At 48.0% G+C, this 70,381-nt stretch overlaps 2 protein-coding genes across 2 annotated transcripts in view; both read left to right on the plus strand.

The window, feature by feature from the left end:
- The first annotated feature begins 627 nt into the window (after nt 1-627).
- Nucleotides 628-40,960, plus strand: SLC6A12 (solute carrier family 6 member 12). The gene is made up of 15 exons (XM_030479917.1): nt 628-707; nt 9,824-10,020; nt 13,687-13,821; nt 14,943-15,083; nt 16,546-16,633; nt 18,188-18,320; nt 21,212-21,346; nt 23,499-23,602; nt 24,847-24,971; nt 25,259-25,371; nt 25,877-26,014; nt 27,454-27,556; nt 34,027-34,127; nt 35,211-35,381; nt 38,614-40,960. Exons 2-15 carry the CDS (start codon nt 9,828-9,830, stop codon nt 38,755-38,757), a joined length of 1,824 nt encoding a protein of 607 aa, XP_030335777.1. The 5' UTR covers nt 628-707; nt 9,824-9,827; the 3' UTR covers nt 38,758-40,960.
- A 20,396-nt stretch (nt 40,961-61,356) lies between these two features.
- LOC115605320 (sodium- and chloride-dependent GABA transporter 1-like) overlaps nt 61,357-70,381 on the plus strand; it is a 23,325-nt gene continuing 14,300 nt past the window's right edge. Inside the window, exons 1-5 of the mRNA XM_030479586.1 lie at nt 61,357-61,415; nt 66,182-66,313; nt 67,008-67,108; nt 69,620-69,729; nt 70,095-70,227. Coding sequence (XP_030335446.1) covers nt 66,304-66,313; nt 67,008-67,108; nt 69,620-69,729; nt 70,095-70,227 — 354 coding nt within the window. The 5' untranslated portion in view covers nt 61,357-61,415; nt 66,182-66,303. The remainder of the gene's footprint in view (nt 61,416-66,181; nt 66,314-67,007; nt 67,109-69,619; nt 69,730-70,094; nt 70,228-70,381) is intronic.

A 70,381-nucleotide genomic window follows, 5' to 3' on the forward strand; every position in this document is an offset into this window, starting at 1 on the left:
TGCATGGCACAGGCACGGAGGGGTCTGCCTGAGCTTGGGACAAACATCCCACCTCCACCTGCTCTCTGCCTTTTGCTCCATCTTCTTGATGGTGCTCGTGAGCCCCAAGCTTGGCCTCTGAAGGTTTAGTGTAGTGGTCCCTGGAGATGGAAACAATTCATTCTGCACATTTGCAGGACTATTTAAGGGATGCCACTACCCCACTAAAGTGTTGGAGCCCTAGAGCAGTGAGGATGCATGTTAGCCAGCTTGGGCCATGCTGTGGAGTCTGCAAGGGGAAAGCTCCCTCCTGATGGTGTTGGGAGGACCTGGAGTCACTCCACTGACTGCTGCGGTTGATCTTTGCAAACTTTGGGCATTTCCCCTGCCTGACCATGGCTGCTTTCTTTTCTTGCTTTACTGTCAGGGCCACAGTTCAAGGTCTGGAGAGGAGTATGCTGTGAGGGAGCTGGGGAGAAAGTTCTGCCGCCCCTGTGCACCTCCCTTCCCATCGTCCCACCACCTGCACCTACTACACGTGAGCTGGGTGATAGTTTGGTGCTGGGAGCTGGTGGAGGGGAGGGACGGGAGGAGGAGAGAGGGGAGTCTTTGCCTTAACTCTTGCTGTATCTCTCTGGCACTCAGTGGATCCCCTGCCTGGACTTCAGTGGGACAAGACAGGACGGGACGGGACAGGCTTGCCTTGGGGAGACCTGCACTGGGTTCAGGTGAGTTGGATGCTTGGTCACTGAGTAGATCTGGTTGGAAGTGTGTGTCATGCTGGATGTGTGTGTCACTGGGAGTGCTGGTGTCTCTGGCACTCCCGCTGCTAGCTGCTATACACCATCTGCCTGCTGTGCTATGGGGAGTGGGCCAGCAAATCTGCAAGGGGAAAAGCTTCCCAACATTAAGCAAAGGAGGAGAGAGCTGGAGGATGGAGAGCAAATAAACAGTTGGATCAACCCAGGGAAGTGGTTTTTCTGTCAATGGTTCCTATAGGAGAGGATGGGCAGCGGTGCTGCTAGAGGCTGCCAGGAAGCTGCAGAGCAAGGGGATGTCCGAAGGATGGGTAATTGGTGCTGAAGGCTGCAGCAGCAGAGAGAAAAGGACTCAGACAGCAGAAAGATTAAGAAGATAGATGAGAGGAGGATGAGGATGGGGATGAAGGACAGTGATGGCTAGGTGATAGTAGGTATGGGAGGGGTAGGCTGTAAGCATCTCAGCTCCTGCAAACATGAGGCAGTGACTCCTCCTGTGCTGTTCTGCAGAGGCGATGGCCCTGGCCCATTGACTTGGGGGCTGCAGCTCTAAAAGATGTGCTTAGGAGCGTGCTCCTTGTTCTTCTTGCCTCAGAGGCTTCACCAAATTTGTTCCTGCGTAGGAATGAGGCAGTGAGACAGCACATTTTGTGCATGTGCTAAACTCTGGGGATCTGTGGGCATATTTGTGAACAAACCCAGGCAGAACACATGGGGGTTTCATAACACTTGATCTGTGCCTCCTTAAACGAACAGTGCTTTTGAAGTAATCACTACCAATCAGGGCTTTCATCTAGTGCCATTAGAAATGCCGTTGCCCGAGTTTTTCCTCTTTCACAGCTGCTGATATGAGAGCCTGAACCTTGGACCTGACCTCTGGAGCTCTGCAATAGCCCAACTCTGCTGGATTCCTGGGTGCAGATGTGGTACTTGCAGCAGGCAGGCTATGAGCCCTGTGCCATATCTCTACCTGCTGTTGCTCCCAGGCAGGGCTATAGGAAAGTTTTGGCACCCTGGGTTGGAGAGCAGATACCTTGCCTCTCGGACGGTGCAGGTGGGATGCAGTCCCATTGCATTGCAATGCAGTGTTACAGCAGGCACTGTGAGGAAGGGGTTACAGCACTGCTAGAGTCATAGTCCACACACATGCCTCTGCCTGTCCTGATTTCACCTGATGTCCTGTGCAGCAGCTGGAGATGGCTGAGCCTGCCCAGGTTCAGGCAGATAGATCCCCACCCCGCACCTGAGCAGGATTTGGGGTGCTGGGCTCCCTATTCAGGGCTGAACAGGAAGCTCAGTACAGGGATGACCATGGCAGGGAGCCTGTGTGGCAGTGCCCTGCGATGGCTGTGCACACATGTAGGGTCTGCCAAAAAAGCCGTTGGTTCCCTTCATGTCCCATGCTGTGAGGCATAAGGTAATGTGTCATACCATAACCTCATCTGCCTTTTGGGAAGTTTTGCTTGAGTACTCTTCCCCCAATGCCCCGGTTTCTCACTGCTGATAGCAGATGCCCCCAGGCTGTGCTTTTGGGTGGTTAGGCAGGTGTGTCTGCCTGGGGGAGTTTAGCTAGAAATGCCTAGAGCAGTGTGATGCCAAATCCCCTGTGCTGCTCTCCTGCCTTCAAACCAGACTTTTGGAGGGATTTTCTACCTCTGCTATCCTGCCCCAGAGCAGCAGCCCCAGGGAAGTGACTACAAGGTTCAGATTTTAGGGGCTGCAGAGGTTAGGACTCTTGCGCAGGCCTGCATGCACCTGCAGAGGGTAGCTGCTTTGCTGCCCACCCTTCCCTCATCCTCCATCCTCAGGCTGACCTGTGTTAGCACCCGGTGGCCGAGCTGCAGTGCTGAGGGCTATCAGCCTCCCTCCCTTCCTTGCCCTGCCCAGGGCTGCCAGCTGGCGTGCCTTGCTCTGGGAATTTTCCGCCCCAGGGAGGTGGCAGCCCTGTAGCCACCGTGTCCCCTCCTGTGGACTCTGTCCTGTCCCTGTAGGGTGCCTGTGGGCTGCACCGCAGGTCGCTGCCCCGCCGTGTTCCTGCTGCCCCTTTCACCCTCTGTGCCGTTCACCTGCCCCGGAGCCTCGGCTGTGCGCAAGCACCTCTGACGCAGATTGGGCACCTCTGGCCACCGGGTGGGTGGCTCTAGGGGCTCCATGGGGCCAGCCTGCCTCTGTGCCCGTAGGAGACCTGCCACTGTGGTGCTCCAAAAGAAAAAGGTGGATCCCATTATGGTTGCATGCTGTGTGCAGTGGGTACGACCAAACTACAGGCTGAGCGGTGGTCTTGAGAGTATCTGCTTTGACACAAAGGCTGATTTCTGATCTATTTACACCCCGCTTATGGACTTCATCAGTTAGTCTTTTTTCCAGGCTGATGTAAGAAACCACCTCTGTGTCTCTGTAGCCCAGAGCAGGGATGGTGAGCCATAGACGCGGACAGAGACTGAACCGGCACTGAGAACAACAGCCTACACTGCTTTTAGTGAGGGATTTGCCACTGATCCTCTGGAGAGTCCAGGTACTTTGGAGGCTCTCCTGTCCTGCCAGCAGAGGACAGGGCAGGAGCCATTGGGTCTCCTCCTGAGCAGGGTGTATGTAATCTGAAAGATGATGCTCTATAATCCTTGCAGCTTGTATCAAAGATGTACATGTCATTGGTAAACTCACAGTGGCTCACTCTTACTGGTGTCAGTAAGCAAACTCACTGAATGCAGAAGCGTTGCTCTCTTTCCATGTTGGTGAAAATGTAATCAGGACCTGATCCTTGTAACAGTCTCCTGTGTCTCATACACCTTGCTGAACAGATGCTTTGAGAATGCCCTGCATCCCACAAAACCTGGAAATTAATTAGAAGATGTAAAGAAGCCAACTAGCTTTCAGCAGCTTGAAATGAAAGGCATTTTAATTCTGATTGCTGTCCTCGAGTTGATCAGTTTTTCTCGTGCTACATCTTCCCTTGCCTTTCTCCTTTTTGCAGCTGGCGTGAGCAGCTCTCCAGCAGCAGCAGGTTTGGAAGCAGCCATGGTTGAAGCAGCTGTCCCCGCTCACGTAGCTGCTCTTAGATCCACTGGAAAGCACTTGCTTCTACTGCTGATGTTTTCCTGTCCATCCTGCAGATACAACCTATTCCAGTAGCAGCCCACACACACTGATCTAACAGGGTTTGTTCCTTAAGCTGTACCTTGGCACTGCTGCTCCTCACTGAGCCCTGATTTTCTGTCTCTGTTCCCACAGCCACCCCTGCCATTGGAATGCAATGCAGGGTTTCAGCTACCAAATAACTGCTGGTTCATATTGTGCAACCAGAGAATTTTCTGTGTCCTCCTGCTCCTCCTTTTGTAGCACAGCCCAGCCTGCTTCCTTTCTGATTCCACCTTAAATTGCAGTTTACATGCTTGGCTGCTGCTTGTTTCAAAATTAGACTGAGAAATACAGGTGCAGTGCAGATGTCTGCATCATCACCTGCAATTCTGACTTCTGCAGCTCAGGCTGCACCTATGATTGTCCAAAGGTGCTTTAAAACTGTGCTTCCTCTAATAGGTGTTATCGGCTACTTTTAAATCACATCTCTATTCACTGTTCACTCTGTTTCACTGTTCTGTCTTGAGATTGTCCTCCTCTCATTTGCCTTAAGATAAAACACCAGAAGAGGTCAAACGGAGGATGTTACCTTCCCAGCAGTAGGAGCTTCTGTGTGACAGTATTTGGGAACAGGCAGTAAGTTTGCGGGAAGGAAAGCTTTAGGAGAATCTCTAATGGCTTCTTCCTCTGGTGGCAAACCCCCAGGAGGCTCACTCTCATCTCTCTTTTGTTCCTTGTATTACTTGAACAGCCCTGAATAAGCCCTTTTTGCCCTGGAAGAGGCCGAGGATACCACCACGTTTTGCTTTCAGAGGACACTTTCATTCTCTTTTTCTGATTCTTGCCCCCCCACCCCGTTTAGTCACAGCTTGCTCCTGAATAAAGCCAACAAATGCTGTTCTCCTGCATCTCTGCATTGTGCGTTCACCATATCAGGCCCAACTGGTGAGTGTCCACAGCAATTCAGAAGCATCCTTAGCTTTTCTTGCCTCTTTTTGCCATACTTGAAGAATCCCATGGTGGTAGGTGTGGGAGAAACACAGCCTAAAATTTGTGGCCAAGGGGAGACTGGGCTACCTCACTCTGATACTGCAGAAAGCAACTTGTTGGTGTGGTCTGTGTTCAAGGCTGCCTGCACACTGCTGCTCTTTTTCCAGTGCCTGGAGCAATCGAGGTGTATTCTTATTTTCTTAGCAATAAATCTGGTGGGGAAAAATGAGGTTACCTCTACACACCAAGCCCTCTACCAAGTCCAGTACCATTTCATACAGAGCTGCGTTTTTGCACTGCCCACAGAGGAAGCCCCCTTCTCTCTGTGGGAAGACAACAGGCTGCAGGTCATGTCTGCAAAGGGTGCTCCAGGCCTGGAAAAAGGCACCCCCTTTCAAATGTTTAGGGTTGAAAATACAGCATGGTACTTCTAGAAGAGACTGGAGAGATCAGAGGAAGTTGAGGAGGGACTGTGGTGGTGGTGGCTGAGAGGGTCCAGGAGAGGGGTAGACTGTGGTCTGTGCCAGGTGGCATCTTAACAGTTGGAAAAACTTGATGGCAGAGGGAAAAAAGAGTCTGGGACAAAGGAGTCAGAGGATTTTTCTCCAAAATTTGGTGAAGGAACAGCAGAAAACGTGTAAATAGGCAGCAAGGGGCAAAGCCTGTTCTCTGAAGTCATGTATTAAGAAGAGGGGCATCCAAAGGGAGAAGAAAATATCTGCCTGTCGGGGAGGATGTAACACAGTGAGAGGTTGCAGCTGCTGTGGGAGAGCCAAATTGTTCCTAGCTGGAAACAAGAAGTTATTTGAGTCCCCATCTGGCCTGAGAACATATAGGGCAGGGGCACAGTAGGATTAGATGTTCAGGAAAAGAGCCAGGAGGTGTGTGAATGGGCTTTCTCATAGAAACAGCAGGCAAAGCAGAAAGGGAAGTAGTGGGGATGTGTAATGCTGTGTGTTGCTTTGTCTGGGAAGGAAGAAACTGAAGCTTGTGGCACGAGAGGCCAAAAGTTTGGCCACCAGTTTAATCTACCAGCTGTTCTCAGTTGCAAAGGTTTGCTTCTATAATCAGGGTGCTTTCCTGATTATATTCCTGCATTTTCCCTTTTAAAACCAGAAAATGAAACTACAAGTGCTGCATCTCCCCTCATGGTCTGTGTTTGTCCCAGCTCTGTTTCCCACTGCAGTGTCCCAGCTTCTGTCCTCTGTGTTGACCTATTCAGGAGCCAGAGGACGTGTCAAAGCCCTGGTCTGGGTGTCTTAAGGTGGAGGCTGGCATTCAGTATGTTCCCTTCCTGAGGTTAGGTAAGAGGAGGCAACTCCTTGGTTGTGATCTTCCCCCACCTCCATGTGTCAAACAGGTCTAACACATAAACACATAAACCACAAATATTAGTAGACATAGGCTGGCTCTTCGACCCACCTTGTATCGAAAGAATAAAAGTAAAGAATTAGCTAAGTCCTCTCCTGTCAGCTTCTCATGTCATCCTCAATAAGCCCAGACTTAAGCATCATTGTACTTGATAATGTGCCCTGGACTGCAGCAAATTGGAACGTGCCAAGGACTGTGACAGATCAAACACGTTTCATTAAGTATGTGTTATTTTTTTCTCTCACATTTGACAGTGCGTGGAGCTCTGCTCCTCTCAAAGATGAGGAGGCTGTGCTGCAGCATCTGAATGAACTGATTAGCCAGCTGGCAAGGCTTGCTGCAGGCAGGCAGTGGGGAGAGGGGCCTTGCCTGGGCTTTAGGAGATGAGAAAAGACCGGCGGGAGGACCTTGTATTTCAACCTCCCGATCCAACCCACCAGGTGAGCCAGGTGAAGGGGTCAAGGTTGGGACTGGGAGCTCCATGCTGCTGTGCTGTTGGTAAGCTGCAGAGCTGCTAGCTCTGCACCAACCAGCATTTAGGGTGGTGCCTTGATTTCTGGTTTGCACCACTTTCTTTAAATGTGGGGTTAGAGGTTTAGGTGAGCCTGTCAGAGGACTGATTCTGCTTCATACCCGAGTGTAGGCTCACACCTGTTGTAGTACTTGGTGGATTTGGGGCAGTGCAATCTATACGAGTAAATAGGTGCTTTCCAGCTTATGGACCATAAATGGCAAGGGGTGGGGAAAAAAGGGAGGTTGCTTCCTTAAGTGCCCTGGCACATCTGCATTTGACACTGAAACTGGTTGTGCCCGCTGCAGTACTGCCCATATACCATAGAATCATAAATGGTTCCTGCTGGAAGGGATCTTAAAGCTCCTTGAACACTTCCAGGGATGGGGCAGACACAACTTCTCTGGGCATCTTGTTCCAGTGTCTCACCACCCTCACAGTAAAGAACTTCTTCCTAACATCTAATTAAACCTGCCGTCTGTCAATTTAAAGCCATTATCCCTTGTCCTGTCACTACATGCCCTTGTAAATAGTTTCTTCAGACTTCTTTCTTTTCCAGATAGAAGCCCTTATTGGAAACAACTCTAAAAAAACCCCTCTCAAATTTAATAGGGGACCAGAATCTTTCTGCAATGTTTTTTGAAGGGGCTGCTTGTAGCCTGGTGGATGATCTTCACTGACTCCTGATTGCTCTTCTCCGTGGTTTATGCTCCCCTGTTCTTGCTGCAGTCCCTCTTACTAAAGGCAGTGTTTATGCTCTCATGGGATTCAGCCTTTTGCATTCAGAGTCCATGGAAATCTGCTGCTAATTTCAAAGTGAATAGGATGGGCCCTTCAGCATGGAGGCAGACTGTGGGAACAAAGTCTGTTGTTGCCCTGGGCATTTAGAGAGCAATTGGTGTATCACACTGTGAGATCTGGTTTCCTTTCTTTACTGGAACACAGAGGAAAGACAAATGTCTTGTGCCAAAAAACTGCTACTGAACATTCAGCAGAAGTTGTCTTTTTGTATGCATGCATCTTTCTTTGCCCCAGGGCCTAATATATCCAGAGGGTTAGCATTTAGGAAATCATTTAATTTGCACTAAGCAACTCACAGAAGCAAATGAGACATGGTGACAATGATGCTGTTTTACATGGAGTGAGTGCAAGTATAGCCAACCAGTTCCTGCTTCTGCTTCCCCCTTACCTCACTGAAAACTACACCCAAACAAGTGCCATGGTGTTTCTAGGCTGCTGGGCCAGTTTGATGTTAGGACTACGCTTGCTCTTATTCCCAGTTAGGTCAGACTCCCTACTTCCCAGGAGATGTCTCATACCCTGCTGCTAACCCAGAAAGAGATGACTGGAGAGAGACTAGGCACAAGGAGAGAGGGAAGTTTATCGTCATGGTCCTGGTGCACCATCCTGGTGCAGAAGGTTGATGGATAGGTTTGGTGGTCCTATCAGGTAGAGGACATCAAGGATGACAAGGTCATGCTCACCACTAACTTGTTGACTGAGAGAGGTCCCTGGCCTGAGCAACCTCCAGAGCTGTGCTTGGACTTTGCCCAGGAGAGAGCAAGCTGAAGTGTTCCAGTGCAGATCCAGGGGCAGTGATAGAGTTCAGTAGTGTGGGTGGTGCAGATTGCTGTCCCTGCTGCTCCCTGGAGGTAGGGATGTTCCCATAGGAGGCACAGAAGGAATGATAGATGTGCTGTTGAAAAACTATCAAACCATCAGCAAACCTAATCTGTAAGTTCATGTGAAGGAACAAAGCCCTGATTTCTTAGTACTCTCAGCTGGTGAGAATGGAAGCAAAGATGCTGTTCCTTTGGAGAAGCTTGTTTCCAGCGTAGTTTCCTAATGCCAACATGGGAATGTGTATCCCTTGCTGATGCCAATAACCCCTTCAAAAGCCAACTCCCGCTCAGTAATACAACCAGTGAGATGTAGCTAGAGTTAGGACTTCCCTGGCACAGTTCATCAACTACCCTGCTCGTGTTAGGTCTGTGCTTTCTGGCTGAACTCACATGTGCATCCCTACCTCAGGTAACTTTCTTCTCATAATCAGATGCCCAAAACCAATATGAAAAGGTTGCTAAAAATAAGATTCAGTCTGGTTTGCGTGAATTTTAGCTGGATTTAGATTAACTAGCCAAATAAAGTGCTTTGTGTATGATTGATAGAAAATTGTATCTTGTAACAAGCAGCCACTAACTTTGCTTAATTAAGTTGATGCTAAACATAACTCAGCATTCAGTACAGACTGGAGAATGTCTTCCTTATACCAGTCTAGAGCCTCAGTCACATTCAGTGTGCCTTCTCTAACAGTGACTTTGCTCCATGTTTCAACGGCTGGGATTTTTCCTACTAACATTTTCACTGCAATGGCTGAGCATGTCTGATCTCAGTATTCCCTTGCTCAGACCTGAAACACCTCACAAGTATGAGGTCCTTTTGCTCATCTCAGGGGCTTTGTTTCCTTCCTCTGTGTTGTTTGCAGGGTTGGGCAAAGGCAGAGGATTTGTGCTCTGCTTGTTTGTGACTGGAGGGAGCCTAGGTCAAATAAGCATGTGTGCATTTTGCTGATGTAGTGTAACATGGTGTTCAGGGGGCCAAAGGCAGTGCTCGTGCAATGCCTTGAAGTAAGATGGTAGGTCGTCTATTCTTCTTTAGACTATTAATTCATAATGTTTCTATCACACCCTCTGAAACCATTCCAGATGGAGACAGTTGCTGTATAAAGCATACAGGGAAGGGAAACTCCTTCTGCCCACAAACCCCACTTCACATCTAGCTCCTGTTCTCTTCCTCTGAACTGTGGTTTCCAAAGTCCTGGCTGAGTTTCCGACAATGGTGGAGATGCAGAGCATGTAGTCAGGGTGTGGAGGGGCAGATGGAGGTACGCTAAAGCTGGTGGTCTGGGAAGGATGAGGAAGAGGGCAGTGCGGGAGAAGGGTGAATTCAGGGTGAGTCCAGTGAAGGGGAAAATGCTTTGTGCTAATGCTAAAGAAGCCATTTTCCAGAGGATGAGGGAAACTCACAGTAATACTAGGAACACATCTGTTGTCATGACTGGTCCCCTCCCTTCTCTTCCCACATGTCCCACAGCAGCTCCCTACCTCCCATGCTCTCTTCTTCCTCTATCCCACAGAGACATGACAAGAGCTGTGGCTAAGGAAGGAGAGCCCAATGGGGTCCCTGCAGCTCCCGAAGGGATAAAACAGGAGGAAATGGAAGAGAGAGGCCAATGGAGCAGCAAAATGGAGTTTCTGCTGTCTGTGGCTGGTGAGATCATTGGTCTGGGTAATGTGTGGAGATTCCCGTACCTCTGCTACAAGAACGGTGGTGGTAAGTTCACAGCATGAATGAATTGTCCTAGGTCTGTGGGCATGACAAGAGGTATATGCGTGCCTGGATCCACTTCTCCTACACCTCCTGTGTTCCCACATGCACTTCCTCATTCTCTCCTCTAGCAAGTTAGCTCCTGCCAAAACCAGGAGGAATAAAAACTGAAGGGTGAATCTATCTCCCCAGTGGCACTGATTATCAAAGCACATCTCACAGGTATGAGGGCCAAACTGAACTTTAGTAACTCTTTAAGGCTCTTGGGCATCTTGAGAAACTGGTGATCTTCTCTCAGGCCCTTGTTAGAGAGGACAAAGTCTTTGATGGTGCTGGTATCCTTGCCAAGGCCTGATACCCGTTAGAAGGACATTGCTACTTCTTTCTTAGGAACAGTTCTCCCAGTAGTCAACCCACTGCTAGTGAAACCTGTCCCCAGGAAGTTTGTTTCCCTTCCCTTTTTTTTCTTGTGTGACTTTCCTTTTCCAATAGCACTGCAGTAAGATCATTACATAGTTAAAAATAAAACTTTCTCATAACAATAAAATGAAATTGAGAAAGAGGAAGGGAATAATTGACTGTCACTAACTTTTCTTGGTGAATCAAAATCTAACTTTATAAAAGAAAAGGAGGAATAATAAATTACATGTCAAATACAGCAATAAATTTTCTTTTGTTCTCGTTCTCTAGAGACACCTTGAAATAATGCTTTGGGACTTCCATGTTCTCCTCACTTTAAACTTCCTTTCTCTGCAGACCATGCCACAAAGGCCTTTCTTTCCCAAGGTGCTCTTAGCTTTCACCAATGGATGGGTGATTCAGCTCTAGTTCATCCCAGGTCTACCAAATTCCTGTCCCCTGTGCTGCTGCTGGAGTTTATCCAATTCAAGCAGGACTCAGTACATCTCATCTGAACCAAATGGGGGTTGAATAAAAGGGTGGTTAAACAAAATGGAATTGAGTTTTTCTTGAACCTGGGATGATTTTTAGCACATCCTCCAGTTTCCTTCTCTGATGTTTTGATGGTAGGCACTGGAGGCATCAAAAGCAAGTCAGACTGGCACAGGTTAGTAAACACTTGTGCTGCACCTCATTGAACAGCCCGTTCTGCAGTAAGACTTTGAGAGAGAAGTCATGGGTTTTGCATGGAAAATTTCTTCCTGAGCTCAGATGATATCTTTGCATAGTTTATGCCTATGGTAACTGGTTCAGTAGTCCTTGCAATTTGTATGCTAATTAGTGTAAGTGAAAAGGCTACTTTTGTTCATTTTAGATATCTATTGAATAAATTCTCCCCCCCCCCCCCCAACTAAACTGCTCTGGAATATCTAAGACTATGATGCAGAGGCCAACAAGTCTAGGCTTGGGAAAGATTAGGATGGGAGAGTCCTTCCTTCACAGATCCCACACTGCCTTTGCAGAAGATATGCTACTACTGTAGAAGGTACATTCCTCTCTCTAGGGCTCTAGGGAATCAAATGGCAACTCAGTTAGTACAGGACAAGGCACTGTGTTTCCCATGACACTCAAAGATATTCTCACCATCGGAAAAGTCCTTGAGAATGCAAAAAAGGGATTTTTCCACCTTTAAATCATAGAATCATAGAACGGTTTGGGTTGGAAAGGACCTTAAGATCATCTAGCTCCAACCCTCCTCCCATGGGCAGGGACACCTCACACTAGATGGCATTATTGTCGCTCCCTCTTTCCCCCCCAAACTGGATACTGCTGTCCTGTCACCTTTTTCCACTGTTAGATGTACTGAGATGGTTATAAAGCAGTAAAGACAGATGTCATAAAAACAACTGTGCTAACTTGCCGTAACGCAACCAAGTGTAAACTTATCCATGGCTGCACTTTCAAATCTGATCAAATTGCTCAGCATGCTGACCTTGTTATTGACTCATAAGGAAAGGGAGTCTGTTTCTGGGGGCTCTTTTCAGAGCTGAGTCTCCTCCAGTGGAGCAGCAAACTGGGGAGGAGATCGCAACTGGAATGGCAGCTGGTGACTGCTATGGGAAGGTTAAGAGACACAAGACAATAGAGATGTAAGAAAGTCCTCATTACTCAGAGACCAAAATGGATCAACTCTGGGACAAATGGTATCAGAGGAGAGAGCCTGGGACTTGCTGAAAGGCTCATCTGTGTGCAGGATAACAAAACTGTCTTGCAGATTTGGCATGCAGATAGATGACTTACAGCACTGAAAACAACAGCTGCCTCCAGGTCAGCACGTGCAGTTTCCATTCCCCGCTCTGCAAATCTGGACTGATGCTGTGAACCAGCATTCCACCCTCCGGCCCCAGGTCCCCTGCAGATACAGCACAGCTGTGTTTCCAAAAGGAAAGTTGGATGTTCCTTGTTATTGTAACATTGCTGGCTTAAAAACAAGGGGAAGTGTTCCTAGCTGCTAATTGTCACAGGAAGGAATTTCAGTGTGGATGCCTGTGCTGGCAGGGGAGGAGAGGGCCTGGGGGACAATATCTGGCACAGCTAAGGAAGGGGGCCCTCATCTTGGTTGCAAATAGCCGAGATGCTCTCCGAGCACTGGCAGTGGGAGGTACTCATGGCCAGAAGTTTACTGTATGGGGTGACAAGACCTCGACACTTGTTCCAGTGAGGAAGGCAATGGCCTTGGCCTGTTCGGAGGGAAGTGGAAGTGTGAAAACCTGCACTAATGATGGGAAGAAAGACTATGAGGTGATAGAATGAAGGTCAGAGGAGAAACCGTGATCTTGGGGCAGTTTTAAGCAGAACAGCGAAAATATTGGGTGTTTTTGTTTAGCAGAACCAAAAAGAAGGAATAAAAGTTCCAGACAGCTGAAGAGGGCATTAAACCTTATTTTTTTCTTTTGTTTTGCATTTTCTGATGCTTTGTTTTTGTTGGTCATTGTTTCTGGAAAAAACCACTCTCTCTGTCCTCTTCCTCTTCCATTTGATCAGGGATTATCTGAGGGCTAAGACATTTCTCTATATTTTAATGAAAATATAGAGACATTTCTCTATATTTTAATTTCTCTAAAGACATTTCTCTATATTTTAGACATTTCTCTATATTTTAATGAAAAATTGAATTTGAAGAGAGAAGTTAAACTTTTGCATTTTGAAAATACTGGAAGGGTACTGTGTTGCCTTGCCCTTCCTCTATTTCCATTGTTTTGGTGCAAACTGCTTTTCAAATTTGATGTGAAATACATCTCAAGCAAACTTATATGAGGGCAAATTTATTACTTACCAAGAAATGTCACCAGCCTCCAGGTTTGTATCCTGTGGGCAAGTGGGAGTTTGCTGTGACTCCCAGGAAAGGCAAAGCAAATGTGGTTATGTGAAACAAGGACTCCTTTTGCTTTGACTGACACCTGCTGAAAGGGGAATGAAGCAGGGACTGTCTTTTCTTAACCTCTTCCCCGACTACTCCTTATGTCTAGGTGTTGGCCAAGACCAAGTGCAGAAGTACTGCAGCAGCACAAGGCAGATCATGCTTGGTATTTTTTCCAAGAAATGATGGTGTTGGAGACCTTAGGGTTTTTTAGCAGAGGTTGTACAGTTAATTCAGGGAAATATTTCTGTTCATCTAGCTGATTCCAGCTGTGGCCCCAGGTACCTGGCAAGGGGTGGTGGGGATGAGCTTTTAAAGAGGTTTCTTAGGCAGCATCTTACCCCTCTCTGCAGGAGCCTTCCTCATCCCCTACCTCATCTTCCTCTTCACCTGCGGGATCCCCCTGTTCTTCCTGGAGACAGCGCTGGGGCAGTACACCAGCCAGGGAGGGGTCACTTGCTGGAGGAAGATCTGTCCCATCTTTGAAGGTAAGTCGACTTACTGGAATTCCTGGCAGCAGTTTCTAACAATTTGTGATGCAGAGACTTTTTTTGAAAAGTTAGTGGTTTTTTTTTTTCCCTCTTTCTCCTTTATTCTCCCTCCCTTTCTCTCTTTCCCTGCCTTGTTATCCCTCCTGGCAACTGCTGTATGTGCAGGGGCAGTGCCTTGATCCCCCCATGCATAACTGAGTATGTGGGATGCTGGCTGGAGGCTGTGCTGGTCCAGCTGAGCCACAGTCTGTTTAGAGAGGCTCAGAGACGGGGCGAGAGGAGAAGCAGGATGGCCAGCAAGCAGGAGGAGGAGGATAGATATAGTCCAGGAGAAATACTGAAGAGAAAAGAGAATGAGGAAGACTGGCTGGCTTATGGTGCTTTCCCTGTGATTGCTGTGCCCAGGGCTGCTGTGGCAGAATTTGCAGGCTGGTGTCCTGCAAACTAGGGGGGGAATCACGCACTGGTCTGACAGCCCAGAACTGGGCTGGGGTTGTGGTTAAGGCTCAGATATGAGAACCAAGACTCCTGGGGCCCAGGGAAAGGGTGTTTAATGGCACTGATACGTTAATGAATCTCACGTCCACAATTCTTCTGGCCAGAGGAGAGCTTATTATACCCACATTTTGCAGACAGCAATGGGCAGAAGCAGGACCCAAAGACCAGAGCTCAGCTTCTAAGTCTGTACTTTTGCCCCAATACCATACTTTATGCATGATGTATATCAGCTGTGAGAACATTTTTTGCCTGAGTCTTCCCAGAAGGAAGAAAGTCACCTACATTTCTTTTCTTTAGAAGCTAGATCTGGCTTTCCTGCAGGAGAGGCAGTGTAATACAGTGGCATGGTAGTGGTGAGAATAAAGTTTTGCCATCAGTGAAAGTTTTTCTCTCTGTTCCGCCATAGACCTGTCTAGAGATACCAACGTTTCCTGTCTGCATGCAAAGTCACAAAATCCTTTCTCTTTCCTTGAGGTAGGTCTTCCCTTGTTCTCTAGTGAGCCATATGGTTGGTGTTGCACCCTTCTTACCACAGCATGGTATATGTCTTTGGGGTTAAGCCTAATGTGTTGAGAGTTGGTTGGCAGCCCCATCCTCATCTCTTTTGCTTTCCTTCACAGGAGTTGGATATGCCTCACAAGTCATTGAGTGCTATCTGAATATCTACTACATCATCATACTGTCCTGGGCACTCTTCTACCTGTTCAGCTCCTTCACTGCGGTGCTACCGTGGGCCACCTGCAATAACCCCTGGAACTCAGGTACATCTTCCCTTGGTCAGCTTTCAGATCCTTCTCAATTCCCAGAAATTGTTTGAGTTTTACATCATAAAATATTTTTTATTCAGATAAAAAACTCTCATGAGCTGCAATGTGGTTAGGGACTTCTGCAAAAGCAACTGTCTTCATTCATCATGGGCAAGTGTCAGGAAGGCTGAGTGGTATGACCCTATGCCCAGCAGCAATAAAACTATTTCTGCATGGAAATGTTTTGGGAGTTGAGATTTCACTGAAAAATCTGCATTTTATGGCAAGTGAGAGAGGTAGGTGGGTTTGGAGCATTTTCAAGCCAATCTAGAGTCTTCCTCACATGGCAGGACTTCCCATTAGCTCTGGTACAACAATTTATCTTACAGTTCCCTTACTCTCCCCTACTCCATCAGAGTTCCTGGGACAGTTGCTGCCATGTACTGAACAGTTCCCTTTGTGCACTCAGCTTTTGGCTAAATCAGACCAAGCCTGCACTGGAGGATGTTGCCAGCACAGGTCTCCCAGTGCAGAAACCAGTAACACAAAGTTCTAAAGGCACTGTTTTTCTAGTCTAATCACATCCATACAAGCCTCTATACCATTACATTGGCCAGGGTTCTTATCTCCTCATGCCCACAATTCATAGAACTATGCCCAGCAGAAAATACCTGGTTTTGGTTTTGATCAAGGCACTTGGGCTGTGCCTGTGAAGAAGAAGTAGATGCACTGGAAAGAGCTTTGGTGTCAGCTCAGTTCCCTCCCCTTTTCCCTTGGGTCAGACAGTGAATTTCTGTGAGGTATTAGATTTCTCCCACCTCATGGGCCATTCACTCACAGCTTCCTCTGCCCCTTCACCCCAGAAGAAGTAATCAGCCTTTTAAGGAGTTGAAAGCCACAAGTGTTCTCTTAACAGGCAGAAGATTCCTAGCCACAGCTGGGCTTCCCTATTTTCCCAGTAGATTGTCTTTTGCTTGCCAAATGCAAGATGAGGTGCATTTCTTGGATGCATGGCCTCTCCTCTGTATTTAGTAATTTCATGCTATGTGACAAGGTTGGGGATGGAAGAGTGGAACATGAAGGCATCTGTGTGTGAGCATATGTATGCATGTGTGGAGAGGGAATGATGAGTGGTCTGGGAGGAGAATATGGTTTTCTATCCTGATTAGTGGCTATGTCTCAATAATCTATATTTTGCAGCCATCTGGTTTACATTTGGCAGGGAATTGCTCTCTCCTTCCCCTCTTCCTTTCTCAAAGCCCTCTGGCTACTGCTGGATTAGGATTCGTAGCTGGGGAGAGCCAGAGTTAATGAGATGCTTAATGAGATGCAAGAGTTTAATGAGATGCTCTATAACATAGGGAGAAGGATCTGTGTGTTGCCAGAGTGAGCGTTAGGGTAGGAGAGGAAGGAGCATCCCTCATGGAGGGGCCTTGGAGATTTCCTCTGGCTCATCAGATTACTGTTCTTTTGGTAGATCTCTGCGTGGACATTCTGAACCACTCCAGCCTGGACAACAGGACCTTGCCTGCAAACGTCACCTCTCCAATGATTGAGTTTTGGGAGTATGTGATTGATTTCCCTCTGTTCAGGCTCCTCTCTCATCCAAAGACAGCAGCTGTAGGACTATCCGGGTGGAGGGCTGTGCATCACTCTAGAACCTAGCAAGGTGCCACATGTCAGACCCAAACACAGGGAGCACAATGCACTGAGCTGCCAAGGAGGTTGGCATAGAACCCAGGGGCACGAGGACTAGATACAGCCCAAAGGCTGCTCGTACTGTGCCTGCCCAAGGGTGCTCGTGTGCACGTGTGCACAGGCATGTTCCCTTTCTGGCACTGAGGTGCCTGGGTGAACGTGGCCATGGAAAGAGGCATCAAGAGAAGATGAGGACTTGCTGTAAGCAGGGGGTACTTGTGTTGGGTGTTGCAGGCTACTGTTGGCAGACAAGCATGAGAGGCCAGGGCAGACTGAACAGTCCCTGTACAGTGAAACAAAAAGGGACAAAACTGCCTTTTCCCTTCCCTTCTTGGTGCCTTTTCTCTTCCCTTCTTGCTTGGTGCCTAAGGGAAGTGGTCCAACAGGCTGCTCAGGCTCATCCCTGGAGAGCAAGCATCCAAGGCGCATGTGTGAGGTGCCAGAGAGAGGCTTGGGGAGATTTGGTCATGGGGTTGGAGGCAATAAAACACCTCTGAGGGAGGGTCCTGCAGCAGGTCAGACAGTGTCCCAGAGAGGGTCATCACTGCAGCCTGGATAGGCTGAAATGGCTGTTGGGGCCACACTACCTGTCTCCACACTCAGCTGAGGAAGGTCTCATAAAGAAGAGGGGTGCCAGGGGCTCAGCTTCAGCAGTATTATTTTTTTCCCCCATTTATGGCTCCTAAAGTGCTTCTGAGCGGGCTGACTGCCCTTTGTCCCTTGCAGCCACCACCGGGCACATACAAGACACTATGAGCCCATGGGCACAGAAAGAGCCTGCACAATGCTGGACTCCCTATTCTTTGGACATACTGTTTACTGAGAGCTGTAACCCTTCTGAAATGATTGTTCAGGTTTTCTGTAGAGATTGCAAGGGCAAGGGGATCCTAAGGGGACTAGGTTGGAGAAGGATGTGCAGAAGAATCTTAAGTGTGCAGTTGGGTTTCTGGGGACTGCATGAGCTGCTGTTCTGAGCTCTCATGTGGCCCACCTTCATCATGGTGAGTCTTCAAGGAATGAGGCTGAAGCAAGGGCATGGGAACCATAAAGGCCATTTATCCTTATATATAGGGTGTCTATATTATATGGGGAGGCCAGAGAAAGAGCAGTGGCCATGGGATGATGATGGCATTGGTGGCCTGCTTTGGATTGAGTAGTGTCTGCTGGGAAGCTGCCAGGGTGGGGGAGCAATGGGGAGCAGGTGGTGATTTTGTGTTGCATGGGTTTGATGGGCATGGCTTCATGGGCTTGGAGAGTGGGAGGGTTTGGGCCAGCTACAGGACATGGTGGAGGAACATTAGCAGGAGCGACAGAGAGGGGAGTCCTGGGCAAATGTGTTGTGGATAATACGGTAAAGTTGCGTGTAGATGAGTGGGGTCTGGGGTGTTAATTCTTCTCTCCCTGTCCTTGGACACCGGCAGGAAGCGAGTCCTGGGGCTCACAGATGGTATTCACAAACTGGGCAGCCTGCGCTGGGAGCTGGCTCTGTGTCTCCTGCTGGCATGGATCATCTGCTACTTCTGCATCTGGAAAGGTGTCAAGTCCACAGGCAAAGTAGGAATGGAGACTGTCGTCCTGATCCATAAACCTCCTTGTATCCATCTTACATTTCTACCCTAATCTCTTCCTTTTCATGAAGTACAGGCAGGAGGCACAGACCACCAAAGTCAAACCTAAAACCTGGTGGGGCCATACTGGTTTGCACCAGTTGTGTTGGACCCATAAAAGGAAGAATAAAAGAGTAGGTCAAGCAGGGAGGGGAGAACAGGGAAAGACCTGGGAACTGAGGGGAGTCTTGGGTCACCTTTTCCCTTGCAGATATGCACAGTGGCTGATAGATACTCCCCAAGTGCCCTCAGAAATCATCCACTCACCAGTATGTTGTCCTGGTGTGGCTTGCTGGTGTTTTTAACAAGATCCTCTGCAGTGGCAAACTGCCTATTCCTGGCAATAATTAAACACTCACAAAAAATAGACAAGCTGCTGCCTGTAACCAGCTCAGTGAATAGACAATATATCTCTTCTGCTTTCTTATCCTGCAAAATACTTGGGGTGGGAGAGATGTCTTTGTGCTCTCCTTTGTACTCTTCCTGGCTCTCCAGATTTTGGCTCAGCCAATCACTTTCTGCATTTTGCAAGAGAGGCTGGAGCCAGTGCTCCCCCCTGATGTTGATCCCATGGATCTGGTGGACTGGTTATCGTTCTGGAGTAAGTGTGTGATGCCTTGGGGTGGGTGTTAGGGATGCCGCTATGGCCTTGGCTTGTTCAGGACCTCCTTGCTTCCTGGAGCTGCAATGAGATGGGTGAGTCATTAATCATGGTTGGGTCTTGTGGGCATCCAGAGCATGTCTCAATAGCAACGGGAGGGGAAACAATTTCTGCAACAGACTTCTTCCTTCAAAGCACTATCACTACTACTGGCAGATGTTCCCTGTAGTACTGGACACCTGTGTTTCGATGTCAAATCCCATCTCTCACCTTAAAACTGCACTGTGTACCCATTTTAACAGAGCAAGACAATAGCTTGCTCTGCTCAGTAGGTTTCTCCCAGTCCTTGCTGATGACTGGCTCTTGCTGTTCACCATTTCTCAAGGAGAGAGAGCCAGACTCCACATCTATGGGGAGAGGGGATGCTCCACATTTTAAATCTTAAATCTCCGATGCTCCCAGCACCACGCAAAGGAGAGACTCAGTGAAAGGGACTGAGAGCTGAGGGGAACCTGGGATGACTTAATTACTCTTCTGTGCAGCTCAAACAGCCTCTCAGACCCAATCTCCCATCATCAGAATGATACCTTTTGTAAAGATGGCACTGTGGTATTTAAACCAGGGAGCATCAGAAGGAAGAAAAGCCTTCTGTGTTCCCAGGAAAACCATTCCAGCTACTTACATGCACTCACTGTTTCCTCTCACTTTCTGGTCTGATTTTGCCAAACCAAATCAGCCCAACCAGGCTCATTGAAATTCTTTAGCTTTCTCCTTGTGCAGAGCTTGCCTGGGAGCACAGAAGGTTTTTCCATCACCAGTTGTTTGGATACAGGGATTATTTTATACCAGCCAGATGTTATAGATGTGGTGCAGCAATACACAGTGGCTTTTTCTATCCTGAGGCATACTACAGGTCAGACAGGTTAGCTGTCTCCTCTGCAGCTAGTAATTTTGAGTTCTACAGGGGCACTGGCGAAAAAATCAGCTCCTTCCTTCTTTTCCTCACTGACTATGTAATAGGATAAGCAGTAGGGAGGTTCCAGGGATTCTGAGTAGATGTATAATTTTGTTCAGGAGCTGCAGAGTAAACAGGATGTTGTGCTTGCCTGAGAGGCTGCTCTAATCTGATAACTCTGCCAGACCCTTGTGTTTATGCTTCCGTGGTTTAAGGAGTCCAAACTTACAGAAACAATAGCCACCTCAGGAACATAATTTCAAATAACTCCATGAAGACTCCATTTTCTTTAAAAGCCTTTTTTATTCGTTTTGCCCACTCTTGTGCTCTTTCCATGTTTCCTTTCCTCGTGCATTCAGCTGATGTGTATAAATGTTCCCCAGAAGTGATTTCTGAAGGTAGATTTTAGTACTTGTGCCAAAAGCGCTCGCATTCTCATTCAATTGGGGAACAGCAAAAGCACCACATACTGTGACTTATTTGACCAATTATCACTAAGCAGAAAAAATGTCATTTTAGGCCTCTCACTATGAATCCACAGAGTAAACAAGCCTTCACATTACTTTGATGAATTTTAATAATGAATAAATGTTAGGAAGTCACAACTTGCTCATGGATATTTTGCAAATAGAAAAAAACCCCAAACTGTTACATTAGGCAAGAGGTTAGAGATGATTAATTCTACTGTAATGTTTATTTACATCACACACAAGAAGAAGTAAAAAGAAGGTTTTACAAAAATAATGGTCTATATTTTCTTCAAAGGCTTTGAGGTGCCCCCATTTACCTGTGAGCTCAGAGGCATTGAAGGGATGAGAGAGCTGCATGAGCACCCCTGGAAATGGCACCCCTCAGAGGTGTCTCAAATTGGGCCACAAAAGTCCCTATTTAATTTGGCAAACTCTTGCTGAGAATAGGACGATTTTAATAACTCCTCATTAAAACTCAGTGACAGGAAGAGATCTGCGTTTCTTCTGCAGCTCTAGAAAGATGAAGAGAACAGCTGGAGAGCAGGGAAATTACACTGACTGGAAAGAGAAAATAAAGCAGAGCAACCAGTGACAGAGCCTTGGGTGAGGACCAAAATGTAGATTAACTAAATCACTGGTGACATGTAACCTTGATTAATTTCTTTCCCACCCCTCTTCTACATTACCAGTAGCAGCTATAGCCAACACCAGCGTCCAGGGACATTTGCCAGGGTGGGGGCCTGCAGACAGGATGAGATGATGCCTTCACCCCCTTCCTGCTGACCCTCTCTCCTGTTTTCTTATGCCCGCAGGTTGTTTACTTCACTGCCACCTTCCCTTATGTGATGCTCATCATCCTGTTGGTGCGAGGAGTCACGCTGCCGGGTGCTGCTGAGGGGATCATCTTCTACCTGAAGCCAGACATTTCCAGGCTGGCAGACCCACAGGTGGGTGGTGGTCAGGCACATGCTGGCCACAGGAGGGTTTCCAGCACCCTGGCCCCTGCATCTCCTGCCAGCTGAGCATCTAGCTCTCTTTGGAAGGAGACTGGCGAACCAGTGAGATCCCCTTAAGAGACCTGAGAGGGGTCTAGTCCTCCTGCACAGCACAGCCTTTTTGCTGGTGTGTCTGCAGCATATGGGCATATTAGGTAATTTCAGCAAACCAGAAGAGTATATGAAATATTCAGCATGTAACAGATGGTTTTGCTGGGTCTTAAATGCACATAATTGAGGAAAGGGTAGGGGAAATAACCTACTGCTTTTGGGGGTTTTTTTGGCCTGGTTAGCACTTTGGCTCCAACTGCCCCCCATGCTCAGGCCCCCTGTGCTCGCAGAGACCAAATGCACATGGGTAACATGGGCTGTGCCCCAGCTGGGCAGCAGGTTCCCTTCACCCATCCCGGGGGCTTGTCCCACCTGCCTGGGTAAGGGGCTTGCCAAAGGGTCAGCCCCTAACACTGCTCATTGGAGCTCGTGGAAACCCCTGTGGCATGGAAGATGCTGCGTACCCAAGGAGGACCAGTCCAGATTAGGGCAGAAGGTGCAGCCAAACCCAGGATATGCAAGGTAGCCCAAGCTGTAGGAGGCAGGCAGCACTCTTGGGGGCTGCACAGGGCAGGCAGCAGGACCCGCCTTGGAACATCGTGTCAGCATGGTCTGCTACATTACCTTTATGTAGCAGCAGGTTGCTTCCCTTCCCAATGTGGGCTCAGCAACGCTGTGCAGGCTGCCTCTGCCATCCCAGGGAGGTGTTAATGCAGACCCTCCCCAGAAGAGCGTTTAAATGACACTGCTGGTAATTATTCCCCCTCTGAATCTTTTCATGGAGGCAGCCACACAATATGCTTAGCCCACAGACTTTGCTTACCTCCCGCATCTTCCCAGATGGCCAAAGCCCCAACTGCTCCCAAGCCAGCTGCCAAGCACACTGTCTTCCTCCAAATGGCTTTCAGATGCAATTATGTGTTGCCAATACAAAGTTTGTGGTGCGCCGAATGCGAAGAGCCAGCTGAATGAAAACGGCATTTAAATATCAAAATAAATAACAGGCAGGTGACTGGGCTTGAGTGTGTTTTGTTCATGGTCAGGGCTTATTCACTGGAAACCTCCCTATCTTTCACAGCCTAACTAAAGCTGACATGGTCTTTCCAGGCTGCTGCAACCCAGCATAGCAGGAAGGAGAGCTCCTATTGAATTTAGGCAGAATGTGGGGCTTTGATGTAAAGCAGGATGTGTGCCTGTGCCTGGAGGGCTCCCATGTATGTGCCTATCTGTGAGAGACCCGTGTAAATTTAAGTAGCAATGCCTGGGCTGGGATTTTCTGAAGTCTGCAAAATTGCAGCTGCCTGGATGTTTGTGGCTGGGGCTTCTTAGAGGAAAAAGGGAGTGAGAGGAACACACAGACAAACAAAAGGTGGGCTGTTTTCCTGTCTGCCTGCTAACTCACAGCTCAGGGTTCTCTCTGGGAGGGTAAGAGTTTTGCCCATAACACATGGAGAGAAGGGACTCCTCCATGGAGGAGAGGGCAGGAGCAGCAGCAAACAACCCCACTCAGCTTTTCCCATGCAATGAGAGAGCAAAGGGGAACCTGGGTGCACGACACCCCACTGGCCTGAAATCTCTCAGCCTGGAGTTATTCTGCCCTTCATCCACACTGTGGCCTCAGAGATGTGGGGAACTAGTTTGGGGAGCAGGGAAAGAATATATTGATCACACAAAGGACTCGCTGGCCCTCATTTGGGACAATTCACCAGTGTGAACCCTGAGCCATGTAGGGACTACAGACAGCTGCAGTGTCAACTTCAGTCAGAGCTGTGCTACCAGGCAGGCTTCTCCATGCAGAAAGGCACAGGATGGAGAAGTGGTGTTACTTTGAGTGAGATGTGAAAATACGGTCCCTTAAGAGGCTTTTCCTGGAGGATTTTCAGTCCTATAGCTCAGTCGTCCCAGAGAGATATCACAGTTTCTGCATCCACTGAGCCCCTCTCTGTCTCATGGAGTTTGTTCTGCATGGATGGAGGGGTTGTTGCTAGAGAGGGCACAGCCATTTGTCTGTTTTATAGCCAGGTCTGGAGACCACTGACCTTCTCTGTTCCAGGTCTGGATGGATGCGGGCACTCAGATCCTCTTCTCTTATGCCATCTGCCAGGGGTGCCTGACAGCTCTGGGCAGCTACAACAAATACACCAACAACTGTTACAGGTAAGAGCCGCCTGGACTCCTTGTATCCTTCTAGAAATGTGCTGAGATACACAGCACAGAGCTGCATTTGAGGCAGGCTCCGTCCACAGGGGAGACTTTGGGTCATGCTGCTTTGACTAACAAGCTGCTTAGATTGTGGAAGCTGCAGAGGCCAAAGCGTAGGATGGAGAGTGGCTGAGGGAACACAGGGGCTCCAGAAAATGGCTTTAGTAATGCTCTCCCCCACGAGTCAGCCTGGAAATGGGAGAGATTGGAGGAGGGGGAGGTTTGAAAATGGAGAGTGCCTTCAGCCACTGTGGAGACACCACGGGCTATTTCGACAGGGGGAGTGCTCAGGGGTGGCATGGCCAGCTTTGCTGTCACTTGCTAGGCAGGGGAGATGGTGCAAAGATGATGGCTGGGCCCTCTGTCTGCAGTGCTTTACTACCACCAGGGTAATGTACTGCCAGTGGCATTTCTATCCTATCAAGGAGATTAATCGAGTCTGCCTGGCCTCCTCCTGGCCCTTGAATTACAGATCTATATTATCCGTGGCCTGAGCTGGAGCTCAGTGAAGCCATCAGGACCATTTCTGACACCTTCCACAGAGCCCCAAGGAGCAGGAAATTTGTTATTCCTTCATGTATTGCTCCAGCATAGATGCGAAAATGTAATGGTGCTTGAGAGACATTAATCATCTCTCCTCTTCTGTTCTCCAATAGGTGCTGCCAAAGCTGTTGGTCAGGCAATTAATACTTTTCTCTGTCTTTCCCAAAATATATCTGCCACCAATGGAGTGGTGCACTGACACCTCCCTTTAATACCTTAGGTGCCTTGGACTGACAGCTTGCTCTGGGTGGCCCACATGCCCCTCTTTCTTGACTATGTTTATTTTTGCAGCCACTTCCCTTTCCTTATTTTCTATTTTCCTCACTTTCTCTGGGTTTTTTCTTATTCTCTCAACTCCTGTCAACTTTTTTGTTGCCATGACTCTATGTATATCATGGCATCCCATTCACAAGCCACTGGTGGTGCCCTGTCTCTGTGCCATGCATAGTCCTATAACTCTTGAACAGTGGGGTACAAGGTAGGTAGGCTTGGTTTTGGCTCTGTTCTCAGCTTTTTACTTCTGAGGGAGTTCAAAAGCAGCATTGCTGTTCCTCGGTCCATGCTGTCTGACTGCGGAAGGTAGGTAGAGACATGATCCCAGGTGGACCCATTCTGCAGTTGGAAACATTGATTTCTCTCTGGTCTCCCCCCTGCAGGGACTGCATCATGCTCTGCTTCTTGAACAGTAGCACCAGCTTGGTTGCTGGCTTTGCCATATTCTCTGTGTTGGGCTTCATGGCTCGAGAGCAGGGTGTACCCATTGCAGAAGTGGCTGAATCAGGTAGGTTTTTCCATGAGACTTCAGGGTCAAGGCAAAACAGAAAGTCTGAAGGGGAGGGGGCTTTTCAGAAATGAATCCCAGGATGTCATATGCGTCTCTATCAGTATGGGTGTCTGCGGCGAGGTCTGCAGGACCAGTGCTTCCCAACACAGCTTTCAGCCCTGTGTGGGCAAAGAGCTGTGGTGATATGAGCTTTGAAGCAGTATGTGACTCACTCTGTAGCACAGTGTGTTGGTGGCAGGTGATGGTGTGGGGGGCACACATGGTCATCCTGTGGTCTGTTGCAGGTCCTGGCCTGGCTTTCATAGCATATCCAGCGGCAGTAACAATGATGCCTGTGTCTCAGCTCTGGTCCTGCCTCTTCTTCCTCATGCTGATCTTCTTGGGACTGGACAGCCAGGTACAGCAAAAGCCCCTCCTCATCTAACATATACAAAGGGTGTGCTTGATGTTAGGGCTGAGCTGTGCACCCACAGTCACCTGGCTCCCTTTAGCTTCACATGGCAGGAGGAGCTTCCCTCTGTCACAAGGGTTCCTTGTGCCATCTCAGTGCTTCCTCGCTCTGCTCAGGGGGCACAGTCCTCCCCTTGCCTCCCCATCACTTGGTCATTCCTGCTGTGCAGTAGCATGCTCTGTTGGGTTTGACACAATTTCTTGTACAGCTCACAGTTCATCCCCCCCATAGGGCTGTACTTATTACCCCTTTGGTCTGCAGCTCCAGAGGAGAGCTTAGTGATATATTGGGCTGTATTTGGGTTGCTAGCAGCTGCAGCTGGCCTTTGGCGGCAGCAAGAGAGACAAAAAGAGAAAACAAAAAGAAATAAGGATTTGGGTGGATGGAGGAAAAAAGGACAGCGAGAGGGGAAGGGGAAACACTGATTTTTCTGACCTGTCTTCTTCTGCAGTTCGTCTGTGTGGAAAGCATGGTAACAGCTCTTATTGACATGTTCCCGGGAGTGTTTCGGAAGAAGGGGCGTCGGGAGCTGCTGATCCTGGCCATTGCAGTCATATGCTACTTGCTGGGCTTATTGCTGGTCACTGAGGTAAGAAAGGAGTAGCTGGGGTATCCAGCCACACACCAGGAAGCCTGATAGACTGCTCTGGAGGAGTGGGTAGAGACAGCTAGCTCATCTTTGATGCTGTTGATTGTCTTTCATTTCTAATGCATTAGCTGGCGTCTCTCACAGCTGGTGTTGCTTTTACCCTGTGTGATGCTAGTGTACTCGCTGTATAACTGAGCCTTCCAGAGAGATGGTCCCGCAGCCCAGAGAGGCTGCCTGACATACAGCTTTGTGCAAATACCAGGCCTGGTGGCTAAAACAAGCTGAGCAACACAAGCAGAAGCTTTTCTAAGGGCAGCAATCATTTGCTGGCTGCTTTCCACAAGAAGCACAGCAGCAGGAGGGGAGGCTGGGGATAATGGCTGCTCTGTAACCCTGCCTGAGCCAGTGGGAAGCCTGAGATCCTTGGCACCAGGAGGAGCAGAGCTGTGTTGGAGCAGTGCTATGTGCGTAGTGTTTGACCTGCTTTGCAGCTAAAAACCAAGCACTTCTTCTTGCACAATGGTGTGCTGTGCTGCACTGTGCATGCACCCCTTGGGCAGGGGTCTTAGCGCTCCTCTGTGTTGCCTCCATGTGCTGTGTAGTGACAGATAATTCCTGCTCAACCTCTCAGGCACTAGTGGCTGAATGATCCTCCAACAGGATCCTGGCTCAGGGTTTGCTGAAGGCAGCTCCCACTGCTGTTGACAGAGCTTGGAGGGAAACTGAGTTAAGGATTCCCATAGCTATTGCATGCCCCTTTGCATGGAGGCATCTACTCCCATCATTGCAGGATGTCACCTTATATGTGGTAGGATGAAGGAGTAGCTGCACTGCTACTCTGGCAGTGTTTAGAGCCCTTCAGCACTATTTGAAAGCATCTGCTTGGCTTGTATTGGAGGGGCTTTCTCTTTTGAGAAAACACAAAAAGGTATGAGAGAGGAGTCATCCACTGTCCTGTAGATATAGTTGATGACAACTATGAGGGCTCTGCTTGAACGCAGAGGCAGCAGGGGAACCACATGCCTCTACCATTGCAGGGCTTGGACCCTGAGCAATAGGTAAAGATGGATGCAGCTAGCATGAAGTATCTGAATGTCTTGACCCTCTTTGGGTGCCAAGTTCTGCACTGCTACATGGTATTTTGAAATGATGCTTGAAATTTGGTAACTGGTTTAAAGCAAGCGAACAAACTGGTTCCTGCTCCTATGGACACAGAAACCAGCCTAGCCAGCAGTATCGTAAAACACTCATGAAATGCTCTCCTGCCACCAGGCCTGACTGTCTTTTTGGAACAAAGTGTGGGCTGACCCAAGAGAAAGCTCTTTTTCTCCTGCCTGCTCTAGATGCAGTGTTTCTGCTGTTATTCCGCTCGCCTCAGTCATTTTTCCCTGACATGGAATAGTTCTGCCATGACTTTCTCTTCTCTATCTCTTCAAAAGGGTGGCATGTACATCTTCCAGCTCTTTGACTACTATGCTGCCAGTGGCACGTGCCTGCTCTTCCTGGCCATTTTTGAGGCCATCTGCGTAGGATGGGTGTATGGTAAGTGAAGGACAAAAACCTGTGTTGCTCTTTCTCAAAGCAAGGATAGGGTGTTGAGAAGTAGAAATGGATAGAAAAAATCTTTAGGGGGCAAAGAAATTCTGTAATTACCCTCTTTCGTGTCCAATTTCTATTGTGTTTACTTGCAATGTTTCTTAATTGCTCCACATTTGGAGTAGGAATGGTTTTTCCCTCTCTGAAGTTTCCTCATGTTGAACTACCTTGCTGCTCTGCCCATCTGCCCTTTAAATTAGAAAATGAGCTATGGAGAAGTGACTGCTGTTCTTTGGCCTCTGTTACTGTCTGCTTATGTTGTGCCTTTAGTTTAGTCCTGTCAGTTGATTTAACACTAATTGCTGGGATGCAGACTTGCTGTGTGTTACTTCTGCAACGATACACGCTTCCTGTTTGCATGGGCTGTGATGGCACTCTTAAAAGGTGGGACTGCTTTGGCTGTCAGTGAAGCCTGTAACTAAAGTACTCAGGAGCAGGATCAAACTGAGCTTCATGAACTATCAGAAGGAAACCAAGTACTTTCTAGTCTGTGCATTAAGGAGAGTATCCTGTGATATAGAATCATAGAATCAACTGGGTTGAAACAGACCTTTAAGATCATCAAGTCCAACCTTTACCTTTACTATCCTACAGGAGATCTCTTCCTGAGCACACAGGCTGCAGTTCATCTCCTTGAAGCTCACATTGAGAGTGGTGGTTTTCAGGGAAAGGGTCTAGTTGTGTGTGATGCAGATCAGCTGCTCTCTCTCCTTTGCTTCATGGAGTTAGAGGAGCTCAGTGCCTGTAAGGATCATACAAAGCTGTAGTAAATGTCAGCTAAGATTAGACTCTCAGTATCCCACAATCATGCATCTGCTGGCTCCTAGCTACACCAAGCAGTGTGGCTATCCTAACCCAAGATAAAAATTGCAGGCATGAGCACCATGTTGTGTCTCTTTTGATGGCCTGAGTGGACACTCAGTAAGGAGTAAAATAGCAGAAAAGTTAGCAATGATACTTTCTGTGAATATTCTTCCAGCTTCTAACAACTTATTATAGAACCATAGAATGGTTTGGGTTGGAAGGGACTTCTAAAGGTCACCTAGTCCATCCCCCTGTCATGGCGGGATGGCATCTTTCACTAGACCAGGTTGCTCCAAGCCCCGTCCAACCTGCTCTTGAACGCTTCCAGGGATGGGGCATCCACAACGTCTCTGGGCAACCTGTTTCAGTGTCTCACCACCCTCATAGTGAAGAAATTCTTCTTTCTATCCAAACTAAATCTACCTTCTTTCAGTTTAAAACTGTTATGCCTTGTCCTGTCACTGCAAGCCCTAGTAAAAAGTCTCACTTTGTCCTTTTTACAATCCCCACCACGATACTGTCTCACTAGAACCTTTTCTTCTCTGGGCTGAACAACCTCAGCTCTCTCAGCCTTTCTTCACAGGACAGGTGCTCTAGCCCCCTGATCATTTTCATGGCCCTCCTCTGGACCCACTCTAGTAGGCCCATGTCTGGGGGTCCCAGAGCCAGATGGAATACTCCACTTGTTGCACGGGGATTCCCAAAGCCAGAAGTAAAATCTGTTTATTTCCTCTGTGTTATTTTCCCATTTGACCAAGGTAAGCTTTTATCATCCACAGAATGCTGCAGGAAGGAACTCCATGGTCAGGTGTTGTGTGAGGAGCCACTCTCTTTTCCTTGTTATGAATCTGTCACCTGCTAATTTCATTTGGTGCCACCTTTGTCCTATTTTAGAAGAGACAGTGAACAGTCAGCCCCTGTGTGCTTTCTTTGGTGCTTAGTTTTATAGATGTTGCATTGGCTGTAGTGCAGTTGCTGACGAAAGGGTTATCAGTTTCTCCAAATGCTTTATCTACAGCAGGAGCCAATTGCTAGTCTGCATGGACTTCTCTCTTACTGAAGTGTTAGCAGGTCCAGCTGCTTAGGCTTGACCTCCGGGAATGCAAAAAGAGCAGATCTGTAACAGAGATTTATTCTACAGAGATGTCCTGCAGGGGAAGCTCACCTGAGAGCTTGCAATACCATACCGTGGCTAGACTTTAATGACTTACCTTCTACCCAGTCCCTGGGGAATTCACAGGGGGATGGAGATTCCCATCCATCTGTGACAAGGCTTCATCATCACCATGCTCCGTTACATTAAACTGCATCCCTGACAGTGTTCAAGGTCAGGTTGGGCAGAGCCTTGGGCAACATGGTCTAGTGTGAGGTGTCCCTGCCCATGGCAGGGGGGTTGGAACTAGGTGATCTTAAGGTCCTTTCCAACCCAAAGTATTCTATGATCTATGATTATGCTTTATTGTATCCTCCCCCTGCCACATGCCTTTATGGTCACACAGGCTACATGCCTTTCTGACAGCACATGGAGAGGAGCAATGCAAACAACGAGTAGCAGGAGAGGTGATGTTGCCCCAGCAGCCTGTAAGGGAGACGGAGCAACTGGGGACTGAGAAATGGCCCTTTCTCTCACCACCATGGGTTCATTTTTTCCCTTTTGTTTTTTTTCCCTCTTGATGTTCTGCTTTGCATCCTTTCAGCTGATTCTGGTCCTAAATGTACTCAGAGGGCCAAGGTGAGGCATCTTAATGGAAAAAACAGTGCCTGGTGCCAACTGATGTTTTTTTCCCCAGCCTCAGAGTTGGCAGGGCTGAGTCTCTTGCTTACACTGTGAAGAATTACAGCATTTTGGCTAACACAAATATCTGTTCTGAGTTTCCCCTCTCCCAGCACATACGCCAACCACCCACTACTTGGCAGGTTTCCACTGCTGCCAAGTAGCTGCTTTTGCAAAGATCTGAGGGTTTCCTCACATATTGCTCTGCCTGTGAAAGGATTGTGCAGCATTGGACCTGCTGATCGTGTTCCCTAGAGGGGAGCACCAGAGGGACTTGGGATTTCCCCCCCTCCTTCTCTTCTCTTGCTTCCACTTTGGGACAGGCAGCCCTCAGGTAAACAGGCATGGGTTTTGAGCACTGGGAATCACAACATGATGCCACCAAAACATGCTGCAGGGAGGATATTTTCCAGGCAGTCACAGCACGCACATTAGGACTAGCTATTCCAGGAGAAAGCAAGTAGCTCCCTCGCTGCAGGAGAGCAGGGGCTGAAACCATTAGGACTGTTTACAAAGCTAAAGCAAACTGATGCCAGTGGGTACCTGTGGGTGCCCCTAGTGTGAGCCCGCATTGTGCTGGTATAAATCTTTCTCTCCTCCTCTTGCTCACACTCAGTGTGGCTGCCAGAAGCAGCAGCCTCCTCCTGCCTGGATCCTGCCCACCAGGCTTGCTCTGGCTGTGTGTGCTTTATCCTCTGAGATGCACCAGCTACAGGCAATATATGCTTATTTATGGACTTTACCTGGTATCCAAAGGGTGCGCTGTTGCAGTGCCACAGTGCCTCTGTTGCTGGCATTTTGCACAGGTTTGGGGCAGGTGTTGATGCTGCAGGTTTGCGACAGAGAGGGAGCATATATAAGCTTAGCACTATGGCATAGAGCTGGGGTTATTACCTATTGAAATCCCGTGGGTGAAATTTGATATAGATGAATGCAAAAAAAAAAAAAAAAAAAAAAATGCAGCAGAAAAGATTTAAAAGGGAGGTTTTTTTCCTAGATTCCAAACTAGGAGATCTGTGAAACTCACTGTTTCTGAATATTGTAAAAATAAAATAAAATCTTTGTCCCTTTCATTTTGGGTATCACTTGCAGTTGTTACAAGCTACGTAAAATAAGAAGGGCTCCATAAGGACAAGGCATAAGGGTGTAAGCAAATCTCCAGTTGATTTCATGTGAAATTTATTCCCATGAATGTACGTACCAAAATTAAATGATTTGTCAGAAAAGCGTGTAACAGCTTTGAAAGTATGTGGGATTGGTCAGCACAAGAGAATTAGTACCAGCATGCATGGATAACTACCCTGTGCCTGCATGCCATTCTTCCTTGTCTCGGAATATTGGGGATAAAAGCAAACATCTTTGTTCACTTCAACAAAAATCTCTTTGGGGAAATCTTTATGGTTTTCTCTGCAGGAGTTTTATCTAATCCTTCTAATATGCTGGGAAGAGAGGGGGACTGCACACATCCTCCAGCTCTTAATTTGCTCAAAAACCAATGATGAGTGATTGAACTGATGACTTCTAAAGCTTGATTACTTTTTCATCTGCCTGTGAAATGTAGAACATGTAAAACCTCCTCTTCATATACTCTCTGAGGACATTCATGTCAGTCCCCATTGTGTTTCATCACATCACTTACTGACTGCCACAGTAGCCATGGAAATGCAGGATCTGATGGTTGTATTAGAGAGAATAAGGATAAGGATAGGTGGAGGCACACCATAATTAACAACATAAGTTTTGGGTTGCTTTCTTGATGAAGGATAGATGTCTGTTATGTCTTTCTTTTTGTTTGCCATCTTTGTATTTCTTTAATTGCTATGTTTCTTCCACTAGATCCTAGACCCAAATTTGCAGTAAAACTTTGGCTTCCATAAAGTTGCATTATGACTTATCATTCATATGTTTGACATCACTGTGTTTCTGTGGAAACACTCTATGGTACAAGAGATCGTGCTATGCTCGTATTCTAAACCGCGAGTCGCATCATTTATGTATCTCTCATATTTTTCACCCTGTGGAAGATTCTGGCTTTTTGGCAAAGTAATTTTTTTTATATCATCTCCCTTTTCTCCCCAGTATATTTTCAGAAATGCTATCTGAAGCCTCATGATATTTACAGCTTGGAAGCTTTAGGGTTCTGTTCTCTGGTGTAGGCTGGGCTCCCACACAAGGCTGCGTGTCCCTTGATATGCCACAGCTTGTTGTCTTTGCTGTCTTTGCTTGAGGCTCCTTGTTAACTTGCCAACTCAAGATGGGAACCATGAAGTGTTCAAAGAACCTGCCTGCCTGCTCCCTCCCCCAGCCTAAATATGGCAAAAAGCTGGATTTAAAAGAGCTTTCCTGCAAACATTAGTCATGGGATATAGAAAATAATGCAAAGAGTTACAAAAAAGAAAAGCAGACAAAATGTGCTTTTGTAGCATTCTTGTATTTAAAAGAAACATAATATGGGAATTTAATTCTAAGACATAAAGAACACAAACCAAAATAAAACTCACCAAACCCCAAACACCCACAAGTATGGCCAGTCCTCTAGGCACATATTTTGCCCAGCCCAGCTCTCTGGTGTTAAGATGCAAAGAAGCAAGGTCTCATCATGCTTGCATGTGGGAACCGTGGCATCGCCATGAGTTCACAGCTGAATGAACACCCCTAGAGGCAGAGCCCTTCTTTATCCGCTAAGCACAGTATTATTTCATTCCAAGGTGCTTAACTGGTAATCCTTTTTCTGGACAGGCCAGCTCCATTTTTTTTTTGTCTAATATTGTTGCCCTGTTTTACATGAGACAGCCTGTTAGAGTACCTCTGGTTAACTCTAGTGAAGATGATGTTAGGGCATCTTGTCAATGACCTTTTGATTCTTCTTCATCTTACACCTCTTTCTGGCAGTGATTAGGCGCTTGATCCTTGAAGACGTCCTAAAGCTTACTACAAGGTCTCCTGAAGTCCATCTGCATTATGTTGTCTCCTCAATATACCATTGCAGATATTCCCTCTTTGATCTTTGGGTTTGGAGGAGTCAGTGGTTAGGGTCTGGCCAGTGACAGGACTTTTAGATGCTCTTCAGAGGTATATCCCTCTCTGGTACACCATGAGATTCGGGTGGGTCCCTCATACTGTGAACAACATAATCTAGTAAGTGAAACTAATGAGAGGAGAAGGAGGAGATGAAGCACCCAGAGAACAGCTTACTGGACAGGACAGCAGCACTTGCAGATGGAAGATTTGGTTTCCAGAAGAGTTTAGACTGGCAGGTCTTCTAGGTCTATGCCAAAAATAAAATATTCTGTGGAAAGCAAGCTCTTGATGACAAGGGAAATGCCCAGGTCAGTGGGGATCCTTGACATCACTTCCCTGGTGTGCTGATCTGGTTACAGAAATATGGTTTTGTTTGGTGTTCTCCACTCTCTTTGTTTCTTTTTGCACTCTGGACTCACACAATCCCATGTACTCAACCTGCAAGGGCTGTCCTTTGCTTATCTATGAACCAGTCACCCCTCCTTGCCTTGTGCTGGTCCTTACCAACTCTTAGTGGCATATGGGCTGCATCCTCTCACTTACAGCTGCTGCTGTCTGAGGACGGGGCATTTCTTCTGTGTCAAGCCTTCTGATAAGTTATGGCTGAAATTAAAAGCCTCCATGTGTATTTAACCAGAGATGGGCCTTTTCAATGCCAGGAAAGACCATTACCTGCTGCTATATTATTGGGATAGCTGTGGCTTTGCCAGGATAAACACTGAGGGTAAAGAAAGTTGGGATCTGATGTGAATAGTGGTTGAGGGAAACAACAATGATCTGACCATTGGCTTTGTCTCTGTGCTGGCTGGTGGACAAGGTGCCAACCGCTTCTACGACAACATTGAGGACATGATTGGTTTCCGGCCGTGGCCCTTGATCAAGATATGCTGGCTGGTGTTCACCCCGGGTATGTGCTTGGTAAGTGCAGCTATGACAACATGGCATGTTATTTTGGGTCCTTGGGTTCTCAGTAGGAAAGGCCGATTTATCTTCAAGGTGCTGCTGTAATTTTTTCAAGCTGTTATGGAGAAGCAGAAGCTTGTCCATAGCTGAAGTGCTGTTTATTTCCCGTTGTAAAGCCTTATCTTTTGCCTGGAAAATTAATCGAACTTGAAAAGCTACTTGTTTACTGCAAAGGCAAAGGGAAATATATCCTCAAAGCCTGGAGAGGTTTGATCAAATTAGTTTTAAAACCAAGACTGGTGAGAATTACCCTGTTCTGAAATACTTGCTTCAGCCTGCGTTCCTGGGACCTCCTGTGGTTCAGAAATACTTTTCCACAGCCACTTGCTTTCTATATTATTAAATATCTTCTAAAACTTCTGTGACAACTGTATTTAAAGAAAATGCACACAAAGTCAGGCAAGTTCTTGCCTGTTTTGAGTTTATGTCCAGTCTTGCTCCACTGACTTTTACATGATTTCTGAGCCAAATTTTGCTCCTGCATCTGATGTTCAGAGTTGAGTGTTTTTTTTAACCTCAGTGGGAACCGAGATGGAATCTACAGCTACAGCTTACAAAAGGTTTCTAGTCCTTTGTCCTCAGGCTCCAGCAGGAGTTGAAAAACAGGGAAATTTTCAAAGCAACCCAAATCATCTGAGAGCCCTGGTGTTAGAAAGCCCCAAGAGGTGTAAATCTGTGCCTGCATGGTACTTCTGGAGGACTTCTGCCAGTGAGAACTACAGTTCCTGACTTTGATACAAATAAATTGGTGTCTCAGTGTTGCTGGACCCTCAAAGCTAATGCCAGCTTTGCCTAGGTTGAAATCTTTGGAAGTCTGAAGGCTTTACACTGTGTGGAAGCCTGGCCATGGACCCGAGATATAACTCCTTGTGCAGTCAGCATGCGCCAAGCTCTGCTGTGCTGCAGCTAGCAAGGTCCATGCTAGTTCATGCAAGAGAGAACACTCACTGCCAGCCAGGTGGTGCTTGCAGGGTGGCTAGGCTGCCTGGCTTGTCTGCTCCCCTTGCTCTGGATATGTCTGCGTTTTGTGCTCCTCAGGCTGTCTTCCTGTTTTCCCTGATCAAGTACACACCCCTGAAATACAACAATACCTACGTATACCCGGCCTGGGGCCATGTGGTGGGCTGGCTGATGGCACTGTCCTCCATGGTCTGCATTCCTCTCTATGCCATCTTCATCCTCCTGAAAACCAAAGGACCCCTGAAGCAGGTACTGCGATTGTGGTCACTGGGAGGGTTGCTGATCCTTTCCTCAGATGGCTTATGGGAAAGGCCCCAGAGAAGATGCCTGTGGCACATTTCTCCTCTGAGAAGGCAAGGGAGGGTGAGGGTGGTCCTTCTCCAGAATGCTCTGTAGCTTTTGTTGGCAACCTGGAGGGCGTGGAGAATCTTAGCATAGCTCCCATGGTGAACATTAAAATGTTCAGTCTTCCATGAAACGTTGCACTACTGTGCTCGGTGTAATACGTAGACACATGAAGAGTGTCTCCAATGCTGGCTCCTCTGGATGGCAGACGACTCCTTCAGTGTGGGCTACCAGAGGTCACAGGTTGATTGGTTTGGTTTATGGTTCAGGTGGTCCCACTGGTCATGTAAGTAAGGGTGGCAGGCCACCACCTTTGTCTGCTTTCTTGTTACTCATCGGTGTCAGTGCAAACCAGGTGCAAAACCATGATCTGTTTTGCCTTTACTTCTTGTCCTTTGCTCCTGCTCCCCTTTTAGTCCTGGGTCAGGACCATGTTATTTTCTCTGAAGAAAGTACCTAAGGTTGTTAAACAGGACTCGCTCAGAGAGCTGCAAAGGTCTACCCTGTGCCATGCCCAAGCCTGCCCTCTTTCGCTGTAGACACCTTGTCCTGGGTACAACTGTGTCTAGGAAGATGGTGTCATGAAGATGACACTCCACCTGACCCATGAAGAAAAACCCTGAGTGATGTACAGTGCGTATAAATTTCTGCACAATTTCTCTTCTGGTCTTTTCCCATCCTCACTGGCTGCAGGCTCACCTGTGGCTGGTTGCAGGGTGGAGCAGGTGAACACTGAATGGAAGCATCCCTGTGGCTGTGGTGTAGGTCTGTGGTGTAGTCACATTGTAGGGTCATGGTAAGGAGGACCTTGTACCAGGGACGGGCTGTGTGCAGGATATCTTTCTTGGCTCCATTGCCTCAGGGAAGGTGAATCTATGCCCAGAGGGACTCTTTTCTACTGGCTGGGAGATGTGACTTAATAGGGAATGACAGGAGCTATGGCAGAGCTGGCTAATGCCCATCTCAGGCTCAGGACAAGATACAGTGCAATGATGAGATGGGAATGGTAGCAATGAAAGTGAAACAGTGAGAGGGGCATAAGACATGCAGGCAGGAAGATGGAGGATATGTATGGCCCTTAGGCCTCCTGGTTGCCATTGGTGGCCATGAAGAGATTACAGAGTTGGGAGGGAGCTGGCAGCTGTACAGCTCCCAGTATGAGGAACACCAGGTGAATCTTGTGCCAAGATGCTGTGTTATGGTTTGCTTCAAGTTCAGACCTTGAGTCCTGTCTCTTACAGCCCTCTCCTGTGCCCCGGGCCATTTAGTGATTATGCATCTGTCCTTTCCCATGGCCGGTTTGAAGAGTTTGACTGGGTAACTGATGACACGTGTGACTCCCCAGAGCTCAGAGGTTTCATATGTTTAAATGAGGACCCGGAGCTGTCACTGAAGTAATTGCCCAAATGTCCAGCCTGCTACACAAGCAATATTTCTCACCTGTTGCAAAGTGCTTTGAGCCCTTGGACTGAAATGCTGCAGTGAGTAGTGTTAATGCTTATTTTATAGCACATCTGAGGAATTGATTTGGCCAATTTCAGATGGAGTGTTTTTCCATTTGCCTTGGTTAAATGATATTAGTTGTAATTTCCAGGGACTTCTCAGTTATCTTAGTACGAAGAAACTTCCAAGGATGTGGTTTAGGAAGGAATTGGCTGCTAAACCTGGGTTGATTCAGGGGCAATCAAAGCCAGCCACACAATACCTTCTGGAACAGTTCACCTGCTTTAAAAGCAGGTTTTCTCAAAACATACCTGTTCCCTTTTTCCAGTCACACCCCAGAAATGTAATGAATTAATTTCCTGACACAGATGCTTCCAGGAACAGTGTCTTTCAGCTGAATAGTGCAAACCATTCACTGAAAGCAGGTTTGTAATTAGTAATTATGATCAGCCACTGCAACAGACTGATTTCTCTCGTTACACTTGACTGGCCAAGAAACACAAAGTTTGTTTCCTAATGTGTCTGATTAAGACAGCTTAAGCTCCAAAGACTGAAAACTCATGATGAAGTGCTCACAGAGCAGCTGCAGGCCAAGGCCAATTTCAGAAGTCATAGGGCAAATAGTTTTGAATAAATGAGTAGGTACGGGATTCTGGCAGACTGTTCACAAGGAGTGGAAGCACTGAAATTAATCCAGCGAGTCATGGGTGCATTGCCTGCTCTGCTTGCAATGCACTCGGCAAGAGAGGGATGTGCACTGGCCTGAACAGCTTGTGGTGGAAAAAGTTAGTAACTGCGAAAGTCAGTTTTCAGCAGGGAAATGATATGCTGGCCCATGGAGCTGGGCAGGTGGCTGCAGGACATCATGCGTTACTTGGCTTTGGGAGAAGATGAGGCACTCAGGAACGGGCTTGGAAATGAGGTAGGAAAGACCATCTGCCTCTGTGGATCAGCATTTTTTGCCTGGAGCTCCAAGTTCTGTGCCATTTTTAAGGATTAACTCCCCAAAGCTGACACAACACTAGCATATGCGTGTGTGGAACAGCCTGCAGCACCGCTGCATTGCAGAAGACAGGGGGAGCTAAGGGCTCCCCACAACCTCTCCTTGCACCACTGTAGTGTGTCTGGCTGGAAGAGGGGAGCCGGCGTGGCTTGGGGGCAGGAACCAGTCTGTGGAGGGACTGCTTTACCAGTGACGTGCCACCGAGGTAGGTATCACCTGCCACCCTGTTTTGGACCATAGCGGGAAATGCCCAGTACTTGCTGATGGTCAGACCATTTGGAAGGCTCCATAGCTCCCACCAAAGTCAACAGGAAGCACAGCTACTTGGCACAGAGACAAAAAAGGGCTATCTAGAGCTTTTTCTGTGGTCTCTGAGGCTAATCTCTAGCATCCTTCCTCACAGAAACATGTCTGTGAGGAGCCCCTCATCAGGTTATCAGTTCACAGCCCGGGTTTGAGCCCAGAGGTGGAATAATTGTCACTAAGGGCAGTTAAAGCAAGCCTGCTCTCCTTCCTCTCCCTGGGACAGCCATTCAGTGAGAGGAGCAGGGAGCTGAGACATTGGCTCTCTAGGTGCCTTTGCCCCTAGCAATGGTTGTGGATCACTATTGGGTGTCTTTATCAGCTATTTTATCAGCTAAAGATAACTATTCTTTATCAGCTTAATTAACAGAGGCTTCCTCTCTGCAGCGGCTAACTCAGCTGATTTCCCCAGCGGAGGACCTGCTGCAGCCAAAGAAGCATATGGCAGAGCCGTCTGAACAGAGGCGCCAGGGGTGGTCCCCTCCAGTCCAGAAGGTGCTCAGCATCACAGAGAGAGAAACCAACTTCTAAGGCACTGGGGATGTCTCCTCCATACCTCGAACTGATTCACTCTCTCATTCCCGAAGTGGTTTCTTTTCTCTCCCGGGCTCTTCCCTTCTCTCCTTCACGTCCGAGACAGAAGCATCTGGGACACCCTCTCCTTCCAGCCAGCTGGTTGCACCCACCGGGGCCAGCGTTTCTTTTGACTCCCTGTGGACAACTGTCCCTCTCAGCAGCTGAGGAGAGAGCAACATGCTTTGGTGGGAAGTGTCCTCCAGTACGGGCACTGGTGGGGAAGAGAAAAACAACGTGTTAACAAAGAAAGAGAAGGAAAAAAATTAGGCGGTCGTGTTGGGAGGAGGAAAGGAAACCACAGTGGTGAGAGAGATGATAAAAAAGGTGTGCAGGAGCAAAGTTAGGGATGCGGAGGCACAAAACGATGGGGCGTTAGTGTCGGGAATAAGTAAGTTGGTTCAGAAGTACATAAGAAGCTGGAGGATGACAAAGGAAAGTGCATTGCTAGGTCACCTACACACAAGGGAGAAGGAGCCAGGAACATATCATAAGCAATGATAAAAGGAAGCTGCAGTGTTAGTAGTTATGGCTTCAGTTGTCACTGAAGGGGAAGAGAAGTGACAGGGTGCTTGATGCAATCGTAGTTTTTGATGATGGATCTCAAGGCAGTCTCAGGCTGGAAAGGGGGTGAGGAATAACTACCCAGGGGACTTGCTCCAGGGGACTTGCTCCTGGTCAAAACTACACGGCCCAGTGAAAGCGTATCAGAGAACGAAACAGCTGAATATTTGACAGTTCTTTCAGAAAATTCCTGGAGTGCAGGAAAAGTCCCAGAGCAGCTGGTAAAAAAAATGAGCTGCAGCACAGCAGGGACAAATGAGACCCTGGGGACTGCACGCCCACAAATTTAACTGTGCTATGGGGGCATTTTGTAGAGGAATTAATGAAGGAGGCCTGATTCTGTGCTGCAGAGTAGCTTTGGGGCGAGGGTGGGGGAAGGATTGTGCTCCCTTGGCTTTGCTGCAGATGACTGCTCAGGGGATAAGGAAGACATAATCAGGTGCAATAATCATAAGCTCAGGCAAGATAAAGCAATAATTAATAGGTAAGATGAGTTCATTGGAAGCAGATTTGTCGAATTAAAGGTCTGTCATTGCCAGGGTAGTCATGAATGTGAGGCAATGGCTGGGAGGAATTGCACTCGGATGCAGTGTTTGGTGCAGTGCCAGATAGCTCTGTCCTATGGAGGCTGGGATTGCAAAACTCCCTGACAAAGCCTGCTTGAAGGCCTATCCAAATTTCACAGTTAAAACCATGGGAAAAGCTGGTGGCAGGATCCCCCCAGGAGCTTTGCCGTGGTTGAGATGCGCGGCTGTGTTGCAAAAGTGGTGCATCAAATCCATGCTGGAGAATGGCCATTAAAAGGAATCGGAGATGCCACAGGCTCCTTTACCCTTGTTCCTCATTCTAAGTAATTGCTTTTCCCTGTGCTGTGTGGAGATAAACCACTAGCACTAAAAGTGAGCGGGAAAATCAGGCCTCATCTGTGCAGTGTGGTACCTATTCCGATTGCTATGGGGACCTTATCTTTTGCAGTTTCCTGTGAGTTTAACTGGAGAATTAGCATAGGGCAATCATTTCCCCATTTAATTTCCTTTCCTTTAAAAACTAAAAAAACTGTTGGTGAAATGAACACTGAAAGTCAAATATCAAAATTTATATCTCTCTGGGACATTATCGTTTAATTGGAGATGATTTACTGCAAAAGGTAGAGGTAGCCGGCAAGCCTCATTACTGTTCCCTGCAAAGAACTGCAGCACCATGTAAGATACCATTTATTTTATTCTTGTTTTTCAAAGAGCTGACTGTCACGTTGCAGCAATAGTCGTGGGAAGAGCTTAACATCCAGAGGCTTGCAGTCAGGCCTCACGGTAAGTATATTGGTGTTATTTTCCTCTGCAGTGGGTCTCTACATGCAGCTGGAGCAAAAGCCAGTGGCTGCCACCAATAGGACATTTAACCCCTTTGCTCCTGCTGCCATGCCACTAAGATGTAAGGTAGTGCCATGCTGCCAGAGAAGTCGTGGAGATGTGTTCACTCCTTTTTCCAAGGTAGTCAGATAACACTGCAAAAATCCTAGACACAAATAAATCACTTTTTCAGTTTTGAGCACGAATGTAGGGCTGTGTTATTGAAAATAAATACTTCATGAGCTGGTTCTTCTGTTGCTTATGTGTAACCTGAGAGTAGCATCCCACCTCTGCCAGGAAGCCACATATTTTCATAAAGTTAGAGGCGGTATTGCTGTCCCCATTGAAAGCAACTACAGAATTCCCAGGATCAGGAAATTAATCCAGATGCTTCGGATGGGATTGACAGAGTCTCGGGAAGTTCAAGGGAAAGCTTGGTGACCCAGGTACACCCAGCTGGGGGAACAGGGGAAAATGCCATCAATAACTGCCTTTTGCTGTAAGACCCTGCAGCATGCAGGCATAGTTAGAGACCAACTAATGGTATAATAAACTTATATAAACACCTCAGGCATTGCTGCACACATACAACAGATCTGACAGGTTTCCATCAGCTCCTGGAAGTGGGCACTTCTGGAGACCTCCAAATCTGGTGGGAAAGAGCTCCCCTCCTGCACACCACCAGGGTGTAAATATGCTATTGAAGGGATGGTACGGAGAAGAGGGAGATAATATTTTCCCCCTGGAATTGTTGATAACATGCCAAGACACGATGCAATTAAAGTTGAAGTCCAAGGGAAGTTATGAGGTGGCCATGCTGTGCTGCTCCTCCTGGTTGGGGGAAAAACACTGGATATGGAAGAACGGACAGACATCTGACAAGCTTATCACTTCTGAATTTCAGGTTTGTTTGGGGTTTTTTTCATTAAAAAGACCATTTCCATCCCTCTCTCCAGAAAGGAAAGCCAGTAAAATAGTTCGTTAAAAAACAAATCAAGCCCAAAAGTCTTGTCTTTCCCTTCTCCTTTCTTCATTCTCTGTTACTTTTCTTCCCGTTTTTTCTGTTCGGTCTTCCCTCCTTTCTTCCTTCAACGGTGCCCTTCTGGCAAGTTTCTTCTTCCCAAAGATAAATGTGTTGTTCTTGAGCCTCTTCTCTTAGGTCCTCACCTGAATGAAAGTGATTCCTTGTCTGGCTGGACTGCTGCTCCCTGCACTTGGCCAGACAGGGAGACAATTCTTGCTTTTCTACCTTTGTCCAGCATGAAGTAATATGTATTTCTTCTCATCATCAGGATATCTTCAATTTTCATGACTCCAACCCTCAACACAGTTTTTTGGGGTGAGGAGAATTGCAGCAGCATATCCTCTTGGTTTGAGCTAAGTTGGGTTTGAACAGGGTAAAAGGAGATTAATGTTCATGAAAGGAGAAAATAAAATAATATAAGCTTTCGAAAAGTAAGGATTAACATTTAAGACCTGAGAGGCTGAGCAGATGTGTATATGCTGCTACCCAGTTCACTCAGCAGTGCTGCAAGGAAGGGCTGGAGCATTAGAGTCAGACTTTATTCCTGAATCTCTTGCTGGTGCCAAGGGGAGAGAAGAAATATGTCTAACAGTGCTGGGAGGCGGAGAGCTTGTTTTGCTTTGTTTTGTTTTTAAACCCAGAATAAGCCCTGCCCCTCCAACTGCTCTTGGAGCATGATCCTGGCTCTATTCTGAATCCCTGACCCACGACTGCAAAGGAGGACATGTATTTTTGGAGCTGTCTGTTCTGGTTTGTCAGGCTTGTGCTTGGAAAGCTATGTGGAAAGGAAAGGGATTCCCAGAGAGTAATGCTTTCAATGGCTATGCAAAGCTAGTTATGGGCATCTCTGTCCTGTCTTGCTCTTGGTGACATGCCAAGGCCATGCTGTGAAATGGTGTCTTGATTTTTGTCTCCTTTTTTCAACAGGCTGTAAAACAGTTTCCTGCCCAGCCTGGGTTACAGCCAGGACAGGGAACTTTACCATGCTAGCTGTCTAGGATGGCAGCTCTGGACTGGAGGTGTGCTCATGCTTGTTTGTTACTTGCCACTTGCCACTAGACTTTTCAAAAATAGGCTCTATTGAGTGTGAGGCTTTTGCTGTGCCATGGTGTAGATAGGGGTCTCTAGAGAAGGACGAGTGATTACAGGCAGCCTAGTGCCTTTTTCAACTTCCTATTTCAACAGGAGATGAAGGGAGCTTCTTTTTCTCATGGAGGAATAAACCCACCCCCAAACTAAAAAGCAACCTGCCACTTTCCCATATACTGGAGAAGGGCCATCACTGTGTCTTTCAAGATGAACCTTCTTCCCCACACATTAGCTTTGAGGTGGGGATGCCTGTGAGCTTCAGCCTGGTGTCTATTGGCCGGGCTCTCCAGGAGCAGAGGGCTTTGTGCTGGGATGCTGCAAACACCACACAGGCAGGCTCAGAAAATGCTGAAGAAATCCCACCAGTGGCAAGGCACAGTGGTGTAAATCAGAACCCCTGAGTCAGCCTCTTCAGGCAGGTGGGAGGCAGCCTGGCAATGGGAACTGCCCTGGTGCTGGGGCTTAATCTCATAACTTTGGGGAAAACATGCCCAGGCAGTGTTAGTTTTCTCTGTTATGCTTTTGGATGAGGTATGATTTCTCCACACAGTCTGGGGGATTGTGGCTCCTGTTGGTACCGGTGTGATGTGTACATCAGTCATGTAACAGGGAGGCAGTGATGGAGTCCACTCTCCCATGCCCCATGTGGTTCTGTCCCATGGGTGCCTATCCTGTCACCAAAACTGGGCTCTCCCATTCCCGGCTGCTTTTGTAGGTCTCAGCTTTATGCCTGCTGCTTAGCTAAAGCATAGGCTACCAGCTAATTAAAACCAGAGCCCAGGGTCAGCCCGCAGTTATCCTGTCCATCAACCTCCTTGCCCAGGAGCCCAAGCATGGGAGCATGTGTCTCTATGTGCATGAGCTGTGTGGTCAGGCACAGGCAGGTTTTTTCAGAACCTGTGGGTGAAGGGTATTTGAACGCTTGAAGAACATACTGATTTTATTGATTTTACAATGACAAGTTGGGGAAATTCCAGGAATTAATATCCCTTTTTTTTTTTTTTTTGAAGTTATTTGGTGCCTGAAATTTTACATCATGTAATCTTCAACATGACCCCCACAGCAGCCTCTTTTGCAGTTCAAGGCAGGGGTGGCATTTCCCTCGCATTTGGGGGTGGTCGAGCTCAGTCCCACTTCCCTGCTTCTCTGGGCTCCAGGCAGTTGGAGTTGGGCTTTATTAGGGCAGGGGGGTGCTGGCATGGGGGGTCTCTCCAAGCAGGTGTCTCAGCCTGTGGTCAGGGAAGGTGTTAGCAGCAAAACCTTTGCTGTTTGGTCCTTGGGTTCTTGCAAGGCTTCATATGAAGAGGAGAAAGGTGAAAGGGGGCTGGTCCCTTTCAGAAAGCTGGAGAGACTGATCTGAGATGTTGCTCATCTCCGCATGTGTGTCAAGGTATCTAGGGGAGAATTATGCTTTGGTATTTTTTGTGTCTTAATCACACCACCAATGTTCGTGTTGTGATGGAGGCTAGTGAGTAAGTACGTTGCTGCTAGCATTCCGAGTTTGTGAGCCTGACAGTCCTTGACTATAGGTGGAGGTAATTTGTAGTCTTGGCAAAACTTCATAGCATTTCTTCCCTCTCTGGAATGAAGGAAATGGTGTTTTACCAGACAGAAGTATCTGGTTGTTGTGGCCAAAATCCCTTGGACAGGCTGACGTATGGCACATCGAACGACGGCAAAGCAATTTCCCACTGTCCAATTCTATCGATAGAAACAAATCCCCCGGAGGGCAAAACATGATTGCTGCAAACAAGGGCTTGTTTTGGTTGTGTGCATCACGTGGGTGAGCAGCAGCAAAGCTGCGGGCTGGAGACATTTTCCTTCATGGTACAGGCACTGTCCCTTCCTGTGTGGTGATAAATGAGATAGATTGTACCCACATGGCACTTCACAGAGGAGCCAGGGCTTTGCTTTTCCTCTTGTCCCCAACACCTGCGTACTTATCATGATGGAGCATCTGTGGTGGGTGGTGGTTATACTGCCTCTGTTGTTAACTTGCCCTGGCTTGCATCTCATACCCGAATCTGTCCTCTTTTTCATCCACACTTATCACATTTTCCCCCACACCGCTGTGCTTTTGAGGTCAAACACAGCAGCTCAATAAGGCTGCTTCTTCCCTGTAGGAGAGTATTGCCATATAGTTGTACTGGGAAGTGGCATAAAGCTCCATCAGTATAACTGTACTTATGCTGATTTAAAGCATCTACCTCAGAGCTTTTATCAGCATAAGCCTCTTAATAAAGAGGGGAAAAAAATCATACGCTCTCCTGGCAGAGCTATACAAATGAGGTAACTAGACCTAAGGGCACATTTACTTTAAAGTTAGGTTGGTTTAACACAGTATGGAATTTCAGTTAAATCTTCCAAAGTATGTGAGGACACTTCTATTTCTGTTCCATTCACACTAATATTAATTTATATTAAGTCCATCAGGATCAAGCTTGAGCTAAGTATTACTTTTCACACTGCTTTGGATGGATTAGAAGCAATAAAGCTGAATCATCACAGTCCCTTGTGAGAGCAGTTTCACTGACAGATAGATGCTCAGGTTTTTCAAATACGTTTATCAAAACAACCTGCAGACACAGGCACACTGTTTTCAATGTGAGTATGTGAGTAAGTAGTATCTAGGTATCTGGTATACTAGGTGGTATCACTCTTGAAAGTGGAATAATCATGCTTGCAAAGTGGGCCGTTCTGCTTTAATTTAGACTAATGGTTTGATTTAGATGGGCAAAAACCGGTTGCTTATGTGTAGACAAGACCTAGGAGAGCTCCCTGCAGTGGGTAGATACTGTAACCCTGCTGTTACATAAGTATTCTCAGAAGCCCTTCTCCCTGCAGAAATCCCATGGCTGGTGTCTGTGATAGCTTCTTGTTCCCAGGGTCTCATGCCCCTTGTTGGTGTGCTGGCCTGGAGGCACACATCACAGGGACACTGGACCCCCAGTTTCACTCAGATACCTCTGCAGCAGCGGAGATAGGCAAGAAGATGGGGTAAGGGGGGACTTCGCCATGCTTAAAGCCTGCTCCCAAATCCCACCATGGATACCAGTGGTATATGGCCTCTGGGCCCCCTTGGAACACCAGTGTCTCTGTGTCACTTGGACCCCAGGCATGCTTGAACTCTGGGGACTCCAGCCTTCGGAGCATCTCTGGAGAAAGCTGAAAGCCCTCATGCAGGTGCCGTACCCCTGGCAGTGCTCACAGACTAACCAGCAAACCAAAGCTTAAGAGCTTTCTGGCAGCTCCTGGGAGGCAGGTGCTGTAATTAAACCTCATGCTTTGGAAAGACAACACAGGTATGGCTTTGCCAAGCAGGAAACTAAATCTGTGTTTCAGTGAGGCGCTGTAGCTATCAGCATGATCAGATGGAGGGGTTGTCTATACACAGGTATGGGCCAACCTCAAGCAGCACCACCAGCTTTGCTGTGGTTGGGGTAGGAGATGTTGTGATGGTGCAGAGGCCAGAGCTTTCATTGTGTGTTAACTGTTAACAAAAGCCACAGGCATGCTACCCAGTGTGAAGCAGTGTGCTTCTCTCCCCTCAGAAAATTCCATTTTTACAGCCCTATTTATTTCAATCAAATGGAAAAATGGTCACATACCCAGAAGTACTCTACCCAAACAAACTGAAGGTGAAGACTTGTCACTGGAAGAAAGGGGAAATGCTATTGTGACCTCTTTGAATGCATGGATTTTATTTTAGTGGCCTTCTCTTTTTCTTTTACCTAATATCCCTGTTCCTTCCATAATGCATCTCAGGACTTGCCAGATTGATGTTCTTCATTTTGTGCTGGAGGACTCTGGTTCTTCTGGTCTCGCTTGCTGACTGAAAGCTCAGCACTGATAAATCTTTAGCAGAGGAAGCTTTTCTCCCAGGTGCTTCTCAACAACATGAGTTAAGGTGAAGCGCATGGGGCAAACAACAGAAAGAACACTGAGCTTAACAGAACTTGGCTGTTTCGCCACTGATGAAGTCTTGCTGCCAGTATCTCCAATGACATTATCTCACTAGTTCTCCCTGTCTGCAGAGTATTCCGGGGGAAAAAATGAATAGGCGAACCACAGTTCCCTAACCCAATCTATTTTTCTTTTGCAAGTCACCTTTAATCTCCTCCAGGGTGGAAATTCCTTTCCACTTACTTATTTTTAGTTTTGTTCTTACTATATTTCTTTTACATTTTTTGTTCCTCCACCACGTTCTGCTTTGTTCGCGCTGCTGGCAGTGGAAGTGATTTAAAAACACCCAGTCTTTGAAACAAGTGTTCTCCAGATGAAATTGCTCCCAAGTTCTCATAACAGCAGCAGGGGCAAGTGGCATAAATGTAGATTTAAGACCAGTGGTGAAAGCAATTGTAAATAAGTTGCTAGCTGCAGAAAGTATTGGGCAGGTTTCTGAGGGAAGGATATTTCAAAGCAGCAGTGTGTCTTGGGAGCATGGCTGGCAGCTTGTGGACAACTATAAATGTGAAGGGCAAAACCTCTCCCTGTGCCATAGGACTGGCTCATCCCACCTTGATTGGGAGCGATTGCGCAAGATGCCCAGGACTGTGAGGAGTCCAGGTTCTGGCAGCTTTCCTGGGGAGAAGAGGCCAGCAAGGCTGGGAGATGATTATGTTACTGGGTATTAACAGCCCAGCCACTTCTGATGAAGCAATCCTAGACCCCACCAGGGGAGTTTTCAACAGGCCTGTATAGCATCTGTGGGTGGAAGCTGGGAGGACAGCACAGCAATTGTCCTGCCTTACCTACCATGGGCTTACATGTTTTCCCTGTCTATACCCTACTGACCATGTTTTGGGGGAGGATGGCTTGAGTGGCAGGAGTTGGACCAGACGTGAGCTCGGAGCCTGTTCAGGGAGGAAGGAGGCAAGCCAGGTTGGCCCCCACTACAGGCTGGCAGGATTGCTGAGGTTTGTGGAGGAGAAGGCCATGCCTTAAACTGAGCTCAAAAAGGCAATGTCTGCCAGACCTGCTGCTCTGGCCAGCTTTGCGTTCCTTTGGAGGTGGTGGACTTGGTGGACTTAGGGCCAGGCAGCCTCACAGCTAGTAGCATCTCTTTTCAGTGAGTACAGCCCTATTCCTCTTTGCAAATTATCCTTGAGTGATTATAATTCTGCTTATTTTACAATGATTGTGCTAATGATTTTTGCAAATGAATTTTAAACCAAGAGATGGCTAGCCTGATTATTTGGCTGCTTTTGCTGCTGTCATCGTGTCCAATAGCTGTTATTCAGAAAACACTTTGCACTTGTGTTTACTCACCCAGATTGTACAGTGGGGTTGGGTTCTTTCGCTGGATACTTCCCAAGCCACCAAAAGCTTTGGAGGTGGCAGCCCAAACGCTTCAAATGCAAATACTCAAGCCAGTGAGTATCTGTCTCAGTATCTGCCAAGCTCCCATTTTCTGGGAACATGCTGGTGAATCAAAATATATTCTCATAAATGTTTATTGACAACAACCAAGAGAACAGCTCCAAATCCTTCCCTTCCAAGCAAATTCTGCTTCTCTCCTAAGGCATGTTCCCAAATTCATTTGGGCTTACCAGTCCGTGTCTAGCTCTAGCCAAGTATGAAATATCCATGTACTCTCTTCTCTTCTTGGTCCCACTTTCCTTCCTTCTAGGAAAAGAAGGGGTTGCTCATACTGATGTTGAGAGACATTCTTGCTCCCCAATGTCTTTTATACTGGCTGCCTGTTTCTGCCTCTAACTCGCACAACAAATGTTATACCAAAAACACTTGTTGCTTTCAAATTCAGTTTTTATCTCTTCGGTGGAAATGGCTGCTTTCTGGCCTGTTTTCTCCCCAGACAGCGCACAAGGTGGGGAGGTGCTTTGCTGTGCCCCCGATGAAAGGAATGAATGTCTTTCTTTGCCTATGTCAACTGGTGTTTCCAGCCAACCCGCTGTGGTTCTTTGGTGTTTCTCAGCCAGGGCTGTGTGGGGAGCTGTGAAAGCACATGCAGCAGGCTGGTTCCCTCAGGCCTGAGATCTGCACCTGCCCCGCAAGCAAACTGCTACTGTCTCTCTCTGTCTTTTTATTTTAGGAAGTGTCACATCAGCAATAGGGCTTGAGGAGAGATTGAAGGCCAAAAGGGAACAGTGATGGATAGGCTAATGCCAGGCATGGCTTGCTCAGGAAAGGGTGAGTTATGGTATCTTGGTAGCTGAAGTTTCATTCCTTTTGACAAAAGGAGGCCAGGGGCTTTGCTGCTGGCTCCCCACTGAAACTACCATCTGCAGGAACCCGCTTTAACTTGGTTGGTTTGGCCAAAGCAAATCTGACCTGGTAACACGGCATTACATTCAAAAAGCCCTCTCCTGGCTTGGTGCCTGTGGTGGCTGCAAAGCAAGCCTGGCAGATAAGGGGAGCTGAGCCTCCTGCATGGTCCAGCACATAGGGCCATGTGCACCCATTCTCCAGGAGACAGGGGAAGCCCACCTTTGCCAGACCCACTTTCACCAACAGCTGTGAGGAAGCTCTCTGGTGAGCCTTGGCTGACTGAGCAGAGGCTTGATCTCACTCCTGCAGGACTCAGCTGGCAGCGATTCCAGCAGAGCTCCATGGCGTGACGGGTGATAATGATTTCCCTGCTCCGTGCTACATGCTCCCTGTCTTTGCACATCTGGCCAGCGCAGGCTGTGCTCACTTGCATGAATGCAGAATGGGTTTTCTTGGGAGCAAGGACAGAGCAACATTTTCACTGGCTGTTTTTTATCCCAGGCAAGAGTCTAAAGGGAAGATGTCTGAGACAAATGTAATTTGTCTCTCTTTTATTTTTATTAGCTGCTAAATAAGGGGTACTCCAGCTCATGGAGTGGTGTGGGAAACCCAGGCTCTCTGGCAGAGGAGGTGGATCAGGGTGCTCTGTCAGACACAGCTCTCTCTCAGAAGGGATTCACACTCACAGCATTCACTTCAGAGATGATGCCTTTTTGTGAGGATGCCTCAGCCTGTGTGCCATCCTCCCACTCGGCTCTCAAACCCTCTTGGTTTTGCTCTCAAATCCAGCAAAAACCATTTTCTTTCTCCTTTTTCCTCTCTCCAGCCTCGCCAGCCCTCCTGGTAACACCATCTGTCTCCTTTAATGGCTGAGATAACCTGGTGGGGTCTTACCGCCTCCTCCATGCTCCTCTAGTGCCCACTTAGCCTGAAATATGATCTTTAAACATAGCTCATCGGCACAATATGAGCAGAGGTGTAGGTGGGACTATGAGCAGCAACCTCAGCAAAGATGTAAGCCAGCATGTTTTCCCTCCCATCTGTACAAGTTAAGGGCTTTTGCAGATGGGCTGCATTAGATTTAGCTGTGATTGGTTATGGGTGTGATTGCCTGCTCTAAGGAGACACAGAAACCTTTAAAGAAGGTGAGTTTTTGCTGCTGAGGAATAAAACATGTGGGATTACTGAGGTAACCCTCAGTCTACAGTTGGAGAGGGATTTTTTACAAGGGCTTGTAGTTTCAGGACAAGGAGGAATGGCTTTAAGCTGACAAAAGGTAGATTTAGATTAGACATTAGGAAGAAATTCTTCCCTGTGACGGTGGTGAGGCACTGGAACAGGTTGCCCAGAGAAGCTGTGGCTGCCCCATCCCTGGCAGTGTTCCAGGCCAGGTTGGACGGGGCTTGGAGCAACCTGGTCTAGTGGAAGGTGTCTCTGCCCATGGCAGGGGGTTGGAACTGGATGAGTTTTAAGGTCCCTTCCAACCCAAACTATTCTATGATTCTACCTAAGCCCCTGGGGAGCTGGTGTGGGGTCATGTGGAGTGAAGCAAGCGTTTGTGGGCCCTGGGGCATACAGGAGGAATCCAAGTCACCAGCTGTGTTGTCTCCACAGCACTGAAAGCTGCTAAACATACTTTAGTCACTAATTCAAGTGCACCTAGTTCTGCTTTCACACAAAAGAGGAGCTGGTAAGTGAGAAGGTGTCATTTTTGCTGGTGATCTCTGGGCAGAATTATACTTTAATTCACTTGGGCTCCTCCCACTGCACCTCTGAAAATGCTGCTGCTAATGAGGTGATGCTCGCAGAGCCAGCAGCTCCCGCACACTGCCTTTGAAAGAGACTTGTCTGTGCTCCCAGTGGATGTAAATTGTCTTGGGTCCCAGAAACCAAAAGAAACAGAAATAAAGGCTCCATGCAACTTCTTTTAGAGCCAATTGCAGGAATTACATGCTAAGCAACTGGTTGTTTGCATGTGGCTCCTTTCCTTGGCTGGTGGCCGGTACCTGGCACTTCAAACCAGCAGTACCCCCTTCCTCTGTCTCCCATCTCCACCCCAAAAGCCTGACTCACATCCAGTACTGCACCTGACCAGTACTATTGGGACTATTCCTCCTGAGCCCTGCCTGCCCTGTTCCAATTCGCAGGGCTTCACTGTTGCAAGCCCTGTGCAAGGGCTGTGTGAAAGCAGGAGAGGCTCATGGGCAGAGACCCAACCTCCTCACTGCGCATGGTGTGCTGGATCTCTGCATCCTCTGCAACCAACTCCACACAATGAACTCACCTGCTGCCTCCCCCACTTGTGGGTGCCGGGCCCTTTGCCTGCGCTCCTGCCCTCCCTCCTGCCCTCGCCCTTGGAGCCTCTTCTCTCCCAGCAACGGGTGTTTTTCCAGTGGCTCTGGGTACCCCCCGCCCCACACCCGCAACATGCAGGGTGTTGATTTGACTGGACATGAGCTCAAAGCTCATTAAGGGCTCATCGATATGGGCAACGAGAAGCTGTGTGGGGTGAGGCAGGGGGAGAGGGGCCCGCAGCTCATAGTTCCCTTCTGTGTGTAGGAGCAGATCAGTATGTGTCTCCCTGGGCTGGTGTCTCTGTGAGCAGCTCGGCGCAGAGCCAGAGGACCCCAAGGACCCTCAACCAGCTGGCACTGTGAGGTAGGTGCTCCACTGGGGCAGCAGTATCTGGTCTTGGGGACATGAGCACTGGGGTCAGAGAAGGGTGCATTACAGCAGTGGTGGGGAAGAGCCACCTGCCTGCATGGGCATCACTGTGGAAGGGACACTGTAGGTGCTGTCCTCTCCTCCATCCATACTGGGTTGGATGTGGGACTGAGTGGCTCGGCATCCTGAGGACAAGGCAGGATAAAAGATGGTTTCTGCCTCCCAGAAGGTGCTGGAGAGATCAGCAAATGAGGGCAGACCTGCCTGCCTGGCACTCAATCAGGACAGAGTGAAGCGGGCATGCTGCCCAAAGCACAAGCAGGCGTAGTTTGTGCTTTACCCTCAGCTGCACCACTGCTATGCCTACATTTCTTCTGCCAGTTGCCATTGCCATTGCAAAGTCCCCTTGGTCAAGAAAGACACCGGTTGCTGGGAAGGCAGCATATTTCCCATCTGTCACTATCATGCAGAGCTAACTGGTTCCCCTTGGTGTTAACAAGTAGCTGCAGCAACAAACCTCTACTTCAAAACCCTCTCACTCCGAGCAAAAGCCTGGGCTTTGGAGCGTGTTTCTGCTATAGTGAAGAAGCAGGGCAGAAGCAATCACTCCCTGCATGCTGCCAGGTGAGCAGCCCCCAGCTTCCATCTGGGGGGCTGGTGCTGTGAGGCAGGGCGAGGGAAGGACAGCAGTCCCAGAGCAGCACCTCGAAGTAGTATTGGGGGTCTGAAAAGTGGAAAGCTTCTCACAATGCCTGTGGACTGGGGGGAGATGTAGTGGGCTTAATTGGTGGCTCAGTGAAGATGCTCTAACAGCACTTGGATGAAATCCGAGCAAGTTCCCCTAGAAGGGTCTCCAGTGGGTAGGGCTCAGGGGCAAGGAAATATGCATAGGAGAGGGATTGGTACAGCTGCCTGACCCTGGGGCTGGGACAGTCCTTCCCAGAGTTGTCTGCTGCCATCCCAAGGATCAATCTGAAACACAGGGTTTCAGGGTCTTGGCACCCCTTCACAGAGGCCCTGCAAGCTCTGGTGTTCTCTGAAATGGAGCTGAGCTTCCCTGCCTCTACAGCTTCTGGGTTGTTTTGGGGGCTATGCCTGTGCCCTTCCTATCTATCTCCAAGAGACTCTGACCCTGAAGGGGGAACCTCACTCCCCAGGTGAAGCCCTTCCCATCCCTCCTCTGTCTTCACAGCACTGGGGAACTGGTCAAACTCATCCTCTCTCCGTCCCTACCTTCTCCCTGCTCCCCACCTTCCATGAGTGCTGCTTGGAGCCTGGCTACCAAAGGCTCCCCAGTTTGCTAGCGACCTTGCTGTGATTCTGCCAGCACCTGCTGGAGACCTCCAGCACATTTAATTGCAGTTCTCCTCCCTCCAAGAGAAGCTCTGCAACAGTTTGGGATTTTGTTCTGAGGAGAATAAAAATCAGGCCGAAGACATGCAGCTGGAAATGTGTTTTCTTCTGGAGAAACTTAATGGGCATAAGGAACAAAGGACTAATATCCTTACATTGGGGGTGGACCTCCCCATGACGCTGGGTCCTGTTCACTGGGGATAGAGCAAGCGAGTGCCATGTCTGGCCCCTGTGGAGATGCTCATGCAGTAAAAGCTATGCCAGGCCCTGGAGGGTCAGGGGCTGCACCCTGGTATGGACTGGCTGTGTGAGCTATGGTTCAGGTCTCTAGCCAAGGCAACATGCACAACAGTCTTTCATTCATCTGCCTTATCTCCTGATATTAAAAGCCTTGGGGGAAGAGCTGCTCCTTTTGCACTGCTGTACCATGCTTAGCACAAAAAGTAGGGAGAGGAGAAGGAATGTCTGAGTGTTAAAGCAGTAGAGATAGTAATGCCCAGCTAGTTGCAGGATGATCCTAGACAGCAAGGGCTGGTGCCCTTCCTGGGTAATGAGTTTTTGGGGCTATTTTGAGGAAAACCTCAGCCAAGGCACTGCTGGCTAACAATGTTTTTGTGTGGTTCCTGTGGAGGGAGCTGGCTCTGCCGTTCTCTATTTTCCAGCCCTAGAAAGCATATGAACAAATGGAGCCTTGCTGCAGCCTCGGGGCTCTGGGGCATGGTTATCTCTCCGGTTTCATGGAGAAGGAGAACAAAGAGTTTGGCATCTGAAAGTGGGACACAGATTTCCTTTCTGGCTTGGCTGTGCTGCGACAAGAAAACGATGTTGTGCTCTGTGTGGTAAGGCTCTGGTCTTTCTCAGAGCTTAATACGTGTGCCAGAGTGGCACCAGGCGGTTTCACAGGTGCCACGTTTAGAATGAGCTCTTGGTGACTTGATGGAGCTGCTGTGACCCTGCCCAGAAGCAGCAGAGGGAAGGTCTGCATTTGGTCTCCTTCTTCTCCCATCTATCTTCTCATTTGTGCTTTCAGCTGAATGCAGGAGCAGAGACTTTTGAGGCAGCGCAGGGTTTTACCTGCTGATCTTAGTCCAAGAGCAGCACATGTTGGCCAGTGTGGAGCAGGCTGGACTCATCTGTGTCTTGGGGATGGGTCATGTCCCCAGTCGTGAACTTTCTGGCCGCAGGGGACACACAACGGCCAGTCCTTTGCTCCTCTGCCCCACAAGGTGAGGAGAGATCACTCCCCTGACATGCTGGACACTTCAGGGCAGTCTCTGGATCATTCTCATGCTTGTGTCTGCTCTTGCCTTGTATTTTTTTTTAATTAACTTTTTCATTATTAAATTATAGCAACAAAGTCCAAGGTGACTTTCTCAGGTGAAGGTCATCACTTTCCATTGCAAGACCAGTTTTGCGCAACTTGCTCTGTTCAATGACTTCATAAAAAATAAAAGGAAAAACTCAAAAAACTCCACCCAAACCCAAACATATCAAGTCCAATACAGCGAATAACCATTGACAGTACTTGCAATGTCTCTGGAGGTACATCAAATCTAGCTCTCGGTGTATGAAGTTATTTCCCCTCTCATACATGGCCCAGCCATGCCTTTTGCACAGTATTTGTGACTCCCAATGAGTTGGGGAAATTCACCCCTTTGGAGGCCATGGCTGAGACCTCAGGATGTTGCTGCAGCTCACGGTTTGAGCTGCTAAAATCTTAGCTCAGAGGTGCAGTTTTGGTAAGACAGTGGCCGGCAGGAGCAGTAGCTCATGCTGCATTGGCTGAGCTGTGTCACTGCAGCCTCTCTGGGGGAAAGGCCGTGCCCAGATCCCATGCGAGGCTGTAATGAAAAGGAACAGGCAGTATAAGGCACATGAGAAATTCCAGCTGATATTGCTCTGTGTTCATTTTTGGTTACTTTGCCCCAGTGATGTTCTCACTGAAATCACTGGAAGGTTTTTTCCATTAGCCTCCCTGGAGTGGGATTGCCCCTTAGGAAAGAACAAGGCAGGCAGCAGAGGCCAATGAATATTATCCCTGGGTTGTGCATACAAAAGAAGTGGATAAATACGTGAAAAACCACAGCTTCTGGCCTAAAGGAGGAATAGTGAGTTGGGGTTTTTTTGCTTAACAGAACTAATGATAGCTGCTTTTCCCTCCATAATGTCCTTTGTCCTTCCACCTCTCATGACAGGTCCCTTATGGCAGTGTTTACTGCTCCTCTAGTCCCCCACACCATCCCATCCCTGAGGTGGTCCTGCCTGTCTCCATGTCTCTGGGCTGAACTCCTGGGAGTTGCTTTCCTCTCTCCTTCCTGGCCCCACACATGCTGGCTGGCTCATGATGCACCATGGGGTTCCCCCATAGCCCTTCTTCAGGAGAAGCACTAACCTGAGTTTCTGCCTCTCTCCATTCCCTGCTTGAAGAACTTGATGCCTTTGAGGGCTGTGCTCCGTTTTCAAATATGGGTGAAACTCGCCAGTGAGCTCAAAAAGTAACTGAGGTTGGGAAAAGATGGATGGGTCCTTGTAAAAGAAAATGTCTGCATTGCTTCTGACAGGGCAAAAGAATAATGTAACAAAACTGTATAAACTACCAGCATTGTGAAACTGGCATCCTAGAGTGCCAGCTTGCACTATGTAAGAAAAGGAAAATGCTTCTTAATTTAATCAGCACTTTTAAAACGGGCAGAAATAGGCCTTTAATCTTTTTAATGCAGTAGTTTTGCCGAGGAGGATGGAGACAGGGATGCCTTTAAGGCACTTGTCTGTCTTGTCTCGTCCATAAGCCAGCAGGGACTCAGGGAACTGCCTGCAGTCTGCTTGGAGGCTGACAGGAGGAAAGCAGAACATGGCCCAGCCTCATCCTCACACTGCAGTTGCTTGGGCTGGGTCTAGATAGTCTACTGGAGCTGAGGAAGAGCGCTGCCAGCTCTTTGCTCCCTGAGGAAGCTTCTCAGGATGAGCTTTACATGAGAGCGCTAAAACGGGTCAGAGGCTGCATCTTTTGCGTCTCTGTCCCTAGAGGCAACGTGAGGCAGCCCTCACCACAGAGGTGAGAGCAGCAGTGGTGGGTGAAGCACAGTCTGCGGCTGCAAGCAAGATCTGATCCTGCTCCCCCTGCACGATAAGGAGCCAAGGGGGCATCCATCTGGAGCCAGGGAGGGCGTTGCGGTAGCTGACCCAATTCCACCTGCATGTGTAACACAAAGATCAACGTGCTGCTTGGCAAACCAACCACATGGTAGGCTACAGCTCAGCAGTTCTTCACCCATTTTTTCAGGGCTGCAAGACATTTTCCGGCCTCATGTGGATGTCCTGTTTGTTTAATGATTTACGAAACACTGCTCATGTGTGCCCCCTCTCCTCATCTGGATAGGGTTGTGTTGTGTTGCTAACCTCACCTGCCATGTTAACAGGAGCAACATGGATCACCTGGGGATGTTGGTGGAGAAGGGAGGTTGGGCAACAGCTACAGGTCAGACCTGGACATCAACAACCCAAATCTCATGCAGGAGAGTGGAAAAGGCATGCCACCCGGCAGCTCCATCGCCCAGGAGAGCTGATTTATTTTCTTCTCACATCCTCTGTGAGCGCTGATTTCTCCTGTAACCAAGCAATAGCCTCTTTTCAGGGGAAGGGAGATAAAAGGTTGGGTGGCTGCAGTGGCTGCCTCTTGGGCAGCACGTGGAGAGGGCTGTGAAACACAAGCCCTGTCTGCCTAACCCTGCCGGGCAGGACAGTGGTGCTCCAGCCCTGAGGAAGCTCCATGTGGGACCAGCATCGTCAGGCTCCCACTGGGGGCTCTTCTGCAGACCCTCCTGTTTTCATGGATGCAGGAAGCTCAAGCATATGCTGCTGCTGCAGCAAGCAGAAAATCAGCTGAGCATCTGCTGTGCCCTGATCAGCCGGTCATAGCTCTAAACAAGATGCAAGAGCCTTGGGGCTACTTGGCTGTCATTAAAATGGTGTGGATGAAAGGAAAAGTCTAATTGGCTGAACAACAGCCTGTGCTGTGTAATTAAACTAATTGTGGCTCTACCTGCATAGGTTAGAAATGATTTGTGTGACTGTTACAGCACTGAAAAATAAGAGGTGGAGAAGTGTGAAAGTATTTCTTACATGCGTTTCCACAGGTAATTTTGCTGTTTCATTTCAGGCAATTTTATGCCCTTGAAATTTTTGGTTTATGTCAAATTTGAGAGGACTGTTAATATTTCACATTGAAGCAGGGGAAAGCAAAAGGTCACTGTTGTTAGCAGTTTCAAGGCAGTAGCATTCCAAGTGGAGGTAATACTTTTTCAGGGCTATTTTCCTATTTGAAGTGAAAATCCTCAAAAAAAGGAGAGGAAGGGCTGTTTTCCAGAACATTTCAGCCTGGCTCTGCACCCGCTGGGGACCACGCAATTGTTTTTATTGACTTGAGCAGCAAAAGACCAGGCCTTCTGCACGACTCAGTGAAACTCAGGTCACTACTTTACTGCCAGGGATTTATGACCCTCGCTTTTACTGATTGTTTTGAAAGTCTCAGCTTCAGAATATGATGTCTTTAGAAGAAGTCGAATGAGAAATCTGCTACAGTGTCATGTTTAAACTCTTTGACCTTGTCTTCAAGTCCTTTCGAAGCGGAGCCCACCTCCAGCTTGTAGTTCTGCTCTTATTGATTATAATTTCAAGTCCTTCAGGCATTTTGCTGTGCCCAAAGCACCGCGTGCTTTTGGGAATGAATAATGTGACATGACAGAGAGCTACTGAACTGACTCTGCTCTCTCTAGGCTGTCAGCACAGGGCAGATCCCTGTGCTTATGCTAGAGGAGATGCATGTGGGTAAGTGGAGGGGCTGATGCATTTTGTCCCAGCAGACCAGTTGCTCAGCATGTGAGCTGATATCTAAACATAGGAGTCAAACACTTAGCCTGGAGCAACTGATGACTGTATTTTCCCTGGTCAGGGCTGCGTGTCCAGGAAAGGACATGGCACAGCTGGGCTGCGGGACATGCATGAGCCCTTCTGCCCTAATCATCCATCACTGTAAGAGAGAGGACAGTAGGTGGGATGAACCTTCGGTGGGTGCTCTTGACTGTGGAGAAACCACTATAAATCTAGTTTATATTTTCTGAGCTGGAGATGAAGGATCTCACTTCTCAGGTAAGAAGTAGCTGCCAGTATGGTCTGCTGCTCCTCCACCATCTTTCCCCCAAGTATATGAAATACAAGGTGTTATCACCTCAATGCCATATCAGTCCAGAACTGTGGCAGCAAGAACAAGCAAAAGAGAAAAGGGAGAGCAGGATATATGCATACTTTTTAGGATAGCAGCTTACCTACTCTTTTTTGTTCCAGGGAAAAAAAAAAGTAAATCAAAATGGCTTCTGCTGAGCCTAATTTGTAATGTCTCCAGGCTTAACTAAGCATCCTGACTTAGCCCAGCTCTGAATTCCTCCCAGGGATTTTGGTGCTATTTCTGCTGTTTTGATTTATAAATTGTCTTTATTTTACTTTCCTCCTACATGTTCTGTATAATCTCTTTTCTCCCTGCCTTGCTGAGGAGACAAGAGCTGGTGCTTGCTATACACAAGGTGTAGGACAGAAAGGGGATCGGTTAACCAAAGCTTTTGCTTTGTTTGTCCAGCAATGTTTTCTTCTGGCATCTGCTTCATGGGCTATGTGAAACAGTCTCTCCTCCTCAGAAGTTTTTTTTGTGCTACCACTTACTTCTGGGCTTACCTGCAGCCATGCTTGGGCTAGAGGAGTTGTGAAGCTCAGGGCTGGTTCTATAGCTCACAGGGGTTTGATTACACCTTTCACCCCTCAGCAAGGAGTTTTCTGGCTTCTCCACTGATGTACCAGAATGAATCAGAGTAATTTTCTGGTTCAGCCATTCCCTTCACAGTTGACATAGTTTTTCTAACCTCAGCAACAAATTCGGTGGGAGAAAGAAATCCATCTGCTGTAATCATGGGGTGTCAATTACAGTAAGCAGGAGCCAATACTGCTGTTGAGCCTGGGCTTGGGAGACCGTCTGTGTTCAGGACACTTTAGAAATGTGAGTTAATGAGTCCCCTGAGCACCTCATGGGGCAAATGGGTATTGTTTGCTTACAAGGTTGACAAGAGTAAGCAGCTCAAGCAAGGCCAGCTTGAACTGCTAGAGCATGCCACCTCTTAGAATCATAGAATCAATTAGGTTGGAAAAGACCTATAAGATCAACAAGTCCAACTTCAATCCCAGCACTGCCAAATCCACCATTAAACCATTCCACTGAGGGCCTCATCTACAAGGTTTTTGAACACTTCCAGGGATGGTGATTCCACCACTGCCCTGGACAGCCTGTGCCAATGCCTGAACACCCTTTCAGTGAAGAAATCTTTCCAAATACCTTATCTTCCCAGCATTGCTTTGTTTCCTGATATACTCATTTTTTTTTCCCTTTTTTTTTTTCTAATGTGTGCATCCAGGAGTGGCAATGTTTTTGTCAACAGACTTCTCTAGGAGATTGTAGCACTGGTCACCTTTACAGCCCCTGGTGGAGGCTTAAATTCAGGTCTGTGTAAAATGGACTGTATTCTGCACTGGCTGAGGGCAGATGCTGAGGGTAAAACCAGGAAAAGTAGGGAGTGATACTTCATTGGAAGAGTCCCTCAATCTCCAACAACTTATAATTCAGGGGTTTCCTGAACTGCAGTGGTAGCACCTGGTGGATTTTCCTTCCATTATTTTCCCTCTTAATTTCCTTTCTGAAGTCATGTAAACTCTCAGCATCCAGCATTTTCTGGAGTGGGCAGTCTCGCTCTATGGCTGTGCGTTTTGTGGACTATCACCTTTTGCTCTTTTTGAGCCTACCACCTGCTGTCTTGATCTAATCCCCTGTAGTTCTTGTGTCAGAAATGGTGATCATATTCTGAGACACTGACACACGTATAGGCCCCTGCAAGTCACCTCTTCCACAGGCCAATGGATTCTAGTTCATTTAGCCCTTCCTCACATGGACGATGTTCCACACTTTTGAGCATCCTTTTGGCTCTCCTCCATGCCTTTTTCTCACTTTACAGTGGCTTCTGTAAGGCGGGAAGGGAGAATCGCGTTTAGTTTTCAAGACATGAGTGCAATACTGTTTCAGACGCTGGTGTAATAATGTAGCCTGTTCTCCATTTCTTTCTGAATTGTTTTGGTGTGCTGGTTATCTACTTCTTAGGGCCTAAAAGAAATGGAAAAAATGTTTAGTCAGACTCATCCAATTAATTCTCAGGACTTTGGAGCCCTGACTTAGTGGGATTCCAGTGGTTCACAACCTGGCTATAGTCACTAGCAAGCATCCTCTGAGTAGACCTGGCAATTACAGTATCACATATGACATGGTGTACAAGGAGGTGCTGAGCAGATCAGTGGTTTCCTTGCCATGCATTGCTGGTGCATAGCTGTGATTACAGCTGTGTCACTGCTATAACAGGAGATTAGGGCACAGGATTGCAACGTGGGGCAGGCGGAGCTGCTGTTGCACACTATGCTGTCACAGCCATGCACAATCTCAGATGGCTCCATGGCTGGTGCACTCAGATTTGAGCTCCAGACCTGGGAGATGCCCTTCTCCACTGTTGCTCAGATATGCTAGCTATATTCCTTTGCCTGGACTGCTCTGTGATGGGTCACCCACAGACTATGACTTCCCTGCATGCACATTGGTCCTGGAGCTTTTCTTGCACAGCAGCGTTGGGATGAAGAGGAGGTGAGATGAGAGTTGAAGGGTTTGCTATGTGCTGGTAAAAACCAGGTCTAAGCCTGTCGTTAGTAGCCTATATGGCCATGGCTCCTCAAAAAGGCAGCTGTGGAGAAAGGCAAAATTATGCTTCTCTTTCTCTTTGTTGAGAGCAGGGAGGCATGGATAGACTGCGCTGATGTGCACCAGTCTATTCAGTGAGGCCACCTCAGACCCAGCCAGGTCCTCCCCTAAGCCCACTACACTAACACAGGATAACTTCTTTCTCTTCTTTCTCATCAGGAGTTTTGCTCAGCACTTCCCTTTCCATCCGTGCTTGGCCAGAGTGGAGGCTGCCTTTTTCCTGCTTGTCCAGCCCCAGAGCAAGAGTAGCCATACATCTGAGTCACGATGGGCAAGATGGACAACACCTCCGTGGAGCTCAGCTCTCCCTCCGAGGTGAAGCAGGCAGCCCTGGAGGAGTCAGAGCCCATCACCCCTGAGGCTGTGAGCACCAAAAAGAAGAAGGAGATCCCAGACAGAGGTTCCTGGAAGGGGAGATTTGATTTCTTGCTGTCCTGCGTGGGCTATGCTATTGGGCTGGGCAACGTCTGGCGCTTCCCATATCTCTGCGGCAAGAACGGAGGAGGTGAGAAACACACAGCATTGCGCTCATCCCTAAGCAGTCTTGTCCCCTGAACAAGCTTCTCTTTGGTGTGGGTCTGGGCAAGTGGCTGGTCACTTGGATGAGAGATCTCCCTCATGATGTGAGTTACTAAACTGTCAGGAGACTAGTTCCCATAGTCTGTGGGCTTTACTAGCAAGTGCAGATTGGGAAGAAGCAGCCCAAAGAAATATAACAAGAAGTTAGAGTTTTGTGAAGCTTCTGCAGCCCAAATTTGCAGGGCTACAGTAAAGAGTGTCTGGGACCTCATTTATTTACAAGGATAAATATGGGTTCACATAGGCACCCAGCCAGATGCTGGGGCATTCTCAGGGAAATCAGTTTATATCTGATGGTGGGTTAATGGTGGGTTTCTCCTCAGTCTAGAGTATTCTTAAGGGGTAACAGTTTTGCAGCTGAGTTTGGGTCATATCTCTGAGGAGTTTTGGTTAGAAGCTTTGCATGGACCATAGCAGGGTAGTGTAGAAAAACAGACAAGCATGCATACATATGTACATGTACACAGAACACGAGTGTCATCATCTATGGAAGGAAATGAACTTTGACTTACTACACTGCTGTGAGAAGGGTCACAATTATCGTCTCCATTCTAATGTTTGGAAAACAGAGGCCATGAGAGAAGGTAGCAGCTGGTAAAGGACTTGCAGTAACTGTGATGCAGCTGGTAGCAGTACCCTCCTCTGCGGACAGCTGACACCAGCTTTTTGATTCTTTTTATTATTGTGCCACTTCATCCTTCCCTTACCAGTCCTCAGCTGAGACTTTGCCAAACATTGGAAGGCTAGAGAAAGGCAGGCAGATGGGAAAACAGTACTAGGCTAGAAGTCAAGAGACCTAGAGATCAGCTCCCTCCCCAGCTACAGGCTTTCTGCGTGCCTTGGATCAAGTCAGAAAAAACATTCTTGTGCTTCAGCTCCCCTTTGAAAGTCTCTTCTCACATCGCTTCTCCGCATCTTTTTTCTTTTCCCTTTGCCTTGAATTCCCTTTTCAAAACCCACTTTGTCTTTGGCTCTCATGACTTCTCCTCATTTCGCCAGCCCACTTCTGCTATCTCTGCTGTAGGTGGTATAGGATGCTCTTCTCTTCCCACCCTGGGAAAGAGGAGAGTGGTCTAGCTCCCTGCAGTGCTCTGTCCATGTAGCTCCATGGCATTTAGGGGGATCTTGGCCCTTTCTTTGAAGCACATATAGAGTGAGTCCCAGTAGGAGACTGAACAGTTATCCATTTTGACTAATTCAGTATCATTTCATGCAAAGGCATGAATGTGCAGCTGAGCAGGGTGAGGTTTATGGGAATCAGCCAGGCCGACCTAGGGGAGCCTGTGCCACCATTGCCAGAGCCATGGTTCAGATCTGCCATTTTTATCTCGCCACACACTAGCGCCTGACTGCACTAGCCCTCCTCATACAACATTAGCCCCATGGCTAAGTCCCAAGCACTGGTTTTTAGCCCAGTCCATGCCCTGTGATTGCTGTGCCACCTCAAACACACCCGATCCGTGCTGCCTGTAGCTCTGTTGCCTCACACATAAAGGTGACGATGACAAGATCTATAATTAGATGAGGGGTGTTTTGAAGCTAAAACCAATCCTCCTTAGAAAGTCAGCTGAGATCCTAGGACGGAGGGTGCTGTGGAGGTGTTGAGCACTATTATTAGCATTAGCAATGGCACACAGGGTGAGCTGCAGACACGCAGAGAGATCAGCCGGCTGCAAGCAAAAAACACCAGGCAGAAGAAACGTGGCAATTGGTGCCTGTGTCCTCTCAAACCCCCTTCCTTATGTGCTGGTTCGTGTCAGCCTGTATGGCTCATTCCTCTCACCCTTACCCGATCTGGCTGTTTGCAGGCATGACTGTTCCCACAGCCAGCAATAATGAGCAGCAAGTGGAGGCTGCTGATGCCGGAGACAGGCAGGAGAGCTGACGCACAAAAGCGTCACCGGGAGCCGATGTGGAGCAGCGAGGAAGGGTCGCACGACATCTGATTCGCGATCGAGTGGGCACCGTCTTGGCTCTGCCTCCGGAGCAGAGCAGACTGTGGGTGGGAACCTAATTTTAGCGTTCCGCATGTGTGCTGCTCAGAGCACGGTCGTGTGGGCTGCTTCCATTACGCACAGGCAAATTGAACTGAATGGAAATATTGCCCTCTCGCTTACCACTGTCACATTGTATCGGCTCACGGGTGATTTGCTCGGCATTGTAATCGGGCACATAATTAGGGGATATCAGCCAGGGTATATACAGCAGCCCAGCAGCGCAAGGCCCATCTGCTGTGGGAGCAGGCTTTACCCAAAGTGATGCCTGGGCTCCCTTCTGGCCCCGTGCACTGCTCAATGTGCCTGGCTATGACTAATACTCCAGCTCTACACTGATTTTTAACCTCATGCAGTCCTTCTGATGTCAACAGGATTTTACCAGGCTCTAAATTGACTCTAAATGCAGCTCAGAAGGTGCTAAAAATTGTCTGTGTGATCCTGAGCTTGAATAACTTGAGAGAAGAATGTTTCTTTAAATAAGCATCATGCATTTCTCATTTACACATCGAGACTCCAAGCAACAGCATGTAACAGCTTGTAATGCTCAACTTTTGATTTGTGGGCAGCGTTTGCAGTTTTGAGGATTAATTGTTATTCTTTGCGTTACTCGGCATCAGAGCTGGAGACTGCAGGAAGATTTGGGGCTGCACAGTGAGTGCCAGGTGCTGTGTGATCCTTTCCCTGCTTCCAAGGGCTGGTGCCCAGAGCAAGCAGGCCAGGACCAGCACCATCACACCTCCTTTGGCCCATGGGCTTTGGAGACAAGTTTGGACTCTCCCAAGGTCACACTTAATCGCCTGTAGCAGGCCCAGGAACTGAACCAGACCTTTCTGCAGCCCATCGAGGGCTGGAGACTAAAGGCCATCCTTTTCTCTCTGTGCCAAGGATTTATGCAAACTTTAGGTATACATTTCAGAACTGATTTCCCCTTTGGCTGTACAGCACCCAGGGATGTTATCCATGCATTCTCAGGGACCTGACCCTCCAGAGTGGCAATGTCATTGCCAACAGCCCTTGGTTCAAGGCTGCAGTCTGGTTTTAGATTTTCCCCTATTCTACAGGGTTTTTGTAAAGCCAGGATAAATGACCTGTGTGCAAAAGTTTGTCTTTTCTTTTTCTCAACAGTCTAATAAAATCTTTCACCTACAAACCTTTCTGGCTTGCTGTAGATGAAAAATGCAGGATCATCAGGGCTGTGGCCAATTTTCATTAGCTTCACAGAAGCGAGCAAAGCACTGTGCTGATAATCCTTATCTCCAAACTCTACAATGAGGCACAGCAGTAGCGAGGCAGCATCCGTGTCCTCGGAGCAGACCTGCAGGGCTCCTAGGTGGCTGGGCCTTGCATGCTGTGGCGGCTAGCAAGGGGAGGATGCTGAGGGGGCAGTGATGCTCAAAGCTGTTTGCTCCTCCACGCCAGGCTGCTGGTGAAGTCGAGAGCCTGCACTTCCATGCCAGCTTGTGGTTCGGGCTCATGGTCATCGAGCTGCTGGCCCACAGTGTGTTTTCTCCCCGCCACCCGCTGCCAGTTTCTCTTGCATGCTGCCTCTCATGCATTCCCATGCCGGGTGCTGGCACCTGCCTCTCGCAGCTGGGCTCAGCTCCGTGCTTGGCACACAGGCGTCCCCAGCTGGGTGTCCCCTGAGCCAGCATCCCTGGCTGTGCCTCGCTGCTTCCCAGCCCTCGGAGAGCAGCTGCTGGAGCCTGGCTCTGCCAGGTGCAAGCTGGGCTGCAGCGCTCCAGAGTGGCTTTGCTTGCTGGCTCCGTGTCTGCTTTACCACTAGTATCTGGAGAAGAAGACTCAGGCTGACAGCTCAGCCCTCTGGCTAGTGCAGAAACCAGTGCTGGTCCAAACATGGCCAGCTGCTTCTGAGCAAACTGAGTGTCCCCTCTTTCTCCCCAGCCAAGAGTTTGTCCTCCTCAGGAATGATGGCATGCTCCAGCACATGCATGAGGAAGCTGGGAAATGAGTTTTGTCTCAAGAACTAGAAGTCGGGGTGGTCATGTACAGCCTTCAAATCACATGGAGAGCCTCTCGTATTCTATTTGCTCTTCTAACAATGGGGTGTAAGTAGTATGTCTAGTTAATGGCTGTATTACCTCATTTCTAGTGAGGAGATGATTTCCATAGGGCCCGTAGAGACAAATAATGTTTTCACCAGGAACTTTAAGGGTAAAACGTAGAACAAGGGTGGGGAGGTGTATAGAGCAAATACAGTCTTAGCCACAGTTTCCTTAAAAGACTAACCTATCTATAAACAAAGAAAGTAGTGGCCAATGCCAGATATTCCTGTGACCTTGTAACTCAAGCTGAAGAATTGGGAGATGCTGCAGGTAAGACAGAAGATACCAACAAGAAGACATTACCAGTGTCAGTGTCGAAGCTTTTGGGTTTGTTGTCAGATTGGGCTTAGCATTGCCTGAATATCTCACAACAAAGTGAGACTGGCATCACATAGCTAGTGATGCCAGCATATACGTATGTATGATACACATATAACCACAGTGGTAGAAACAGATAAGGGGAAGGCAGTGGTGATCTCACGGGGAGACTCACTGAACATACCAACTCCAGTTGTAAGCTGTTGCCTCCAAGCCTGCTCCTCCTGGGTGCTGCAGAGCAAGAAACTGCAGCTGGAGGCATATACATCATGGAAAAAGGGATAGCTGCATCATAACATTGCTCCTTCTTTCAGGGGCCTTCCTCATCCCCTATTTCCTGACACTGGTGTTTGCTGGGATTCCTCTCTTCCTGCTAGAAACCGCTCTGGGCCAGTATACCTCTGTTGGTGGACTGGGAGTCTGGAAATTAGCACCCATGTTTAAAGGTACTGTACTATAAGTTTTGAAGGTGATGGCACATAACTACAGACAAAAAAACCTCTGTAGTTTGGGAAGCAAATCAGCAAATCACTGGGGACTGGGGTGGGGTGGCAGGTGAGGAGAGTTTTTTCCCTCTATTTTCATCAAGCTGTCCTTGACCTTGATGTCTGCAGTCACCAACAACACTGTGCTCTGTTCAAGCAGTCTTATGTGGTGAGAAGGCATTTCATGAGCAACAGGACTGCAATGAAGGGGCTCTGGTTGCAGAAGAGCTGCCCCAACCCTCCCTATGGAGGCTTACTTTATTTGCATAGGAAAGCTGTAGACAGGGAACATGAACCTCTTGCTGTGTATGGAGTAACTACGTTCTGGAAACCAGTGGTGATTTAGAAATGCCCTGGATGTGGGAAAAAGCAATTCTCCAGGGAAGTGACCGGATCCTGTTTTCATGGAGCTCTGTTCCCAGAGCACCTGTAGCATACTGGAAGGTAGCACTGCTCACCTGGTGGAAATGGGTGGGTGAGAGATGGAGGGAATGAGCCTCTCTTGCTGACCAGCTCACAGTGCAACTATGACACATGCTGTGTTGATGAGCTGATTTGCTTGTTCTGGCTCTGCCGCAAAACTTGCTGTGGTGCCCGTGAGCTCAGTTGGGTATCAGAGACCTGCTTTGATGCTGCTCTTTGCCTTCATCCACAGGAGTGGGGCTGGCAGCTATGGTTCTCTCCTTCTGGCTGAACATCTACTATATTGTCATCATCGCCTGGGCTCTCTACTATCTCTTCAACTCTTTCACTGCGGTAAGTCACAGATGCCTGCAGCACAGCACTGTGTTTTGGGTTCTTAGTCTCTGCTTGATGGGAAGTGAGTTGTTTATGCCACAAAACATGCACTATCTGCTTGTAGTTTGTGCGAAGAGCCTTTGTCAGTACCCTGCTGGACCCTTCCTGAAGAGGTTCATCAGCTCTGGAGGCTGCTGTGCTGATTGGTACTGATGCTTGTCCTCTGGAGATGATGGTCCTCTGAAGAGGATGATCCCATTCCCTCTCTGGGAACTGTTCCCCACTTACATTAGTCTTTAAAACTCACCCTCTGTCTCTGTTGTATTTCTAGAGCTGTGCGAATCTAAGAGCTGCACATTTCCTCAATTGGTTTTGTCACAATATGTTCTTATTAGCCAGGACTTAGTCCTGACCTTAGTTAGTCCTCACACTTCTCTTGATAAATGAGATCCCAAAGATTTTTTCTTCTAGGAAAATGATTGAGAAAGCATTTAGACATCTGCTTCTGACTGTCCCTTAGCATGTGCTTTGGCATTGTGGTTTATAGTGGGTTCCTTTATAGCAGGGTCTTCTACCATACAAGGTTAGACTCACACCCTACAATAACATCTTGGTAGCTGAATGATTTATTTCAGCCCAGCAGCTCAGAAGAGCTCCCTAAACTTAACTCTGAGCAACCTGCAGCCTTAAAGACATCAACCCTGTGGTTCAAATGGGGTCTTTTCTCATTTCATTTAGATATAAACCTGAAATGCTGTTCCGAATGCTGTACATCGAGTTCTACTTTTTGCTTGATTTCAAGTACCTATTAAGACTTTTGGTAAAATATTCTGTTTGGTGTTCCCAGCTGTGCTCCTACCACCAATACCTATTGTCGTCTCCTGGGTCCAGAACAAAATTGTTGGTCATGGATGATTAGGTGCACCCTCGGGATTCCTAAATGAATAAAAGTCTACCCTAAAGGAACTCATCCCAAGTTACACCCTGGGAAGGATGTAACTTAGGACGAGGCTTTGGTATATTCAGGTGTCACAGACCCAACTGGTGACAGTGCTCATATCTACACAGGCAGCTCCAGATGTGTGGCTCAAGACCAGAGAGAACTTCAGCTTCCCAGGCAGTGCAAATAAAAAAGTTGGGCTGATGCCTGCCCCCTGTCCCTTCTAAATTTGACTAGGAGTATTTTGAACCTGAATAAGAGCCCAGCCTGCCTTCCAGAGTTCTTGTCCTCTGAAATTCAGAGGAAATGGAGCAGCAGCAAACCCTCCCTGCCTGCCCCTGCTTGTAAAAGCTGCACAGTGTCTCTGATGTGCAAACCGCTTGGTTGAAGGGCTGCTGTCAGTGCTGCTTGAGTCATTGCATCTGCTTCAGTGCAAGCAGCTAGTCCACAACGAAATCACTGGGTGGGTGCAAACAGCCTGGGTGGCCATTGGGGTGCCCCTGCTTGCGTCTCCCGTAGCCCTTCTTCTGCCAAGCCAGCATGCACATTAGGAGGTATCATCTGCTACAGTGAACTGATTTAGATGGCAGGTGAAGGCAGCACTTAAAGGCACTAATGCCACTAAGCACTTAAAACACAGATAGTATTTCTAAAGGGGTTTGTGTTCATGGATCAATAGGAATGGATACAAACACCTTCTTAAAGTTTTGTTGAGCTGGAGCCTGAGGACTTATCTGCAGAGGGAAATAATCCAGAATAGCTGTTCTGCATTTATCTACATGCACTGCACTCAGGAAATCAGATTGCTGCTCTCGTTGGGCTGCCTCGGCCATAGCCCTGCAAGGCATGGGTGGGTTGCCCTGCATGCTCACACAGCCCCTGATGCTGTGGTTTCATCGCTTGCAGTGCCAGAGCTGAATGTATTAAATCTGTAGGAGTGTGCTGCTGTCACACTGCTACCTACTGCATAAACATCTCCCAGGAATCCCTTTATGCTGCTTATAATCAGGGCCAGGACTGCATGAAATAGCTACTATGCTTTAAATTTACTCCTGGTCTTATGTTACTGTAGTTTACTAGTGTAGACAAAGTGTCAGCTCCCATTCTGAATACCACATTGCTTTTTAAGCGTTGGAGCTTGGTATAAATGAGAGATAAGAAATAAATCAGTGTTTATTCTTTGTGAAGTAAATTCCAACCACTTGTTGAGTCAAGCTAGCCAAAAGCTGTAATGATTATAAACACAATATCCCCTGGTAGCTATTTTAATTAGTAGCTATTAATTACCAACAGTTAATTGGAAATGGCTTTCTATCCGGGGAATTGCTAACATTTTATTAGAGCTATTGCATTGCCATAATCACATCGTGATATCGTTTCCTGGAAAATCCGTGTCACAATTTATCATTATTTTGGAAAATCGTTCTATGCCTTTGGCCGCAAGGCTCCTGCCCATGCAGAGGAGCTGCCCATCCTCTTCACAAGAAAAAATGGGGTTTCAATCTGAAAGAAGCCAAATTTTGCTTCTTGCTGCTGTCCTTGGGAGATGACACATTAATGATAATCCTGCCCTCCTTGTGCCGGTGCAGGACCTGCCATGGCAGAGCTGCGGGAATGCCTGGAACACCGACCGCTGCTTCTCCAACTACTCCCTGGGCGACACCACCAACCTCTCCAGTGCTGTCACCGAGTTCTGGGAGTATGTCCTCAGCCTGCCTACACCAGGTTTCTCCCCCTCGCGTGGCCTCTCCCCTGCTTGCTGGGGCTGGGGCTGTGCCCACTGGCACCTTTCCTTGGTCAGCCTTGGCATCAGAGCCAGCCATTGGCCAGGGTGGGCATGGGGTGCTCTGCAGCCACAGGTCAGGTGGATAAAGAGAATAATAACTTCTCCACCTCTCTTCTACTTCCTTTACCCCATCACAATGAGCTTCATGTCTCTTTAGTGTTTTACAGTCTCTTGTGTTTGTCTGCAACTGGCCCTTCACCCTCTAGCCCTCCAGGATCTCTGATCCCTCTGACCCCAAGGGCTGGACTTCCCCTTAACGCAATCTCTCCCACCCCTAGGAGGAACATGCACCAGATGTCTGGAGGCCTGGGGGAGCCTGGCACCATCCGCTGGCCCCTGGCTGGGACACTAGCCCTGGCCTGGCTGCTGGTCTACTTCTCCATCTGGAAGGGTGTGGAGTGGACAGGCAAGGTACGGTGTGAGGACCGAGTGTTTCAGTGCTGCCTCTCACTGTCACACTGTCGAAATGTCCTCCGGCCTCAAATTTGTTTAAGTGCCTATAACTAAGATTATGATGTTTTGAGGCAGAATTGCAGTAGATACTATTAAATACCTGACATTTACC

Source organism: Strigops habroptila, chromosome 3, assembly GCF_004027225.2.
Source record: "Strigops habroptila isolate Jane chromosome 3, bStrHab1.2.pri, whole genome shotgun sequence".
Classification (NCBI taxonomy): domain Eukaryota; kingdom Metazoa; phylum Chordata; class Aves; order Psittaciformes; family Psittacidae; genus Strigops; species Strigops habroptila.

Excerpts from the sequence above, each read along its gene's own strand:
- SLC6A12 (XM_030479917.1), top strand. The coding sequence starts at position 9,828 with ATGACAAGAGCTGTGGCTAAGGAAGGAGAGCCCAATGGGGTCCCTGCA. Across the intron at positions 15,084-16,545 it reads CAATAACCCCTGGAACTCAG|ATCTCTGCGTGGACATTCTG; the intron begins GTACATCTTCCC and ends TTCTTTTGGTAG. Across the intron at positions 16,634-18,187 it reads CCAATGATTGAGTTTTGGGA|GAAGCGAGTCCTGGGGCTCA; the intron begins GTATGTGATTGA and ends GGACACCGGCAG.